This window comes from Melopsittacus undulatus, chromosome 1, assembly GCF_012275295.1.
Source record: "Melopsittacus undulatus isolate bMelUnd1 chromosome 1, bMelUnd1.mat.Z, whole genome shotgun sequence".
Classification (NCBI taxonomy): Eukaryota; Metazoa; Chordata; class Aves; order Psittaciformes; family Psittaculidae; genus Melopsittacus; species Melopsittacus undulatus.
In genome coordinates, this window is record NC_047527.1 from 102,844,880 (window position 1) to 102,904,470 (window position 59,591).

The following is a 59,591-nucleotide window of genomic DNA, read 5'->3' on the forward strand; positions in this document are numbered from 1 at the left end:
ATAAGTTTACAGAAGTCTGCCCACATCCCAGGCATCTCACTGAAATAGCTATTGACCATTTATTTCTTTTTTCTTTTTAGAAGCTGATGGCTCAGAAATTCATGTTGCTAGCCACACATGGGCAACCAGTTGTTTTCTTAACTTACCTATTTTGGAGTTATCTGAATTTCCTTCTACTTGCTTCTATTATTTGAACAGAATTAGTGACAGGAAAAGAAGAATGAAAAATGGCCGAGTTCTTATTACCTGGTACCAACAACTTCCGTAAGTTCACTTCTGAATCCTTGGCTGCCATCAAAAAGAGGATTGCTGCCAAGAGCTGTCGAAGAAATACTATAGACGAGAAACCTGAGGAGAAACCACGTCCTCAACTTGACCTAAAGGCTTTCCAGAAGTTACCAGCTCTCTATGGAAATCCTCCTCCAGAGCTCATTGGGGAGCCATTGGAGGATCTTGACCCATACTACAAAGATCATAAGGTTAGAGCCAATCACGATGCTTTGATTTTAGTTTGTCTTACCATGTTGCTAAGAATGGTTTATGTGAATGGTCTATTAAACTGTTTTGCCTACATCCCTTTGGAAAAATGATCATCCCTTTCTAGATTATAATAATGCATGCAGTTGGCACAGCTGAATGACATGCTGTAATCTTCTTTAGAAAAGCTTATTTTTGAATCACAGGAATTAAATAGTATGAACTTGATTAACATTTGAATCAGAATGGAAGCAGAAAAAATAAAGTGGATAAAGGAAGAAAAGGGTGGGCTGAGTCAAATCTACAAGAAATTATGATAATTATGTAAATTTTCTTAAATGCCATGACTTGAAACTATGCTTCTTTCCATCTCAATGGTTATGCTCCACTTACATGTACAATAAATGATCACCTATGTATAAAAAACATTTTAAAACATTTGCTGATGAATCCTTAAAACCTACTTATTCCAGCTATGAAATATTGAAGAATACAATTTTCAACAAAGAACAGAGAAAATGGGAGCTAATCCATTGGAAATTATGCTTATTACTTGAGAAAAGGTTAATACTTTGAACTAATTTCTACAGTCTAACAGCTAGAGGATCACTGTCAACAACAGCAATGTTAAAAGCTGCAGTTCTTCCTTCCACCTCTGTTTATCTTGACTCAGTGAGAGATTCTATTTGAAAGAACAGTCATAAGCAAGATTAGTTCTGTGCACAACTCTTTGCAAGTCCTAAGGTTTATAAAAACATTTCCTGCTGAGGTTTTATTTTTTTTACAGTTTCACAGTTAATGGATATTAAATCTTTCATCACTTTGATGGAAGGATAGCAAATATTACAACATACTGGAAACAGTCAGCAAATATTAAAGTTAAAATCAAGCTCTTGCTCATCACTGATGCAGCAGGATATGGCACAAAAGTATGCTCTATGTTCAACTTCCTGAAAACTTCATGTTTCTTTATATTTTTTTAAGGTCTTCATAGTGCTAAACAAGCAGAAAACAATCTTCAGATTCACTGCTACAAGTGCCTTGTGGATCCTCAGTCCTTTCCATCCAATTCGAAGAACAGCAATTAAAATTTTAGTACATTCATATCCTTTTGTTGGCTTCATTTCCTCTTCCTGATTACAAACCCCTAAGTCACCCTGTGCTTATGCATTTTGGAGCATTGAATTAATTTAGTCTTTTCCTCACTCCAGATGATTTCTAATTCTGAATTACCTTAGAAACTATTATTGACTTGTTGCCTTTGTGCTACTCAGAAATAAATAGCAAGTACTGGGAGTATGGAAGCCTGATTTTCCCACAAATGTGTTCTAAGTGTGATCTCTGATGTTTATTTTCTGATGTCCCATTAACAAGTACCTCAGGCTGAAGCCCTTCTCAGTGAGATAAACAAGATCTCTATCTTCTCTTTCATCCTCTATTTAATCAAACTGTAAGATTTTGACTCATGTACCAAAGCTGATCAACCACTGGACAGTTTAAGAAAAGAAAAATTATGCAAATCTAACTTATTTAGGAAATTGGATTGAAAAAATTTATCTTGGGTATATGAAAGTGAATATTTCCCTGTTGCAGGGAACGCTCTTGAAACATAAAGGTAATATAGACCTTACTTCATACATCAAATTTAGGGGTCAAGGAATCACTAGTGTATTGCTATAGCTTGGCACTGGGGAATGAGACCAGAGCTGTTGCTTGGGGCTGAATCAGGTACAGTGCAGTTTGCTGTATCCCTGTGCGGATTTTAGATTTCAAGACATCTCCTGACTCTGTGGTGCTGAGTTAGATGCAATGGGTCCAAAGCTGACAGACATCCCTGGAGGAGTAATGCCTCTCATTTGAGACCTTCCCTGGTCAGCAAGTTGGCTGATATTGTCATTTCAACACTCATGGTCCAGCTCCACGGTTTATGACAGTTTGACAATGCTTGAAGCTAAAGCCAGCAGATTTTCTGTGGGGATGGAGAGCCCTAAACTCAGAACCAGATACTATGCCTATGACTGATAGAATATTTAGTTATGCTTCTGAATCAATGTCATATTCTTTGCCTTCACTCCCATGACTCACATTATTCACTTTGTTTATCATGTGCACTATTTTAACTAATTGTGTGTTCATGGCTCTGACCGAATCCTCTAAATCTTCTCCATCTCCTACGTGGAACAAGTATGTTGAGTAAGTATCTATCTGTGGGTATGTATGCCTTTTAATTCTGTACTTATATTGAATTATTGAGATTTATCTTGCCACCTGCGCTCAAGATAGTTGGTGGGAGATTTAGAAGGAAAGTTGCTTAAGACATCTGTTTTAATTTGAGGGAGTACTTTTCTCTTTAAACTCAATATCTATGATAATTGTGGTGTTGTATGAACGAGTAAATGTAGACAAAGTTCCAATGTTGAACTAGCTTCATGTTTGCCTTACTGCTCCAGTTTGTTAACACATTTCCAGAAATTACTCACTAATTATTTGCTCTTTATCCAGACACATTTCCCATTGATGTAGATAAAGCATATCAAGAGCTGCTTTCTCTTAAAATTCTTGTTATATTATTGTAATGCTGAGTTTTGCTCTAATAAAACATTCTGTCAAAAGCTCCTGGCCTGCAGGATACTGTTAGAAAGTAAAGTTCTTGTCTTCAGCACTGCCAGCACTTGCAATGTAAGTCACAATAAATCCCGTGCCTTTGTAGTAACACTTAAGCTGGATAATTACATGGTTTTGCTTTTTTAAAATTATATTTCAGCTCTCATTTTTTTGTGTTTGGCATAAAAATGTTAGAATATAATAATTCTAACACCTAATGCAAAGGAAAAGGTTCCAAAATATTTAATTTTAAAAACAGGTCTAAAATTATTCCTATCTCATGTTATCTCATGCTGAAACAGTTGGGAATGCCAAATCCTCTGCAAACATGGTATTGATATACATATCTCCAGAAGATGCAGTGGTAACTCACTACCTATGAGAGCATTAAAGATTAGATAAGAGTTGCAGCCGCTGTTGGCATCAAAACTACTGTTCAAATACATTTCAATAATAATTTCAGAATACTTCTTTCTAAATGAAAAGGGAAGCACTACATCCAAATAATTCCTCTAGTGCATTTGCTGACTACCAAATGAATGCCTTTTGAATTCTGTAGGGAGATTGCTGCCTTGCTGAAATGAGAAGTGCACTCAGTAAGTACAGAAGAGCTTTTACTCATAATTTTCCATTAATAAGAATAATTGCATCTTAAATTGAAAATCCTGTACTCTTACATTTATCTAAGTGTTTCAAGCATTCTGCACAGAAATGGACGCTGTGTGCCCAAAGTAAATAATACACAATATATCGTACATCCACTTGGCCACTAGAAACCAGCAGACAGCAAGTTTTGATCTTTATTTTAGCAAGTAGCTAAGAGTTTTGCTAGCAAGAATTTTTATTTTAGCAAGTAGCTAAGAGTAAATTATGAAGATTCACATGAAAGAGTTTGAAAAAAAAAGGTGTGGAGTGCCAAAAAACACGTTAGAGGTGTGCATAGTAGTAGCCATGTACAGATTGCTGTCAACTACTGTCTCAAAGTCCATGGGAATCAGATGCTGATAGAATACACTCAAACTGACAGCTACCTTCCCATCACTTCTCTGCAGCATTGGCTTGGGTTTTGGTTTAGGCAATAAATAGTCTGACTGTCTCTTCTGTTAATTGCTAATATTGCTGTTTTCCTTTGGCACTTTTCTCCTTTCCTTAGATTTACTTTCACTGGCATTTACACTTTTGAATCATTGATAAAAATATTGGCAAGAGGATTCTGTCTAAATGAATTCACTTTCCTTCGAGATCCCTGGAACTGGTTGGATTTCAGTGTTATTGTCATGGCGTAAGTGGTAATATAGAAAATATGGATTACCTGTTTGAAGTGTTCTGTTTGAAGTGTCTTATTGTTACAGTGCAAAAGACTGTCTAAAGTATAGCAACCAACCTGTGGGTCCTAATTACATCTGAAAATATCTAGGACATTGACGCTTCTCCTTGTTTTATTAGTCACTGTATAATAGTGCATTAGTCTTTCAAGATGGAAGTAAAACTCTTTAGAATGAGATATACTCTGTGGCAAGTGTACAGGAATGGATACATTTCAATCAGAAAAATATAATAGCTGGGCTGTCAAACATATTAATCCTGTGAACAGAAGTGTGAGTTAGATAATAAAGTAGTATGCATAGACATCACAATGGTGGATTAACTTTGTGCTTTTTGCCTCCAAAAATCATAGTTTGAGCTTCAGTTTGAGGTAATTAGAAAGCTTTTATACTGGTTATGTGCACCTACAGATGGGAGATCAAACTAGTTCAGCCAGTGTTTCCACTTGAAATGAATTATTTTAAGTGTTATCTTTGTTTGTATTTCAAATGAATGATACTTAAGATGCTGACACAAAAGCAGTTGTGCACAAGCTAAGTGCTACCTCATAAGGAAAAACTAGTAATAAAGAAATGGATTTCTATTTTATAAATTTTCAGACAAATCCTAGATACATAGTTTATTAATACTTAAAATATGCTCAGAAGGATTGACAGTTCAGAATGACCACTGTAAAATAATTGCCTGGTTTACTCAACTTCAACCACTTGATATAAAATGTCCTGACTTTACAGGTATGTGGGAGCATTCAGTAACTTGGGGAGTGTGTCAGTTCTTCGGACTTTCAGGGTTCTGAGAGCTTTGAAAACCATTTCAGTAGTTCCAGGTAAGAAACCCTATTTACTGAATATTTGCTGCTACTCACAACTGATTCTTTGCTCTGATCAAAATGTTGGGTTTGCCTTTCCTTTGTTTTTTTAATTATTTTTTCCCTTGAACAGACTTTACTGTTAACCATGATGCATCATCCCTGGGAAAACAGTTTCCTTTGCACTTTTCCCTTAGTTATAAAGCCAGTAGATTCTTCCTCATGATGAAATACAAATTAAGGACCAGTGGGTTGTCTCTGTCTTTCTTTCAGATCTTTTTGATCATATTTATTATTTTTTCCAGTGTCTCCAGTTTCGTCACAGATTGCCAGTGTTAGAAATTTCTTTTTTTTAAATTTGTTTTGAATTACGCGTATTACTCATTCTAGATAAGAAAAACTGGACTGTTTTGGGTTCCTCACCCATACCTAAATATTTTATAGGGATTAAAGGAACATGTGGAAATTTTATGGTCGATCAAATGAGGGGAAAAATTGTTTTTTATATTAATCTCTGTCATCTAAACTACATTTGCATTGCAAATATATTTGCCATATATTCTCTGGTAATTTTGTGACTTTGGTTGCTACATACTGTTTTATCTCTAATCAAGCATGATGCAAGAATCTCAGATTTTCATGCCAATTTTTCTTCATTTATTGTCTTCCTAGGACTCAAGATCATTGTGGGGGCACTTATTCAGTCTGTTAAGAAACTTGCCAATGTGATGATCCTGACTGTTTTCTGCCTGAGTGTCTTTGCTCTCATTGGCCTCCAGCTTTTTAAGGGCAATCTAAGACAAAAGTGTGTCCGGAACTCTACAGATTTCAGTAAAATACCTTATTTCCTTAACAAAACATGGGAATCATATGAAATGTTTGCTAATGATACAGGTAACTTATCCTCCTTAATTCTTTTTTAGATTATGATATAGACACATGTGAATGCAAGTATAACCATTGCTGTAAATTATATTGATGTTTTGGTAGCTGGTATTTTGAATATTCAAGAAGGACAGGGAATTGCTTGAAAGAGTCCAGTGCAGAGCCACAAAGATGATGAAGGGAGTGGAACACCTCCCTTATAAGGAGAGGCTGAGGGAGCTGGGTCTCTTTAGCTTGGAGGAGACTGAGGGGTGACCTCATCAGTGTTTACAGATATGTAAAGGGTGGGTGTCAGGATGATGGAGCTAGGCTTTTTTCAGTGATATCCAGTGATAGGACAAGGAGCAATGGGTGTAAACTGGAGCATAGGAGGTTCCACGTTAACATCAGGAAGAACTTCTTTACTGTAAGAGTGACAGAGCACTGGAACAGGTTGCCCAGGGAGGTTGTGGAGTCCCCTACATTGGAGATATTCAAGGCCCACCTGGACAAGTTCCTGTGTGATGTACTCTAGGTTACCCTGCTCTTGCAGGGGGGTTGGACTAGATGATCTTTTGAGGTCCCTTCCAACCCTTGGGATTCTGTGATTCTGTGATGAGTAACCACCTGATAATGGCCTTCAAATTGCCAGAGCAGCTTGCAGGCATCCAGGAGTGCATCCCTTCCCTTCACTGTAAGAAATAATGCTCCCAAATTTTCCAGTAACGTCCAGCCCTGTTTCCCAGAATGATATGGCAATAACTGAAAAATGCATTAGCTCATTCTCTGCTGTAATTCCCCAAAGTTCACCTTCTACTACGTGCTGAAGAGCCTGTACATCTTCATTTTGCTGCCCAGTGAATTAGTCCTCAGTTTGAAACAGAGGATTTTTTTTTTAAAGTCAGAGTTACATTGTTCTTTACATCCCATGTATCTTATTTTTTTGTCTTATATATCTACAATATACATCTTTCATGTATACAGCTAAGGCTGGTGATAGAAGCATGGAGCAGAGAATTGAAAATACACCAAACCATACTCAGAGGAACAGCAACTATAAGATACAATTCAGTAAGAAAAATCCTTGTGCTAAAGGAAAAACTTCAAAATACATGAAAAAAAAATAAACAATGACTATGCCAAAATATGAAGAAAGCTTCATCACTGAAGAAAATCTCCACCAGCAAGTTCAGACATAGCAGTAGTTGTGCAAGGAGAGAAGCATTATCACAGGGGAAATGCTGAAATACATAAAAAAGCCACACAGAATTGCTGTTTGTACACACTCTGTGTGAAAGTTTTGTTCAGACACGATTTCTTTAATAACTTCATAGTCCAGAGGGAGAAAGACTTTGTATGAAAGATTTTTGAGGAAAAACCTTTCGCAAGAAACTCTTGCACCTAGCAAAAACTGTACCTAAGAACAAAGTCATTTCCGTATACAAAATGTTGTAAAAATCATAATTGAAAGCAAACTTCAAAAGAAACCAGTTTGTGGCTGGAATGCCACAGTGCAGACCACGTGTGTGACAAAATTTGGCTAAAAATGCTAAATTTCTTTGGCATTTAGTTGAAGAAACAGGAAACAAAATACGTCTTGTATTCAGGGTGTTTTGCAATGATAGTAAGAAGAATAGGAGAGCCCAGACAGATTTAATGAAAGCTAGGTGACTTTCCCACAGGATTTAGGACTTATAGCCATATAAATCCAGTTTTGAATTAATTTTTTTTTTTTGCGCATTTTTTTAATGGGCTGCTTTGATCCTGATTTTGTGGGAAGTTCCCATCTCCTGCCTGGAGAACTACATGTTCTTATGATTCTCTGAAGCTCAGTCACTGAATCTTCTTAAAAAACCCTTTTTGTCAGTTGGCAGGAACAAAACTGAACATAATTCGGAAGGGAAGTAGCTGAGATAATGACTCATTCCTTTGTAGTGTATTTACATGGTATGGTACAGCTGATGCTGAAGATTCCTGTTGGCTCTGAGTCATGCCAACCTTACCTGATGAGCACAGCTGAGGTTTGTAAAACACCAGGAAGACAGGAGACCTCCCATGCACCTGAGATAATAACCCCACATCTTATTGGGGTTAAATAGCTAATAGCACTAAAGCTATTACTTTCAGTCTGGTACTAGATCAGGCAGCAGTGTAACTAATGCAAAGAGAAGTAGAAGAAGACGTCAAAATGGCTACTCGAGCATCCTAATGAAGAAATCTCTATTTCTCAGCTAAGCAGTGTTAGGACCTGCTCTTTGTCTCAGCTGAGCAGTGCCATGACATGGTGTGTATTCACGTTCTTCCGTCTCAGAACAGAGCTTTGATTTTTTTATTGCTCATTAGAAGTGGTCTATGCTATCCCGTATAGTGTTTGTACACTGCCCTGGAGGAGGGCTAATTGCTGCTAACCCAAAAGGGTTTGTGCTATTACCAAAGCAGGGACTGTGCTTGTGCCTGTGCCCTCCAATTCTTCATTTCCTTTATGCAGATGTGGCCGAAGTGATATTTTTTCAAATTCTGTTTTAAGGACTTCGTGCATACACACGTTTATAAATGAGGAGATCTTGCTCTCTGGTGCAGTTACTGTGAGTGTGGGAAATCTGTTCATGTGTGTGCAGAATACACTTAGAGGTCACTGATTACTTGTCACTACTCACATCAAAGGATAGAAGATTAAGGCTAAAAAGTGATTTCTTTTTAACTTTTTCCCCCTTTTTTATAGCACACTTTGCTAAGAAAGAGGGCACCTCAGATATTTTACTATGTGGCCCTGGTGCTGGGTAAGTACACAACATTTCTTCTTTGGAAGTCCTGTCTGCTTCAGTGCTTCTATATTTGCTCAGTCATAAGAGACAAGCAGAAATTCCAAGGTATCCTTAAATGCAGCAACATGAACACTGACAAGACAATACAATAAGCAGTCAGATAACTTGTAAGGATTAAGTATGAGCCTGCAGTTGGCTTATTCTAAATTATTATTTATTCTACATTATTGCTTTTTCTAAATTTCTTTGAGACTTTCCAGGATCATTGTCTTTCTCTTCCCCATGTATGTACAAGAGAACTGAAAACATGAAAGATCTCAGATATAGCACAGGACAGACATGCTCCTCTCTGTGAAGGCTCATGAGTCTTAAACTGGAAAAACAAAACACGGACTTTGGAGGGCAGGTTTGGGCAAGGAGGGAATGTGTCTACTTTGCAGTGAAGGGCCGGGTATGAGGAAGTTGTCCTGGGCTGGTGGTCTACTCCAGCCTCTCTTCCTTTGCTGCTGGGTTATAGATGTTGCTTTTTTCATCCTGCTTTCCAGGCAATACTACCTGGAGTAGACAGTGGGTTTGCAATCTAATGAAATGCAGAGCTGAGTAATCATCAGAACTCTCACATAAGCTGAAGTTCTCCTTGGAATCTGCATGCTTAAAAGAGCTCTACTTTTTATTTTTACTCTCAGGGTCTGTCCTCCAGACTATATATGCATGAAAATTGGGCCAAATCCTGATTACGGTTTCACTAGTTTTGATTCCTTTGGCTGGGCTTTTCTTTCCTTGTTCCGCCTGATGACCCAGGACTACTGGGAGCGTCTGTACCAGCAGGTACCAGCTTTGTGCATAATTCAGAACTGATCTTCCAGGAAGAACAAGAGCCAAAGCAGAAAATGTGTAGAGAGGGGGAGAAACCTCAGAGAAAAGCAACAGCTGCAAGTCATCAAACCCACATCCTCCCTTCTCCTTTCCCACAAGCTGTGCCTCCTAGAAAAGGGATGCTGAAGTGCTTCGCAGCAATAGGCCTATCACCCTGCTTGTTTAGGGACTTAAAAAGTACTAAAAGTGTCCTGTCTTGTTCTTCAAAAATATAGCAATGCCTCCTCAGTAGTCCTCATGGGGTATGTGATGAGTTATTCATAGACAATGGTGCAGGAAGAGGGAGAAAGAGGGAGAAGGACCAAGGAAGGCATATTTCTATTCAAGCTTCCTAAACCATTCTGTCTAGGAAGCTGAGTGATTCAAAAGTATTTCAGGGACACATTGAAAGACTATTTTTTATTTTCTATGGTAATTTTTATCTCTGAATGTGCTGCTTACAGACCCTCAGAACTGCTGGGAAGGTGTATATACTTTTCTTCATGCTGGTCATCTTTCTGGGCTCATTTTATCTAGTCAACTTGATTCTGGCTGTAGTAACAATGGCATATGAAGAGCAGAATAAGGCCACCATTGCTGAAACGGAGGCAAAGGAAAGGAAATTTCGTGAAGCCATGGAATTATTACAGAAGGAGCAGGAGGTATACATTATTCCCTTGCAAGCATTTGTCTCTGTGTCCTGGCATCAGTCACCTAAGGGAAAGCATAACTCCTTGTGTACAGCTGTATAAAGTAGTCACTCATGGGGTCAGGAGCAAGTTACTGAAAGAAGTGATTCCTAGAGTTACAGGAGTAATTCCGTGTTCAGCTGTGCATTTTTCCTGTGAACCAATAACTTTCATTGTGGAAAATGAGTATTAAAGTTTGTTGTAACTGTAAGAAAAATAGTATTTTAAAATTTGTATAAAGTATAAAATTCCATCAGCTAGCAGCTTCCAAAAGAAAATGCACTTGTTTTTACTTTTTATTCAATTTTATCATTGTAGGCTGCTGAGCAGAGAAATATACAGTAATTCTGCTAATTGTATTAGCATCTGAGCCAAAACCTATCATAGTTGAATGAAAGTGTCTTGGTAACTTAAATGGCTTAGAAGCTTCTAGAACAAAAAACTCATGTGTTTTGACAACATTGTTCTAAATTCAGTATAGGAATGAAAGTCAACCACAGTGTGAATACAGTCCCAAGGTTCCCCAATGAAAAGACAGAATTTTAATACTCATTGAGCATTAATTTTGGGACAATGATATATTCTGTAGCATCATTTTCAAATGGAGTAATTCTGTTGTAAGGAAATCTGCCATGTGGAAGAATAAGAGCTATAATGTGATTATTTTGTCCCTGGCAGGTTCAATAAACATGATCATGGAACATACTGCAAATAGCATATTGTTCAATGCTCCATATGTTGGGGAAATTCTCTCCTCTTTCTTTTTATGGAGATCTTAGAAATGGAAGATTTTTAACAAGTTTTGTGAAACACTAATTGTTAAAAGGAAATAACAGCACAGAAGTGTTTTCTTTCTGCTAATATTAAAAGTACCCAGCAAAAACATCATCCATGTTTTTGTTTTAATTTCAGTCATTGGCTATTAGAGGAATTGATGTCCTGTCAGTTAGCTCCTTTGAAGCCTCTTCTCTGTCTCCCAAAGAAATCAAAGAAAGAAGCAACAGGAAAAAGAGAAATAAATCCTTGGGGATAGAAGAAAATGAAGAACAATTCCCCAAGTCACAGTCCACGGATAGTCAACGCAAGTTGGTAATCTATTGTCTGAACCTGAGATCCTCACAGCTTTTCCAATTTCATTACTAAAATAAATTGCTTGAAAGCACAAACCAAATTCCATTACAAAACTTTACAAAAATCGCTCTTAAATCTTTAAAATAAACAACTTTTTGAAATAAGGGAGAAGTCAATGTAAAAATTAATTTTGAAAAAGAAGGAAATACTATAAATGAGGGACAGAAAGGAAGTTATAATAACAGTTAAAATACATTTTCTGTAACACTGAGAAACAGAAAATGGTGAACGACTATCAGAATTTATTATGCTGTTCTTTCTATATTGCTTTTCCTTGTCTTTCAGTCTTTCCTTGGCCTGGTGTACGGTCCCAATGCAAATCAGGCAAAACGCAGGCTTAGCCATGGGAGCGTGTTCAATTTCCAAATACCTGCTTTAGAAGTTGATTCCAGAACGGATTTCAGTGATGAGGAAAACTGCAGTGCTGGGGAACACAAAATCCAGTGTCAGTCGCTGTCAGTCACACAGATGGGAAGACGATCCAGTGTGCAAAGTCAAATAAGCCAAAGCTCTCATCCTGCTACACCAAACTGCATGCACAGCAGCAAGTGGGCTAACATGGATGACTGCAATGGTGTGATTTCAGTGATGGGGGGAGGAGGAGGCAGCAAGGTGCACAGCCTAGATCCAGTGTCTTCCGAAGGAGTAATGCTTCCACCAGTAATGGAAGACCCAGGAAAGGGGAATCTGGTAAGGAAAATATATTATTTTCAATAAATACTTTATAATATGGTTTCTCTGTAAGTGGCAGTTTTTTCTTAAGAGTTTCAGTGTGATAGCAAACTGTGATGTGAAATGAAATATACTGATGTGGGAAGTTCTTGAAAAGCAGACTTCAGCACTTCTGTTATAAACCTTATTTTTCTGCTATTCACAATTTATGTTAACATAGTCTTGAAGGTTCCTAGTACTGGACTTACAAATCACCAGAGAGTTTCTTTTATCCCATACCCTGCTCATAGGGAGCATTTTGAGCAGTACCCCTAATTTCTCTCCGCTTCATAGAAGGTTCTATGCAGAAACTTTGTAAGTTTCCCAAATGGGTAGAGATGCTTTTCTACCGGTTTATCTCTCATCTGTCTCCTTGTCCATTAAACTCTGGAATATTTCCAAGGCCTATTTCCCCTCATGGACTTATTTCCAATGTTTGTGTTTCCCCTTTGCTATTACATGCTTGCAGGATTTATTTACTCTAGCGTTACTACTGAAAAGTAGGACCTTAATTCTTAACAACTATTATATCTTGCAAAAAGGTGCATTTATTTGGCTGTGTGTCATTGTTCCTATTAACTTCCATAATTACCCATCATCACATTCTACTTAATTTTATTCCAGTAGTATCTCCCTAATCATGTTTACTTCTTTAAGCAGCCAGCTGTAAATGATGAGAGCAGCATGATGCATTTGCCTCCTCATCTGTCAGTGGAGTACTTTAACGAGGCACTTCAGAGACAAAGGGCAGCAAGTGCAGTTAGCATAATTACCAGTGTCTTGGAGGGTAAGTGGTTCCTCATTATGCTTATTTCAATCCTAAGGTAATACTAGCATGAAAGACCAAAATGTCAATACATTTCTTAAAGGTTAATAGAGATTTGTAGGTGTGTAGTTAGGAGTTTCATGGTTAATATGGCTCTTTTGTAAAAAAGGGAAAAAAAGCATTATCACACAGTCGTGTACTGGAGCACATCCTTTGCCTATGGTAAGATCTTGTTTTGTAGGACCGACAGTGAAGGGGATTGGAGGGAGAGTGGGTGGAAAGAGTTTCTCTAGCATCTGAGGTGAAGGACTGAGATACTGTTTACTCCCCCTGACCTTGTGACTTATGACATGCCACTGCCAGAGCCATAGACATGCAGTATCTAATAATAAGATTGTGCTAGAAAAATTGGTTGTGGCAGTTCCTGTGTTTTGAAGACTTAACCCCACTATTTTATTCCTTTAACTTTACATATGATTTATTTTACGGTGTTTTATCACTTTGATAGTTTTGTTGCAGATCTTACTGAAAAAATTCAACCCAAGTTGTTCAGGATGAGAAAGTCAGTCTTGTTTTGTTTTGTCTCTGCAGAGGAGCTGTGTCACCAGCTCTTAGGCCACAAGTGTGGGATTTAGCAGGGGTGGAATGAATGTTGGATCTGTTGTGGCAGGGACGTCCCTTTTATAAAATTTTTAGTGTTTTTTTTTCTTGGGACAATCACAGTTGCAATACACCCAGTGGAGCCTTGCTTTGGGTGTAATTCACTAAAGATCAGGGTTTTGTTGCACACTTTCAGTTGTGAAATGGGATGGAACAGAACTTGTATCTCTGTGTGGCTATGGATTAACCTAACAACAGGTATCTGAAAGGGGAGAGGAAAGGGTCTTTGATAGGACCTGAACACTAGTTCTGCTGGATACACACTGTGTACATGAAGAGGAAACCATTTGATCTAGAAAAACAGAGGACAAGTGCTAGTCCAGGAGAGAGACTGAGTCAAGATGGTCACACTGGGATAAGCACTGTAGGGTGGGATGTGAGACTTGAGCCTGGAGGAGAAAAAGTGAAAACTAAACAGTGGGAAGAAGCAAGGACAGGTCCAACTAAGAAAATGATATGACTCAGATCCAGCTTATCGGATGTCTAGATAAATGTTCAGATCCCTGAACACCAGGTTACTACTAATACCTACTGTGTTTGTATTTAGCTTGAAGCTAAGGTTTGTCAATTAATTTGCATGGGACTTCAGCAGGGTCAAAAGTATTTTGAAGGACTCCTTAATATTGGTGTTGTAAGAAAAAAGGCTATGAGGTTTATATTTGACCAAAATTGACAAAGCCAGAACAGCTTCTGTCCCGTATTTTAATTACGGAAAATTGATAAGTGTGGCAACTTGTATCAAATGAGAAATTGTAGATATGACCTTTCCAGTAGAAGTAGCCTAAGGTCAAATTTTAGGCACTGTAGTTTGTATTTGCCTCAGCTATAATCAGAATTCTTGTGGCTGCTATTGACTTTTTAGACTCCGTTGAGAGTCAGAGGAGACAAAAAGATGTTGGCTGTGATACAGCCACTGTCCTAGACATCTATGGAAGAATAAGATGGAAAGTGCCTTTGCATAATATATTGACCTACAGACTGTGGTTTGGTCCCTGCATCATATACGTGAATTTAGTCAGACGATTGTAATACATGTTTAAGCCAAATGAAACCTGGTCAAAAGTCTTGAGAAGTATATTTACATTAATGCATCTTGAATCAAATTCTCTCTGAATTTTATCTTCATGTTTATTAGTTGATGTAGGGACTACATGAATGGTAGGAAGTGGAGGGAAGCTTGGGGGCTCTGTGCAAGATGTGAGGTTTTCTTTTTCTTCTCCGGTCTTTTGAATCCTTGAAATAGTAATTTCATCATCTTGTTCAGTGATAACTAATTATAGTGGGGTTTTCTTTTGCATTTAGAACTTGAAGAATCTCGGCGAAGATGCCCACCCTGCCTGAATAATTTTGCTTTAAAGTATCTAATTTGGGACTGTTGCCCACTTTGGGTGAGAATCAAGACAAAAGTGGCTGCTTTCATAAAGGATCCCTTTATCGATCTCACCATCACTGTTTGCATTGTGATGAACACTTTGTTTATGGCACTGGAGCACAATAATATGTCAAATAATTTTAAATCAATGCTAAATGTAGGCAACTTGGTAAGCATACTCTCAGCTATGTGACATTTTACATGGAGGGTTGATTGATGGGTGTTTTCACTTGAGACATGGAGAGTAACTGTAAAAATTGAAGATTAGCAAACTCTGCATTTATAAACTCTGAATATCTAATATATACAATACCAAGATTTTATCAATATACTTCTAACACACTCCTGAGGAGGAAGAAATCAATCCTCCCATTTTAATTAAAAGTGTATTAGAAGTTCAAAAAAATGCATCTTGGTCACCTGTCCATGAATGTTACTTGTGGAAAGATGATCTAAAAGTAGGATAAATTCATGGCTGCTTTTTAGACGGATGATACTGTTTCTTTGTCACAGGTTTTTACAGGAATCTTCACTGCAGAAATGATTTTAAAAATCATTGCTTTAGATCCTTATTACTACTTTCAGCAGCCCTGGAATATTTTTGACAGTATAATTGTCACGTTGAGTTTAATTGAACTGAGTTTACCCAAACAAAGAAGCAAGAAAGAAAGGCGAAAAGGAGGAACCCTGTCAGTTTTAAGATCCTTCAGACTGGTAAGCTTCACACTTAATCAGTTGTATAAAACTTTATGGTGTGAATGTAGCAGAGAATACTTCTGTTTTCTGCTGTTAGGGTGCAGGAAATGTATTATTACTTCTTAAACCACTTGTGATATTAAAACCAGAGTTTAAATGACGTATTTCTGTCGAACATTCTAAAATATATTCAGAGGAAAAAACATTCCAGAGTAGTCATGTTATAAAACTGGTATCAAAAATATAAAAACCAGCACAGGAAACTTAGGAAAAAAGTGTCAGAGTACAAATACAGAAAACCCCCTATACTTAAAAATAGGTGTGAAATGATAAGGAATTCATATAATATACCATGGACTGATTTATGTTGCTGTACCAAAATATAGGGTCCTTTTATAATAATACCGTAGTTGGTCTCCCAGCTTTGGTCCTTTATAATACACTTAAGTTAGGCACTATAATCTACATCAGGTGCATTTTATGGATACCTACCTGTGTGGGCCAAAGACTAATCAAGGACTCTAGTTAAACTGGTCCTTTATGAGGTGGTTAATTTATGTTTGCAATGTTACTCAATTAAAGAAAACCAACAAAACAATCCTATGAGTATTTTTTAAAAAGTTTTAGTATCACAGTGCTGCAAATATTGCATGTTGGAATGGTTCAGAATTAGTGTTTTTTGCAGGATTTGAATGGTGCAAAGATGGGTTATCTCTTCCGATGTCTAACACTATGTTTTATGTTGCTACGCAGCTGAGGGTCTTCAAACTGGCAAAGTCCTGGCCAACCTTAAACACTCTAATTAAAATAATTGGTAACTCCCTGGGAGCACTGAGTAATCTGACCCTCGTCCTGGCAATCATCGTTTTCATTTTTGCTATAGTAGGGGTGCAACTTTTTGGGAGAAGCTATCTGGAGAACAGCCATAAAATAAACAAATATGGCAAGCCACGCTGGCACATGATGGACTTTTTCCACTCATTCCTCGTCGTTTTCCGAATTCTGTGTGGAGAATGGATTGAGACCATGTGGGACTGCATGGTGGTTGCTGAACCACCACTGTGCCTTCTTGTCTTTCTGCTGGTCATGGTGATAGGAAATTTAGTGGTGAGTTTTTCTGTATTTTCTTCTCTTCATCCTGTCTATGGTTGAATCTACTAAAATGTTATTCCCCTCCCTGCCCAACCAGTTTCCTGAAACACAGGTGGAAAAATTACTTTGTATGTTATGGTCTGCAAAAACCCCTTGCCTGTTGTCTTTGAACCGCTAACCATATTTTCACATTTTGTGTGCTTTGCACACAGCATCACTTGACCTTTTCATGTGACAATGTGATGAGGAATATCTTTGCAGTAAATGTAATATAGGCAACTATTTTTCTTCAGATCTTGGGATTTTGATGTAAATAATCAGGCTTATGGCTTATCTGCTTGAATTAATGGAGCTAAATGCTAAAGTCCTTCTGTAAATCAAAAAATCAATTTTTAATTTTACGAGCTCATGCAAGTACTGAATTCTTTATCAGCAAATGGCAGAATCTATACTTCTAATACTGAAATCAAGATTTTATGTAATTATCTCTAAGTATATTTATATCCAAAAGCTAGATCCTGCTATGGCATACACTACACACTCTTACACACCTGTGCTGGGACATAAGAGGCAGACTGCCTCCTGGTCTGTCCTTTCTTAGTGCCCAAATCATAGAAATATTTTTGTTTCACATGTCATTCTTAGTATCACTCATTTATCAATTTTCCTTTAATTTACATGATTAATTTAAAAGAATTAATTTTGGGCAGCCCTTCATGGGAAATAGCTGTTCTATGGCTGAATCCCAAATTCCCTGCTTTGAAATTCCACCAGTTCTACACCTCAGTGATTGATTTCAGTGACGAAATGCTGTGAATTATGTTCATATCACATAATGTAAACTGTCACACAATTAAGTGTTTAGCCTACATTCCTCATCTAGGCTTTCTTATTATGAAAGGAAACAAGACACATGTCTAAAAGTGAGATTTATTCCAACTTACAGTCAATAACTAAGACAGATGAGGTGAACTGGTCTCTGGAGGGCTAATGTTCTCCACTGACTAGTCCCTGGATGACTCAGTTGTTCTATCTGCCTAGCTCTGACACAATAAAAATTAAGACACAGATCCCATCCCAAACTGAAACTACTAGAAAAAATATATAAATGCTCCCATTCCCTTAACAAAAACAAAAAAAAAAAAAACAGAAAAAAAAAGGTTTAGGTTTATAAATTCTTCTATTTAAAAAATAACTCAAAAGTAGGGTGGAAACCTCACTTTCAGGTTCTTTTGATTCTGACTTTTGTGACAATGTTACAGATTTAATTGAATTGCTGGGCCTAAATCTGATTTCACAGGATTTTGAAAGCAGCTCCACAGAGGCCTGATCTAGTTCTAGTTTGAAGAAGGAAGAGATGTTATTAAACTGACAAGCCGTGACAAGTCTTTGTTACTGCTATAACCTTTGAAAAGTTGTTTTGGCCAAGTAACGCATTTAACATACACAGATCTGTTTTAGCTACTAATTTAAATAACTTCTGGGGGGAAGAGGATCATGCGAACATTGAAATTCCTGAGGGAGAATTTTGTTTAATTAACCACAACATGATCAGTCATAGTAATTGTGTTATTACATTGTTTTGGATTGCTTAGTAAGGCTGAACTTTGATAACATCTGCTAGAATTTAGTTTTCCAAATTTTACCATTGTGACTTTAAACTTTGTTATTTCAATGACTTTCAGGTTCTCAACCTTTTCATTGCACTACTGCTGAATTCCTTCAGTGCTGACTGTCTTCAGACAGCAGAAGATGATGGAGAGTTGAACAACCTTCGTATTGCCTTCGCTCGGATTCATAAGGGATTTCACTTTGTGAAGAGCGTTACATGGGATACCTTTTGTGGAAAGCTCAAGCATATAAAGAAAGCTCACAGGAAGAAAATCAAACTGACTGCACAGAACAAACTTGGGTTCAAGTGTGAAGAAATAAAAAATTGTAAAGACAACTACAATAATGAATGGGCTGAGAAAAATGGGGACAAAATCTTAGGTCTGGAAGATTTTATTACCAATCCCAATGTATTTGTTTGTGTCCCTATTGCTGAGGCAGAGAATACAAGTGAGGATTTTGAAGATGATGATAAGCTGAGCACATTTACAGATGCAGAATACAGCAAACAGGTAATGAATTTCTTCATTTGCATTGGAACAGTAGCATCATACGTATGTTGATGGATGCATGTATGGTAGAAGACTGTCTCTAGCAGAGCAGGGTGGCGTATCTTGATCTATTTCCAGAGTTACCACATTCTGAACTAGAACCAAGAGTACAGTGTTTAAAGAGAGGGTAAATTATTACTTGGAGCCTTTTAAAAATCAGAATTATTTCAAGGTCTTAAAAGAAAGACCATAAATTGTTGGGTTTGCTGCAGGAATTCCTAGCTGACCTGCTGTGTAACATTCATGCGATTGCATAGCTCATAGATTGCACACAAATAATTGTGGCAGTCATGGAGAACTTCGAATTATTAAGTAAAAAAAATCCCCAGTATGTGAATAAAGCCAACTATTTTGGAATTATTTATATAACAGAGCAAAAATGCAAGTTCTGCATAAAGAACATTGTCACAGACTGATAATACGAATTTATAGCTCTGGTCCATTCTCTGTACTTGTCCGTGCTGAGTATAGTGTGTAGTAATTATTAGAAAAATGAGAAGGCATAAGTGTGGATTGGCTTTATTAAGGTAATGTTTTTTACATGCTAGCATATGTTATCCTATTTGTTTGTGTTCTCTTAATTTTTCAGGTCTATTTTAACCATAGAAAATTGCCAGTTTAGTCTCAAGATTTCCTACCTTATGTGCCAGTCTTAATTCTTACACAAAAATTCTCACTTAACTTTTGGCTAGCTCACTGGAATTCATTAGTTTGCCACACGTCTGCTGAGAAAAATTCCCCTCTCTCCATCTTTAGGTAAAGTCAGAGAATCAAAATGATTGTACCTTATGATTTTGTCAGGAGAGTCCTACTTTAAATGAAATGCATATCTTATCTTTCTTTCCCTTCCAACTTGTCCACCTCCTAAAAAGGGAAAAGAAAACCCTTCTAATCCACAGATTATTTTCAGGATGAAAATCACCTGAGGCAAAGGGGAGAAAGAGCTAAAAATTCAAGCAGCTGGAGTAAAGGATCAGGATTTTCCTCTGAAGAATTCAGTGTGCTTTACCTAGGAAAGGATAGAAAGTTTGAATCGTCATTGCCAGAAGAAAAAGAGGTAATATTTTTTTTTTCCCTATGGCATTTACTTTCCAACTCTGATCCAGAACAGGCACGTTTCTGTCCAAGAACTTGCTGGCGTGGGATTCAGTGGAAAAAGCAACTCTGAGCTTGTAGTAGCTGGTCTGGCTGATTAATGACAGTCGTAATTCTGTGAATAAAATCAAAACTGTGCTTGTTTCTAGGTATTGATATTTAAGAAAAAGTATGTATAGGAATCAGTGTTTAGAAAGGAAAAAAGTACAAAATAATTTGATTCATATAAATAATCTATAAAATACTCTCTGCTACTTTCCTTTTATTGAAACCTGAGTCCACAAAAACACGAGAGGAGAGAGAAAATTCAAATTGATATTGAAAGAGAGTTGCTTCCAAGTAGGAAATGCCATCATGTCTGCCTGTGTCCTAAGTATTTTGATTTCAAGAAAAGTAATACTTGAAATTACGTTCTCACTGCATTAAAGGTAGTAGTTTTTAATTAATTTTTTAAATAATTTTGAATAAAGAATACATTTAAAAAGTAACAAACACCAGTAGGCAAACATAAAAGAAAAGCATAGAGGAAGTAATTTGTAACAAACTGCTAACTCATCATATGTTATATGTGGTGTAATGGGGTAGCAAAAAGCTTTGTAACTGGAGAATATATGAGTCCAATTTCTACTTCATAAATTCTGCTATGGGTATTCAGAACCTGATATATTTATCTGCTTCTCCTGTTTGAATGTATCTTTGTATGATTTCATGGTTCTAACCCAAGTAGTTTGTCTTGCTTTGAGGACTATATATGATAAGCAATTTAAAACCTCTTCAATTTACCAGTTTATTAAGTGGTTGAATCTGGTCCATATAGACAGATATTGCAGTTATATTTGGCCTCTATTGGCAATTCTAAGTTCATAAACTTTTAAGATCACAAAGTTTGTTCCATTAACCACACTATTTGAAATATTAGTACATAACCAAGTTTTAATTTTGAAATGTATTTGTTCATGGGTAAATTTATTTATTTGGAGCTGAATGCAGAAAGAATTAAAACCTTTCTTATTTTGCTCTGTAGTTTAACAGTGTCAGTGCTTCTGAAGGAAGCACAGTGGATCTGACAAATCCTGAAGATCTTTTGAAACAGATTCCAGAGTTTGCTGAAGACTTCAAGACTCCAGAAGACTGTTTTCCAGAAGGTAAGTCTTTCATGATTTCACTACTGGGAAGTGGGAAGAGTCAAAACCCAACTTGTTCCTCTAGTGATACTAAATCAGTAGGGTCTCTCTATTTTCAGCTGATATTATCTGGAAATTGAATAAATAGTCCAAATCTTTCTGCCTCTCTAGTCAATGGAGAAATCATGATACCTGAATAATAACCTCCCTTCCCCTTAATGCCAATTGCTTCTAATTGGTATCTGGGGAATGGCATATACCTAATCCCCAAAGAGATTATTATAGTGAGGTAAGGCAAATTCCACTCTATTGGACAGAATCCAAGTCACTTCTGGAGTTTAACATAAAAGTGTACATGATAGGGTCTTACCTGGCAATGTCCACTTGGTACATCAGATCTGTTTGTACTTTTGTCCTGTTTCTGTCTGTGGGGAGGTGATCTACTGCTATACTCAGCACAGTTCACTGGAGAAACCATAGGAGTTCTGGAGGTTGAAAAACAAAACAGTTTTATTGTAAACTTCCCTAAAACTGTCAGGAGGTGGCAGGTTCTTATAAAATATCCAAAGTAGAAGGAAAAAAGGAGGAAGGAAAATAAACAGAGAAACAGGATCACCATCCTGTGGATCCAGCAATGTCCTTTTGGTCAGCAAGTGGAAATTCTTTCAGTTGTGGTCCCTGGCGTCCTTGTGGTCACTGAGTCTGCTGGGATCCAGGGTGAAGGGATGCAGCACATGGCTGAACGTCATCTGCTTTTGTATAGGGTCCGGCCCTCTCGGACTCCTCCCACAGGTGAGACTCCTCCGAAGGGGTATCAAGTAAACTACAGACCCAGTTCACGCTGTGCGCTGATAGGTGCCCCTCTATGTGCCGGGGCAATTAATATTCACAGCCTCGGGGCAGACAACACAGGAAAGCATCACGTACCTTGGTGGAACAGGATCAGTGCTCTGACCCCGGCCCTTTGTCAGGGCAATAGCATGGTGTCAGTTCCTTCTGTCTTTTGAGTTGCTTTGAGACGAACACAAAAAAGGATCTCTAACCTTAACAACTTTGAAACTGTATGAATGTTTGTTCTTTGAACAGGATTTCTTGAACTATCTTTGTAGCAAACAAAGGAGCGAAATAAGCAGAGAGAAGCTTCTAGGATAAAGCTGAATTTCTATAAGGTGATAACCTGGGAATCCCTTCTCCAATCATCATACAGCATCTAGCTTTAGAAATAGTTTCACAATTTGTTTTGTATTTTTCTGAGTTCTTCATACACTAACATGTGTAACGATACGTTGTTTTCATAAGATGCAAAGACATAGCTCTTGAGATTTTTCCCTAATAACCATCACTAAGGCCAGGGGTAATCACTGCACTCTCAGCATTAGCTGGAAGAGAATGAGCTATATCAAGCCAATTTATAGGCTCATTTCTTCCACATGTGTTATATTAAATGAATTAGAACTGTAGTAAAGTTTTTCCTGGTGCTACAACTTGCTCTTTGCTCCATCACCATTTCCACACATCCCCCCGAGTTTTCTTTGATACTGTTGTTTTCTGTCTATTCAAGCTTCCCTGTACCACAAATTGATCAGGAGAGACTTCTCAGATTTGTATGTTTTGAGCCCAACAGCAGGTCCCACAGCTCTCTGAGCTTGTTTTCCTCCTCCACTCCCAAAGGCAAAGCCTTTCCTTCATCACCACTTTCCCATTTAAGCACCACTTCCCGAATATTTTATCTGAAAAAAACATGGATAAATCCAATCTGGTTGTAAATACTCCCATCCCCTCACCTCCTTGCCCTGTTCTGCAGAACTGCCCTTTTTTGAACAGTGCACTGTCTGGGTCAATGAAATTTCTAATGCACAGTTTTAGGATTAAATCAATAATAGTGAAGCATGTAGAAATTATTTGAAGCTAGAGAGGTGTTGTACCTGAATGCAAAGTATTCTCTGTGTACTAATAATATACATATTTTTACTGTTGTGTTATACATCATAAATCCTGAGGGAGATACACTGTTCCTACACTGCAGTTAGATTTCTTCTGAAAAACACACAAGTATTGCATTAATAATGCAGATGTCAGGTTTCTGAGCTACAAGAGGTTTTTTTTTCCCAAAACTCCTTATCAATGGCTTTTTTTCTTTTTTTTTCTTTTTTCTTTTTTTTTTTTTTCTCCAGTACAGCCCTAAGAACAAAAGAAATTAACATTTTTGTTCCTCTTTTGGTTGGTTCATTGGTTTTGGTTTTTTTTTCCCTGCTCCAGAGAAGATTTGTGAAATGTTTTGAGCTCTGTAGTCCCAGGCTGGAATGTGCCTGCTGCAGCCAAACTATCAGAAAACTTAACTGATGGTGCAGCAGAGTTGTACCTACTAACACAGATGTCTGCACAAAAAAAAGTTCTCATCTTGTGCAATTCCTGCCTCATCTTGCACAATACTGGGAAAACTGGGATTATTAAACGAAAAACAATTAGATATTTTTTACATATATTATACCTGTTGTATATATGAGTTATATATATGATACTATACAATGTGTGTAAGATATTGTATACATATGACACATATATGCATTATTTTTTCCATGCTTGGAAACGACAGATGCCTTCTGACTGACATTTTTCACCATAATGAAAACATGAATTAGCATAGAGCACACAGCAAGGAAAATGTTAGCCAAGGTGAGTTAATTCTTGGCAAAATTAGGAAGTAATTTATAAGGAGTTTGTAATGAGATTGTCAGGAAATGTCAGGTGGCCCTGGTGTCTTTGTCTGCTATAAAAAGCAATGTGGTGGACTTGAAAGGAGATGTGTCCTCTTAGGGAGCTTAGAATATGACATAATGGGAAGCTGTCCAAAAGGGCTCCACCTACTTTATGTAAATAGGAGTTGCAAGGCAAACAAAATTAGATGTTTCCTTTTTTATTTCTCATGGTAGAACAGGGAAAACAACCAACAATGATGCAGGTAATGTGTCTGTTGACTTCTCCCTGCCCCCAAACGTTTCTGGGGCACCCCTTTATGTGCCTGTACATTACTTCCATACGTTCATTGTTGTCTCTCACTTTAGGTTGTGTTCGATACTTTCGTTGTTATGTGGGCAGTACCATAAAGTCTGGAGGAGAAACATGGTGGAATCTGAGAAAAACCTGCTACCAGATTGTTGAACATTCCTGGTTTGAATCTTTTATCATATTCATGATTCTTTTGAGCAGTGGAGCCCTGGTTAGTATAGCACAGTTTCATGTACTTATTTAGAGGCATTTTTAACATTAATTTACACACCGAGAAGTTGTTTTCAGCCGAAAACACAACAAATATCTTTGAACACATCAGGTGAAAAAAAAGAAGAGGCTTCACATAGCAGTCATTTATTCAGTATTGTAATTATTGCAAATGTATTATTCATATTATGAAAAATTATAGAAGAGCATGAGCAAGGTCAAAAATATATAAATCTCAGAAACTGTTTCTATTCTGGTTGTATACTGGATATTTCTCAGGAAGTTATTTCTCATGTGTGAAATATAAAGGAGTTTTTATATCATTAAAAGAAATAAATGATTCTTAACAGTTAAAAAATAGTACCTAGTTCTCGCCAGTGTTTAAAAGTCTTGAAAGAAATTTCCCAAAAGGCATATATTTTCCTCCTAGGATTCCAGTGTGTACGATGTGTGTGTGTCCACATCATGCTGTACTATAGGCTGTACTACAGAGAAGTACAATGCTGTGGTATATAGAGAATTTCAAGTTTATCAGCTGACATAGATTTGAGTAAGATTGCATTTAGATGTGTGTAAAACACCTATTGAATGATGAAAGGTTCTTAATAATGCTAGACTTCCATTTTATAAAGCTCATCTCTGACTTTCACTATTTATCTCAATGTTACAATTTCAGGCATTTGAAGACATACATATAAATGAGAGAAAAAGCATTAAAACTATGTTGTCATTTCTTGACAAAATATTCACTTTCATCTTTTTTCTGGAGATGCTTCTGAAATGGGTGGCTTACGGCTTCAAGAAGTATTTCACCAATGCCTGGTGCTGGCTGGACTTCCTTATTGTAGGAGTAAGTTCTGCCTTTGGTGTTTCTACAGGGGTTGTGATGCAGGATGTAGTAGAATTGCTGATTATTTTATGGATAAAAAGTTAAGACAGCACTCCTGCCTCCTTTAATGATTGTTTCAGGGTATTGCACTCTGGGTGCTGAAAATATGGGGAGATTTGGTTTTGTTTTTTTGTTTTTGTTTGTTGGTTTTTGTTTTTTAAACAGGAATAAAGGCAACAGGTGTCAGGACATTGCTAATGCTTTATTTTGTCTTCCCTTTCAGTTCTCTTTAATAGACCTCTTAAGCAGCTCATTAGGCCCCATGAAATCTCTTAGGACTCTCCGAGCTCTGAGACCCTTAAGAGCATTATCTCGATTTGAAGGCATGAGGGTAAGACTGAATACAAATTAAAACTTGTCAGTATATTAAACATGTAACAGGTTCATAACTCATGACTGTGTCTTTATGATGTTCACATGTCTATCCCAAGTTCAGTTTAGAACCTATAAAATGAATTTATGAAAGGTTCCTCTGTACTTGGCTACTACTTACAGACTTTCCTCTAGTGATCGATCCTAAGGGCCATTGAAACTGAAAATAGACTAAGCAGAACTTTGTTCCATTGCTGCTCATTCTTGTGTTTCTGTTTTACTGAGATAGCCAAAAATAAAAGAGAGAATAAGAACTGTGAGCAAAATTCTCATTTTCAAAGTCTGATGACAAGCTAATTTAGAGGAAAGAATCACCTCCCTTCCACAAGTTTTCACTGGATTGATTTACAAAAATTTAGATTATTAAGAAATACTTCACTCAAATTACTTTCTAAAGAGACTTTTTCTTTCAAAATGTCTGTAGATTATTTGCTGCCTTTTTCTATCAAAAGAGAACCTGCAACAATGTGAGGCAGCTGGACATTAATAACATTTAATTGCAAATCTACCGTTAAGCAACTGCAGAGAAAGTTTCCCTAAGCCGTATGCAAAACACAACCGTACACTGCAGTGTGAAACAGTATGATAATCACAGTGACATTTTGTCAGAAGTCTGGTCTACAGGATATACTCTGGCATGTGAAAACAGGTGATAGAAATATCTATGGCATGACTGTCACAGACTTGTGTGGTAATGCAGCAATACAGACTGCTCTTGAATATCTTCTGGAAGTGAGACTGAAAGCCCTCCAATTGCAATTTTATCACTGTGAAGGCAGAGAAAAATTGCATTAAAGTAATTAACAGTGTATCAAAATTTCCATGCTGGGAGTTGATTTTGAAACAGGTACCATCATACTTTCTGGTGTCCAAAACGATTCACAAAGCTTTTTTATTTTTCTTCTTGTCCATCAAGTTGATCAGTTGCTACCTGACAGCTGAGTCGACTGCCTCCACCATATTCTCATGGTTTCCTCACACTACCCCACTTGATGAAGCAGTCTGTTATGTCTTAGTGTGCATTTAAAACATATATAGACATTTTTTATGATTGTACCTAGGACAGAAAAAGTACCTATCTCATGGTTACACACTCCAAACATGATCATAATCCACCAAAAAGAATAGATTGAGCAAAATACTAGTGGATAGTTACTACTGGACCTTTTAAAAACTGCTTTCTACAGTCTTAATAACACAGTACTCTGCACAAGTGCTTGTGGATAAATAGTTCAGAAAAATTATGTTATAAAAGCTTAAAAAAACCAAAACATCCCCTACTCCAAACCCAAGGAAAAGTAATTAAAAGGGCATGGTACCACACTGTATTATACTTATGTAGTAGTGGCTTGCAGCAGACCAAATTATTTCAACTATTCCTTTGAAAGCCTAAGACATACTATAGAGCTTTGAATCTTTGTTGAAGGTACCCCTGACAGCTGTGGCTAGTATTTATATGGGAAACATTAAGTTTCTGTTTGCTGAGATGACTAAGTGACTCCTTATTGCATTGATCAGGTTTTTGAGCCTATCTTTAAGGGTATTTTTCCTCTCCTATTTCATCCAAGGTGGTTGTCAATGCCCTCCTGGGAGCCATCCCTTCCATCATGAATGTTCTGCTTGTCTGCCTCATCTTCTGGCTCATCTTTAGCATCATGGGAGTGACCCTCTTTGCTGGGAAGTTTGGGAAATGTGTCAATCTGACAGAAGAAGATTCAGAATTAAATAATTCAATCGATGACATAATAGACTGTAGAATGTATAATAACACAGGAAAAATATTCTGGGTCAATGTTAAAGTCAACTTTGATAATGTTGGCTCTGGCTACCTGGCTCTTCTTCAGGTGGTAAGTGCTGCTTGCCTTCACTAGCCAGCACCATGCCATGTGGGACTGACCTCCTGTCAACTCCTAACTTATATCTAGCAGTGATGGAAGAGAGTGGTATTGTACAGCTGGCACTTCCCTTGTATCTGGCTGTTCTAATGCTAGTATTGTGTGTACACACAAATAGAAAAAGTGGGACAAATTAAACCCCACCAAGAATTTTCAGGTGATAAAGTAAGCATCTGGTATACAGGTGCTGCTTGATTCCCCAACAGGTTCAGAAGCCTGAGAGCTAGAGTCTATCTCAGAAGGAAATATGGGGCAAATCCTGACCTAATCTGCCAAAGTACAGATTGTTTAGGCATGAGGGTTGTAAGCCTTTAATAGACCATGCTAATGAAGGTTTGTGACCATACCATGTTCTTACTCTAATCTGTGTCATTCAGATATTGCAAAAAACTTTTACCCTGAAAGTTCAACATGTTTTCTATAATCTCTCATTCTAGGCAACATTTAAAGGTTGGATGGATATCATGTATGCAGCAGTAGATTCACGAGAGGTCAGTTGTTATAGTTAAACTATATTTTTTGTCAATGCTAATGCTTTCTGTAAAAGCATTACAATTTCTGCAGTTTTACTTCTGCTGTTTGTGCCAATTTTTTCCAGTAATTAGTTTTGTCAGCTGATGTAAACATTTAATCTGTGAATGATTCATATTATCCTACAGCTAATCTATTGTAATGGGGAGAGGAATTAATCTCCAGACCCACTCACCAACCTAAATGCAGTTAACCATTGTGTAAGGTTTCCATTTGAGTTGACCTCCAAATGGCCTCTAACAGTGATGAAGATCTAGTCCATATGCTCAGAGGGATCTAGACAGTATTTCTGCTCACCTTGGTTTTCTATATTGCTCAGCCGAATACCTCTTCATACTATGTTGCCTCTACTGATAACTGGATGTCCATCAGCTAGCGGGGGAGTTGAAAGTTCCCACTCACATGGAAGCACCTGCCTTTACGTATCTTCTTTTATGAAACTCAAGCATGGAGTAAACCTGAATGTTTTGAAGTAACACAGTTGACTTCAAAATGTAAAACTAATCTTTACCAAGAATTGAGCTATTGTGGCTAAGCAACCATTTAAAATACATTGTCAAACATCAGGAGTACTATTTTGTCTATTGTTTATATTGTCAGTCACATTTGCTGTCTTATTAGATATATCATCCAATGTTATGCAGAACAAAGTGGTATGTCCTTCAAGGCAAAGAATTTGAAATTAAGAGGCTATCTTAATTTGATCGTGAGTTCAAAGGGGTCAAGTAGTTTTAAAAGTACCCATGCAGGAATTTTGTGTGTGAGTGTTTCAGTGGGTTTTTTTGTGTTTTGATTTGAAAAATTTCTTGCTCTGATTTTGGTTTTGTCCAAAGTAGCCATTGGAGAAGTTTTTTCCTGAGAAGAAAGGAGCATATGTAGGCCAAGATTTTTAATGGCGATGACTTGGAATTAGACTTCTAAATAGTTTGCTTGATTTTTCAAGTACTGAGCAATGTACAGCTCCTATTCTTACTGGAAGAAGCTGAACTGATGCTTCTGAAATGATTGTGAAAATGTCCAATTCAATAACTGTTTCTATTGACTTTATTAGGTCTCAATCAATTGCAAACTGTAGGATTTAAAGTCAGGTTTGAAAATTAAAAAAAAAAACAAAAACAACAAACCAGCCCACAATGTCATGTGAGCAATAATGCCTGTACAATATCCTAGAATTCTGATGCATCATGTAGTCACAATAAGAATGTTACTTTCTTCCACCATTTTATTCGCCTTCCAAAAGTGTCATATGCGTACAAAATCTTGTGTTATGCACTGCTGGGAGTTTTGAACTATACCAGTTTTGTCAAAACTAGCAGTAGGTCTGTAATTCTGGAATCTATTTGTGGGAAGATCTGCAATCTGAAGATTATTCTGAATTGGGCCAGTGTTGTTATTGGTGATTTTTCATGTTGCGTCTTATTTTTGCAGAAAAATGAACAGCCAAAAATGGAGCACAGTCTCTTTATGTATCTCTACTTTGTGATGTTTATCATCTTTGGATCGTTTTTTACCCTGAATCTCTTTGTGGGTGTTATTATTGACAACTTCAACCAACAAAAAAAAAAGATAAGTATACTGCTTGTGCTCCAAGGCAACTACTATATCTTGAGCAACACTATCTTAAGAGAACATGGTTCTTGCTATACACAGAATCTTACACTTCTATTGGCATTCACAAGAGCATTGGTAATTAAGTTGGCAGAAGTAACACTCGGGGTGAGTTTCTGCTTCCATTCTTTTCTGCTATAATCAGAACACCTATCTCTTTCCCAGGGTTTTGAAGGCAATGGTGTCTTCTCTGCAGCTCCTTGAAATTTTGCTCATTTTGGGAACTGAGCATGTCAGGAAACTTGTTTTGAAAGTGGTCTGGTACAGATACTCTGATGAGTAGTCTGAATATTCAACAAGACCAGGATGTGTGAAGCCAGGGGAAAATTTGTTCCAGTAGGTTTCCAGTAGGTACTTTGATTTCATGCTTCCTGAGCTAGGCCTGCATCACCCCAGGACTTCTGCTCTGTGATTTCATGGTTTGTGACACTGGTTTTTTGGACACAGTTATGCATTATGGAGAAGGCTAGTACGAGCAACACATGACAAAGGAAGGAATGTTAGTTCCCAGCATTTCAGACTTTGCAACTACAATTGTGCAGCTTTCACACTAAGTAACAGTGCCATTTCTTCAAATACTTAGGTGGGGAAGATATCTTTATGACTGAAGAACAGAAAAAATATTACAATGCAATGAGAAAGCTGGGATCCAAGAAACCTCAAAAACCCATTCCAAGACCACTGGTAAGACTGTCTGAATTCTTCAAAAGGAAAATGCATTGCAAAAGTGCTATTTAATTCACTTAAAAGTGTGTGTGTTTATATATTATTTATAAAGGCTGTATATTGATACTCAGACAGTGCTCAAAAGTAAATTTCATGCCAAAAAGTTGCACTTAAAGATTTTACAAGTTAAATATTTATTAAGTTCTCTGCATAAATAATGTTGGGTTTTACATTTGCATTGGAACTGGTTAAACTTCAGGATGGGAAGGGATTTTTAACATAATTTTTATGTTCTGCCTTAAATTTCTCTGACTTCATTATAGTTGAGTGACTTTGCAACATAAAACCTGTACAGGTGAATACTCCCTACTTTCATATCTGATGCCCAATGTATTTCTTTTTTCTTTAGAACAGGTACCAAGGTTTCCTGTTTGACATTGTAACACGTCAAGCCTTTGATGTTGTCATCATGATTCTTATCTGCCTTAACATGATCACCATGATGGTGGAAACCTATGAGCAAAGTGAAACAAAGACTAATGTCCTTAACAAAATCAATATACTCTTTGTTACCATTTTTACTGCAGAATGTGCACTGAAATTGGTGGCTCTGAGGCAGTACTATTTCTCAAATGCCTGGAACATATTTGATTTAGTTGTTGTCATCATGTCACTTGTTGGTAAGTAAAATCTGTCTGGCAAATTATTTGCTAAATCAATTATCATTCTTTTCAGAGAAAAAATACTTAAAACTTATCAACTGCAAATGGATGTTGCAATGGAAATCATAAGTCTTGAGGAAAAAAGGACTGAAAATCCCACCATTATTATATTCAAATAACATGAAACAATTTTTTTTTACATTTCTTCTCTTTTCTTTTAATAAAAATATTTAAAATTAAAAGCACTCGTGTTAGGCAAAATCTTTCATAATGGTTCTTTAGGTTGCTTTTTCCTAGTCTGAAAGGGAGAATGAATAACTGATCATACCAGTACCACATTATGTGATAATTTTCATTGTTATAGGTTTAGTGCCAGCTAAGAAAATCTTCGATCAGATAAAAATTACTGGGTTTTGTCATCTGTGTTTGTAATAAAGAATTGAAGTATATAGAGAATATTAAGACTGGAATTAAGTTACAGACTATAGAATTTCCATTTCTGGAAACTCAGGCACAGCTGATTGAAAATAAAGGTTTACACTGTGTAAAGAACAGAAAAGAAAACTCAAATGTACCACAGGTTCAATTTGAAATGAATGCAGTGGAAGAATGGGGTAAAGAGCTGTGGCGAATTTGAGATTTTTGCCAATGTAACAACTCCTAAGTCCTGTATTGCCAAAACAGCAGAAGGCATTTAAAAGGAGAAAAATAATTTGGTTTTTTTAGTATGACTTACATTTTGAATAAGTAAGATTCCAATATGAGTATGGGTCTTCCTTGAGAAATTAAGTTTCTGGAATGGAAATCCAGAAAAATGTATCCAACACATCAAAACCTAGAAAAACCAAATCTCTTCTAGTGCTACTAGGTCTGTCATTTTTTATGCAAACTAAAGATAAAATAACATCCTTGTATAGCTACATCCCTAATGAACCTGAAGTCATTGTGGAGTGGCATGCACAACTTCCATGTCCATCACTGGGTTTGCTTATGCATATCTTGACTATATTGTCTAAATGATGACCATGACGTTATTATTATGTCTTGTTTTCTTAGTTGAGCTTCATAATGTCAGTATTTGAAATCAAATTTATAAGGTAAGTGCATAACTTGCACCTGCTGAAGTATTCATGCAATGACTGTCAAAGAAAACCATCAGTCATTGAGTGTTAAATTATTTGGATATTTGATGTTGTATATAAGAATGTGCTTACCATCCTTAATGCAACAGGTGCTATCTTCTGGTGGCTGAGAAAGGTAGTTCATAATTGCTGATTTCTACAGCTATTTTTTAAATCTAACTTATATTAAAGGTTGTTCTGTCAGGGTCTTAGCACACATGCATCAGATATTTCTTCAACTGTACAGATACTATAATTTCATCCTACGCGCTAGTTAGGCTGAAACATGATTTCTAACCAGCTGTTATCCTTTCTATTTTAGCCTTACTGCTTTCTGGCATTGGTAAAGCATTTGAACATTTCTTACCACCTACACTCTTCAGGGTTATTCGCCTGGCTCGTATTGGACGAATACTGAGACTTATTCGGGCTGCCAAAGGAATTCGAACACTGCTCTTTGCATTAATGATGTCTCTACCTGCTCTGTTCAACATTGGCCTCTTGCTTTTTCTGGTCATGTTTATTTATGCCATTTTTGGCATGGCTAACTTTGCCTATGTGAAGATGGAAGATGGCATTGACGATATATTCAACTTCCAAACTTTCGCTAACAGCATGCTCTGTCTCTTCCAAATCACCACGTCAGCTGGCTGGGATGGTCTTCTCAGTCCTATCTTAAACACTGGGCCACCATTCTGTGATCCAAATATAAATGGTACTATAGGCGAATGTGGTAAACCTGCCATAGGTATTATTTATTTTGTAAGTTACATCATTGTATCATTTCTTATTGTTGTAAACATGTATATAGCTGTTATTCTTGAGAACTTCAATGCTGCTACAGAGGAAAGTACAGAGCCTTTAGGGGAAGATGACTTTGACATTTTTTATGAAATCTGGGAGAAGTTTGATCCTGAGGCAACTCAGTTCATAACTTTCTCTGCTCTTTCAGACTTTGCAGATGCTCTGGCTGAACCTTTACGGGTACCAAAACCAAATAAGGTTGAACTCATAGCAATGGATCTGCCTATGGTCAGTGGAGACAGGATCCACTGCTTGGACATTTTGTTTGCTTTTACCAAACGAGTGTTAGGAGATTCTGGGGAGCTGGATACTTTAAAAGTACAAATGGAAGAGAAGTTCATGTCTGCCAATCCATCAAAACAATCCTATGAGCCAATCTCTACTACGCTCAGACATAGACAAGAGGAAGCATCTGCCACTGTCATCCAGCGTGCCTACAGGAGTCATTTGCTGCTGCGCTCTGTAAAGCAGGCTTCTTATCTGTACCATCGCAGAACTTGCAGTACTGATACTCTTGGAGATGCTGCTCCAGAAAAAGAAGGACTTATTGCATGTATGATGGGTGAAAACTATGGTAAGAGTTCTGAAAAGTCTGAAACTTTGTCCTCAGCATCCTTTCCTCCATCATATGACAGTGTCACAAGAACCAATAGTAGCAATCTCGTGGTTGAGAATGGAGAAATTACAGGTAATCAACAATCTCCAGACATTAAATAGCTCATCAGTGACTATGTTACTAAGAATATTTTAAAATGTTCACAGAGGCTGATATTGTAAACACATGTCAGCTGAAGCAGTCTCCCTATTAAAGAAAGTTTTTTGATTGTGATTGGTTAACTATGGTAGCAGCTAAATTGTAGCCTTTGGCTCCACTGTGTTCAGCTTTGCTCTGTGTTTACATATGTAGAGAAAGGTTTTGGATCTGTTTGGTGGAGGGCACCCCACTGCAAAGCAGGTCCCACAGCGTCTGAGTGCTGTGGTGGATTCACATCTGCTGACATTACCCCTGGAGTAAGAAGCAGAGAAAAGACCAAGCACCAATGCATCTGATGGAGAATAGAAAAAGAATGTTAGTGTTAAGATAAATTGCTGAAGGGAAAGAAGCTAGATTTTACCCTTAGTCCATTTTTAACTCATACTGTTATTATGAGCCTGTTAAGCAAATGGCTGCTGATTTTCCTTTTTTTAATGTTTGGGGACGGATGTACGACAAACAAAACCACTGCATGAGCAACAGATATGCCACAATGTAGTGGACTTCTTCCAATATGATCAATTTACAGAATAAGTCATGGCATGTATGCTATTGTAATTGTGTTGCTGCAGCTTAATGAAATAATAAATACAACTCTTAGTATTACAGAAGTTTTACTGAGCTGAGTAAAATCTTGCCTCATATTTTGTCTGTGAGGATTACTTTTTTAACCTGGTTTCCTTTGTCAGCAAGGTGAAGGCACTTTATAACAAATTGTGTTTATAACATCCTTTCTTCAGACTTCACAGAATGCTTAAGTTTCATGCTCAAGTTCATTCCTGCCAATGTGGTGGTTTAAGAGAGAGACAAGTAAGCATTTAATTTGTGTGGAAATTGGCAGTATTGCTTCAACTGCTCCCTTAGGTTTCAGTAACCCAGGCTGGGGAGTGCCATATGGGCCCTGTATGAGCTGCTTCACGGTGGTGAGCATCATCCATGGTCATGGAATGAAACCTTAACCTAAGGTGGATGTGCTCCATTGCTGGTAGGAGACTTTCCTCCTTCAGCCTGTGTTTCTCTGATGGGAAGACCAGTTTTCTCTCCCCTTCAAAGATGAGAAGAAACCAAAGAGTGAGGAATATGGACAAACAGGAATTCTGGGTTGAAGCATTTGGGTCTGGGAGTTAAGAGAAAACTAAGAATGTAATCACAAATTCTACTTCTGAAACTCTGTGTGCACATGGTCTATCATGATCCTTACCACATTTTCCTTATGAAATTCTTTATCTTTCTTTATGTCCTTAACTAGCTTGGGATTCTCAGAAAAACACACGCCCAAACAGTGTTGTTTTTTGTCCTTTGTACATGTACTTTGGAGATGCTTCCACTTTGCTGTGTCATGACTATTATCCTTTGCCATGCACTAGACATAGTCATTAATTACTCATGACATTCTAATTTCTTAAACTTCAAGCATGTTACACACAAGCTAGTTGTAATGTTGTAGCTGTGTGGTCACTTTGGGTTTGGCAGGTTCTGGAAAGGCTCAAGTGAGCTTTTCCTTCTACACTGATTTCAGTCAGAAAGGAAACCAGGTTTTGTAACTGAGTGGGTCCTGAGGTACAGTTTGCAACCTGCAGCAAGTTGCCTACTCCTTTCAATGCCCCTTCTCTGCCATGGCAGTTACGTGTCCTGTCTTGTATCATTTCCTTCTTCTTGTGTCTTTTTCACCTCTTCAGAGTGTGCGCTTTCTGAATACAAATTCTCTTTTACTACGAAAGGTAAATTGCACCTGTTACTGAGACTGTTTTCAGTTAATATTGCCTGAACGCTGAATACAAATAAATATTTCTAACATTTTTAATTTCCTCTGTGGTATTCCCTTAGCTTCTCCTAGCTATTTATGGCATCATAACATCTTTAACTACTTTTGACTCCCTCATATTTTAAGACAGGTGCATTGTGGATTTGTATTTTACCAGAGAAGTCAACAGCTCTATGCTACCGGACCACTGGGGACTCCATTCATGATAAAAATAAAAGCTACAAACAAATCAATTAAATGGCTTTGTTTGACTAAAATTATTTTAAAACCACTTGTCCAGTTTGTGACCCACCACACTTCAGGAGCTGACAACATGGTGCTTGTGAGATGTTGTTTCCCAGGTCCTGCCTGTTCAAAGCCTGATTCCCACAAGGTAGAGTTCATCAAGAAGTGGTAATGATGTTCCCATCAATTTGGGTGTGCACTGGATAGTCCTGGCACCCACTCAGGAGATTATATGTTTAAACACATCCATACTCAAAGGTGGTGCAACTCATCCTTGTCAGTCTGTGTGCCAGGAAAGGGTATTTTTAATTGTAAGAGTGTTTTATTGATAGCTACATACACAAGCTTCACTGCAGTCTGTCTGCCAGGGAGGGCCACCCAGAAGCTGAGTCAATGCTCCACCAAGGTAGGAGATTGGGTGCAAACAATCATTTTCTAACCAAAGTGAGCTGTTTATTGGTGCAAGAAATAGCAGCTGCCCCTTAGGGTGAATTTTACCTTCTTCAGAAGTCCTTCTCAATAAAGGTGATATGTTTAGGGGAAGGCAAGTCTCCTGCCATGTACTTTAATCCTCCTGGATCTTACCTGAACCTTCTTAATTTTTGATATTACAGATGTCCATATTAAAACCCTAGTTTCTTGTGATGTGGCGTACAGTCTTGTTTCCAGATACACTGCTGTCTTTCCAGTCACACATGATGCCTTCTGTGCTTGCCCCCTTTTAGCCACTGTTCTGAGAGTATTGCATTAACAGCTTGGCCTCTTCAACATTTACCTCTTCCATAATCTCTGTATTACAAATTTTACCCCAAATTGCTGATTTTTTTAAAGACATTATGAATAGAGACAATAAAAACATGAGGGGTGAGAGCTTTTCCCTTTGACAGGCCATGAGAAACACCAGGTCAGCAATATATTTCTGTTCATTCCCTTGATAGTGGTGTAGCACAATAAATATATCAATGAAGTTCATGAGAATACCAGGACAACTGTAATGTGTTTTATTTAACTACCTAAAGTGCATACATTAGCTTGGAATTAGAAGCGGCTTCTGTTCTTTAGAGGATGGAATTGTGAAGCTGCTTTGCAGAAGGAGCAAAGGAACCAGTCTGACTGAAGGTGAATAGTTAAACATTCTTCAAGGGATTATGTGCCATGGCTCTTTCAAAGGGATCTGTGATGCAGCAGCCCCTTGGTTCCTGCTCAAACCTCTTTGAATTTAACAAAACTAAGACTGGGATCTGCAGCGGGACAGTGAAACTTGTTGAATGCCTCCTCCTAGTGGTCTTAGATCCAAATTACATAATCAAAGCATAACAAAAACTAAAAGAAAAAAGAAAAACTCAACTATAGAGATTGAAACTTAAACAGATAAATAATTTAAGAAGAAGCATTAGCAGAAAGAAGAGAGCTTAGAGGTAGTGGGTGAAAGGGCTGCGATAAAAGAAATCTGCAGTTTAAAGGTCAGAAAACAAATGAGTGAAAATTTACAGGGTAAAAGAGAATTAGGCCATGAACAGGAAGTTGGAGCAATAATAAATAACTCATTGACTATATAAGAAAGTAGAAGTTAAAACAGAGAAGATGTGAGATTGGCATAAAACGGGACAGGGATGAGATTTTGTAACACTGTCAAGTTAAGGAAGGTAGCAGGAGGGAAAAAACACTCCATAAAAGCTAACTCAAACAAAATATTTCCATTTGAAAAGGCGGTACCAAGCAACTCAAGGAATCAGAGGCTTGCTAATCTGAACTAAGGATGTTGCAGGGCTGCAGAACACATTTTGAAGGGGAAATAATGAGAAACTTGAAAGAAAGTGTGAAAGTGAATAAAATAGGTTTGAAACCTATTTACTAAGAAAGAATAATTTAGTTGATCTTATCTACTGGTACTCTGATAAGCAAAATGTAATAGGGCTGAGAAGAAATTCCTCTACTGGGCACCAAATGGGGACATTTGTTAGCAGGTGATGGAAACAGCAGAGCACTGTGAAGACCAGGAAAAGTTACTGAAACAGAATGGTTGTGATGTGCAATGTGATGCAATCATGAAATAGAGAAATGTGAGTGAAGATCTGCCAGCTGAGACATAGTCCATGGAGGGCAGGATGTGCTAATGCAATAGGAAGGCATAGGTGAGGTTGCCTCTGCACCTGTATGTGCATTTGTTACTAATGCTCAAGAAAGATTCATGCAAATCAAACAAGAATTAAAGAGTTTCTACTATAGGGGATTAGAAAGGCTTTAGGAAGAGGCCTGGAATCCTAGCTTGTTTAATCTGCCAAATAAAAGTCAAGAGGAGAGATGTGGCTGTTCCTGAAAGGGAATAAATGTCAGTGAGTGTTAAACCAGAGTACTAAACAATGCTTATTTTGAGTATAGCCTACATCAACCATGACCCTTCCTCCCAAGTGTATAGGAGGGGTGCAATTTTCCCTGTGGAAGCTTTCCATGACCCAATGGCTATGGGCCAGGGCTCTGGCACAGAGAGAACCTAGAAAATGCATACAGAAAAATTGTCATCAAACTATTGGTCCCAAAGTACAGGTTGCTCCAAAACAGCAAGATCCAATCATCCAAACTGTGTTTGCTTATCTCATCCAGTCAGTTGAGTTAGTTGTCCCTAACTGAGACATCATGTGTTGGGGCAGCAGTGCCAGAAGGTGGAAAGATATTTTCCAGCAACAAATGCAAAGTAACTTTTTCAGGAGGTATAGCATAATAGCAGAGCAGGCTGGCATGTTCACAAGCCATGTGCAGGACAGGTGTTAGTATAATTGCAAGAAAATAAATGCAGAAGGTTGTTGGACAAGTACTGAGCTAAGCTTTGTGCAAGTTGATGTGAAAAGCTGATCCAGAGGGCCTGCTTTTGGATACTGTGAGCACAGATCAACTGTGTGACCTTAGTGCAGGTTGTTATGTTATATATAAGTATATATATCATGAAGAATATCTGCCCTCTGGTGCTTTGTTTCACAGTTAGATAGGCTTGCACTTACAATCACAAGCCTACCTTTTAATTTAAATTAGTTTGACTTCAGCTCCAAGCCACTAGTCCTTGATATACCTTTAATGCTACATTAAAAATTACTTAGTACCTGTTATTTTCATTCAGTGAAGGCACTTATTCACTATCATCTCTCTATTTATTATTTTAATGAACTGGAATGACCTCTTAAAGCCTCTCACACAGGCATTTTTCTCATCAATCAAATAATCTTTTGGCTGTTTTCCACATCTTCCTATAGCTGACCCAGCAGTGCCACAGCTGTAACCTGTCATAGCTCTGATGGTATGCAGCCAATTTTCCCTCTCCTGGGGGCTGAAATGCCAACTGTCAGGAACTTTCCCGGATGTGGCAGGGAAAGGGTTAACCCATTTAGCCACCAGGACCCAGCTGTGAGATATAAAAGGTAAATAATAAAAAGTGAGATATAAGGGAGGACATGGTATCTTAGGATAGGGGTGAATAGGTGGGAGGAGGATGTTTGGGCCCTGTCAAGGTGAGGGGTGGGAGAGCTTGGTATTGTTTTGGGGGTGGAGCAGGGGTAAAAGAAGTAGTTTGAGGACTAACAGCTGTAGGAAGACTTGGATGAATTTAATATAATTGGGTGATTTCTGATAAGGTATGAGCTTCTGTGGGTGGGAGGATCTGCAGGAGGTAAGCCATGGGGTCACCTTGAGGTTTTATTCTGGTGTTAAACTCCTTAGAGAAAGGAGATGATCTTGTGCTATGAGAGAGGTCAGGTTGAGTCTGGCCCAGTCTAGAAAATGCATGTCTGGCAGTATGTTGAGGAGAGGCAGCTGGGCTTGCTGGTCAAAATAATGCATATATTTCACTTTCTAATGGGAGAAAGGTCAGTCAGCATATTTTTTTAATAAGATTTAGTAGCCTGGAAAAGTTTGTCTTGCTTTATAATTTTTCTTCTAAAATAAACATTTAATCTGAGAAGGAATCATCTTTCTGATGTAGGGAGCACCTGCTTCTGCACAACTTCTACACCCTGCCCAACCCTCCCCCAAGTGGGAAGATCTTGAATAGATCTGTTCCCTTGGTCTGGCTTGGCACTTCTCAAATGGGTAAGCCCAGTGCTGGTTGTGAGTCTCTGGGGCATTGAGGTCTGGAGTTAATTTCTCAGTACCATGCATGATGCACCTTATGCCTCAGGTTCAGTGTTTTGTCAGATCTTTTACCTCAGTGAGGATCAAGTTATACTTTAAGTTTTCTTAGTGTGAGTTGCAAGCTTTACTCTGGATTACATCAGCAGACTGACTGAGAAGTGACATTGTGAGGCAGTGGGGTTATGAAAGGATGCCAGGTCATTTGTGATGCAATGACAGCATTTCCACTAATACCCAGCTGTAGGGCTACCTCATCAGTGCATGCTTGTGCAACTCCACCTGTACAGCACAGTAACTTGGGGGTCTGTTATCCCCTACTTATAAGTCATTAACAGTTTTAATGTTTCAGTGGGTCAGGTATCATATTGTGCACTGTTGTCATTAACTGAAGGATCAAAATGTTTAATTAAGGTGGAGGATGTCAAAACTTTCCCATTCACACAACAGTTTGCCAATCACAGGCAAGAGTGAATGCTATTGCACTCTTGAAAAACCTGTGGCTCACTTCTGACCTAAAGATGCCTACACAGGTAAAACTAAATCCTATGAAAAATCCCTGTGCAGGACAGGATGTAGCCGTGCTACAAATAAGGTACATGACTGAAACCACAATGGCCACCAAAAAGAGTTATTTTAAACCCTACTATAAAAAGCATTGCCAAGCACTCGTGGTGAGCAGCAGAGAGGCTGCCCTCAGAGAGGATGGCCCTATTTCCTTCAAATTGCTCTTCCCACCATCTTTGATCATACTGCATCATGCACTTGGTTTTATATATAGATAAATCTTCTGCAAGTGCATTTGTCAGCTTCTCTGGGCAGGAAGCAGGATGCTTAATGTAAATCATGTAGACCTAAACATGTAGGGTGTTCCACTGATGCTAGTGGAATGGGAGGGACACTGCAAATGGATCCTCCTAGCAGCCCAGCACCCATTCTCATCTAATTATGGGTAGCAGGTGCAAAATGCAACAGTGATTAAGATCTTTGTCCCTAGTTAAATGAGGTAGGATAAATTAGTCTGAATACTTTCTTTCCATAACTATTCTCCCTCTCGCTTCAGTTCCTCCCTGAAGTTTTTGGAGGCTTATTTGTGAGAGAGTTGTTTTTTTAGGGAAAATACAGCTGGTGAATGTTCAGGTTCATGGGGTAATTAGTTCCCTCCTCAACTGGGGCTGCAGCACAGTGGCAAGAAAAATCGTAGTGATGCCTACCATCACCCAGATGTGAGTTAATATCAGCTGTTAATTAATTTTTAATTTGTCTGGGAAACTTTTACCCACTTTTCATTTTTTAGTTATTTCTGACTCAGGCCCTCAGCTGGTATAATTTGATTGATGGTGTTGAACCCATTTATGCCAGCTGAGGACCTTGTCTCCTGAAATCATCATGAACTAAAACAAAGTTATGGGTCTGGGGTCTTGGTCTTTGTTGTTTTATTTTTTGTTGGTTGTTGTTTGTGCTTTTGTTTTGTTGTTTTTGTCAGTTATGAGCAAGCTAATGTGGAATTTATACATTAAGAACAATCCAGAACTTTTTTTCCCCATTTTGATTAAACTGTGTTCTGAGCTGGTCTTATGCATGTTACCAAACCTTTTACAAATACTGTTGTATCCCCTATTATTTGAATTCTGTGAACTTCCTTAAAAGTTGATTTTTCATTTATTTGCCCAGTCCATTAGCAGACATCAGTCCCAACATCTCCTCCAAGCAGCATCTCTTCAGACGAATAAACTGATTATGGAGCAGTTTATTGGGCACCTGCTCCTGTGGTCTCTTTTTAGAGTGCACCTTCAGGCACTGCTCTTTGCTCAGGAGGACACTGTCTCCACCTTTCTTGAGCTCAGAAACATCTGAAGTATGGTGGCTCTTACAAAAAGCAAAATGACAGAAAAGACGTTAGGAAGTAGGCACTGTTCAGGCAGCTGGTATTTTGTAAGTGGGGTCTTCTGGTTACACTTAGAGCAAAAACTTTCAAGTTACAGGAGAACGGGTCTCCTTAAAGGTTTGTTGAAGTGAAGAAAAGATAACAACCACCACCAAAACCCACACACACCAAAAAAACAGCAAATGAACAGCCTCCACCATGTATGTATGTATATATCCACACATACTTATCTAAAATAAAACCTAGTTGAATAAAAGAAATTCAAATCAAAATAGGTAAGTGGGAGGACTAGGACTAGGTGCCTTTACATCTTACTGCTCACCAGTCAGTTCAGGAAGAAGCCCACAAAAGAGCTGCATATTTATGGGTTGTGTTTGTGTAGCAAGGTAAACCCAATGCAATATATCATTAATACAGTACAACCTCAGCTCTAGGCTCAGGCCACAAGTTAATGCAGGGGAGAAAGGAAGCTCCAGAGATTGATTGATTTTACCCATCCAGACATGGATAGTCACATATTTCTCCACTGACCCTTTGGATGGCAGACATGATATGACTTATTTGAACTTAGACTTAGGTCTAACTTTTAGAGACCTTAATGGGAGCACATTAATCCTACTATAACTCACACAAGGTGGGAAAAAACACACAAAGCTCACAGCTGTAAAACAGTAACCTCTGATGGGTTTACTGCACAGTCACAATTTTGTGAGGAAGTCTTGGTCTCTGCGCTGAGCCTGTCTGGTTAAGTCCAGTGACCCCCTCTGTTGCAGCTTCAGAGTTTCTTGTGTTACATTATAGCCCTAAAACAGGCATAGCCTCTGTATCTAATGAGTTTGTAAGGCTGAAATATATATTTGTACTGGGGATATTGTTGTAGCCCTATTCTCAAAGCATGTAGAATTTTAAAGTTCATCCTGTTTGGTTTTGGGGTTTGTTTTTTTGTTTGTTTGTTTTTAAGAAATGACTGCTTTTGTTTGCCCATCCATTGTGCTGGATGGGTTCATAGCTGCACTTGTCTTTGTGTTGGGTGCTAAACCTGGGACATGAAGTGAGACTGTAGAATGATGGGATGTTCTTGGGGAGGGATTGACATGAGTGAGTTACTGCTGTCAGTTGTACAAAAATAGTAAAATGGTGACCCTGCTTGTAAGAAAAATGGGGTAAACTCACTCAGTTCACAGTACCCGCCCTTTACATATATTCACAATTCAACTTTTCTTTTACTTAAGCCATCTATTTAGACCAGCTTTTGTGCTGTTTTTTACTTCTCTTTCAAATGTGAGTACATAAAAAACAGGAAGTGAAAATCTGTTCTAAAAAGTGAAATACAAAAAGTGGCAGGCAGCAGGAAGTACATCTTCAACATCCATCATTTCTGTCAGACTCCCAAATGCCCACAAAGAGAGGCCACTCTTGAACCCATCCACCTCTCTGGGAAACAAAAGTCAGTTGTCAGGATTTTGTGTTATTTGTCCATGGGTGGCTGTGTTGAGGGACAGCAATTCCCTTCAAAATACCTGGCAGAAGCCCTAGCTGTATCACATTTAAAGTCACCTCCAAATCAATGACTGAAAATAGATGAAAGGACAGATAAAATTAAAAACCTCTCTGAAAGAGCACTCAAAAGCTCTGCAGAGAAAAAAAAAAGGCTTTGCTTGATGATGAGGAAGAGCATTCAATATCCAGCAAGGGTCTGACACTGCACTCAGAGGGGGTCAGCTTGGAAAGCAATATGTGGTTGTTCAGTGTTCGCACTGATGTGCTTTAATGCTAGATTTCCAGTCAAGAGCAGTGCAGTTCTTAAAGGCTCCATTTGTCAGAGGTAGGATATTGCATTAAGGACAAAGTATGAAAAGCTGAGAGCATTGAGTAATTATAGCTTTGTTTAAAATCTTTTGCAAAGAGGCAAACCAGGAGGATTCAAAGGATTTCTTGACTTTTAGTAGGGCATTTTTTTGAATGCTTGGAGGATGCAGTGACTTCACTGTAGTTTATCCCAGCAGGTAATGGAGCTTGTTGCATTAGCAGCATCCTTGTTGAATGTTGTCCTCCTGCCTTTGTGAGTGACAGACAGGTTTATTACATTAGGGCTACAGGTGATTTATGCTGGATGGTTGTCTTGTTGAGGCTCTAACTTTGTCTCAGATCTAGTTTGGTGTAAAAACAAAACTGGTTTTCTTTTTGCTGGGGAAAGGAAAATGAGGGGGAAACCATTGGTAAGACCTGATGAAAGTTTCAAGCTGGAAGTGAAAGTAAACAGGAGAGGAGTGAGATGTTTGCAGACTGTGTTTGCAAACAGGCAAATGAAGGAGAGAAGGAGAAAGCCCAGAGGTGTGTGAGAGCTAGTGGCTGACTCTTCTTCAATTGGCACAAGAGGCAGCTGGTAGATATATTTGGTGATTATTTCTGGTTTGTAGTGGAGGGATGGTGGAGACCTGTATCTCCTCGTCTTGGGTCTTGTTGGTGCCTTTTGTATAACCCCAAGTAGGGCATGGGTCAGCCCAACAGACCACCAGTTTGTGAGTGCCTGTTTATCACTGAATCCTTTTCTACTTTCTATAGGCTTTTGCTGATACCCCATCCGCCTTTTGCCTTCATTCAACCGGGAGGATGAGTAGTGGCACTCATGCAAGCAATCCCCAAAGGCAAAAGGGCTCAGACAAGTTGCCCGTGTACATGCAGTATCAGGATAAGATTTTAAGATTGAAAGAGCTTTGTGGCAGGCCCCCTGTGTTCACCTGGGGCTTCTCAAGCTGCTCAAGCTTGCAGATGCTGAAAAATATTAATGGCAGGTCCTGAATTCAGTCATGTCTTCCTCTTTTCAGAAAGACAGACTCCGTTGTCTCATACCTGTGTTGCAGTAGATTTAGGTTGGAAATGGATGGAAAAGCTAGGTATGCTAGGGAAATGTGACCAGAAATAGGGAACCTGGTAGACTAAAGATTTTGCAAACAAAATAACATGACCAGTCACAGTCCGGCAGCCTACAGCCCCTGGGTTGTAACTTACTAAGTAGAAGGATGAAACCATCAGTGAGGAGCACAAGAGAAAGGGCACTGGGGGATAAAGATGATGCAGAAATCTTACAGGAAGCCTTACAAGAAGAGGAACTGGAGGGCTCAGCTTAATTTTCTTCAGATTTGTCAAGCTTTTATCAGAAATTCTGAGTCACCTAACCACTTGTAACCACAATTTGCCTGAGATTTGGCCTATGCAAGCATTGATAGGCCTAGAGCAGTCCTAAAGCAGTCCACAGCATTATTTCTCTACTGAAAGATGTGGTCTTTATTGCTTAGCTACACTGCATCTTGCTACCCCAAGCACTTCCCAGAAACTGAAATGTTAGTGTCTGAATGCAAACTAATAGGCATTACAATTAATTAGAAGATTCAAATTAAAAAAAAATAAAAAGGAAATGGTTCATGATTCACTTAAAATATTAAGTAAATGTACTGGAAGGAAGCTTGACTTTAATTAGTGTTAAGATGGAGGAGGGAAGGCATGATGGACTGCAGTGAAAGAAGAGGGTACTAAATGCAGAAAATGATTGCTTTCAATTTCCCTCCAGCCCCTGTGGGGGTCTTCTCATTAGCTCTGCCTCCATGATGCACCTGAAGGCAGGTTTCTAACTGCAGGCGCACAGGTAGTGTTTGACCAAAACCAACCAATCAACCAATTTTCTCTGGCTCTTAGAGACTTTTTTTTTGTGTCTTTAGCACTGTGAAATGTAAAGATGATCTTTGGAGATCCCCTGTATATTGTACAAGGGGTGGCTCTGGAGGCAAAAGCAAGGCAAGGATTTTCTCAAAATGCCCGTGCAAGGAGAGGAAAATGCACAGCAAATGTAATTTGCCACAAATCAAATATGATTTTACATCAGGTGTGGTTGATCTTGCAGTGCGTTTAAAGCAACAACATTTCTAGATGCTTTATATTCTATGTGGATTTCTTTTCCTAGAAATGCTTGAACTTTCATTGGGTCTGCTCTGAAGCCCTTCCCTATGGAAATCACAGCCAAAAGTCCCTTGGAGCATGACAAAGTTTAAACTTCACCTTCCCTAAAACATCTCCCTTGGGCATTTGATGTCCAGCTGCACCTAGTTCTCTGGGCTCCCTCCACAGGTTAAGCTTTACTGTTCCTCAAAGCCACTGAAGACACTGCAGTGTCGTCTGCTGAGAGGTTGCAGGGTTAAAGCAACTTCAGTGTCATGAGTTGGTACTTTTGACCCCAAAAGGAGGGAACAGATCTGTATTTCTCAGTCACCCTGAGAAGGCTCAATGTGTGATTGCCCCCTTATAGGAGGCTTTATCTAACCTGGGAAAGGGGGGGATCAGATAACTTTTTTGAGGAAGCTAGCAAAGGGAAGCTCATGTGAGGTGAAGTTTTTCTCAACCTTTTGAGTGTCAGAAATTCATGGGGTCTGTGATTTATGCAGGGAACATGGGAGGAATGGAAAGCTTTGATGGAAACCTGAGGTCTGCCTTTCTGACACTGCTAATCATGGAACCCCACGTGAGTGCTTCCCCCATTTAGTGAAGCAACATTTTTTTGTTCTCTGAACTGCCTAATTACTAAATATTTGCACTGTCCACAGGTGGCAGGAGTGTGCTAAAGGAACATAATTCAGCCCAGCCCGGCCCAACCTTCATCCCTTTCTAAGTTAAAATAGAGCTGTATTCTGCTGTGACATTAAGTGGCCTAATTTGGCATGGTGTGGGGTGTAAGCCTCTTCAAGGAAGCAAAAAGCATTTTATTTTAATGATGTGAACTGTTACATGTCAGAGCACTGAACGATTTCTTCACACTTGGACACGTTCATTGACAGAGGCATTGCCTGTCTGTAATTCCCTCCTCCTTCCCCCCCCTCCCCCCTGTTAAATTAGATCAGCTCATGTTAGGATTATATCTTTGAGTGTGATTGTACAAATGTAGCAATTTAGCCAGGCGTTACAGTATTTCCCCATGGATGCTTGATGAAAGATGCTCCATGAGGATGATATACTTAATTAAAAGACAGAAGCTGAACACTGATACAGATGTATCCTGACACAGCAGCTGGGTTTATGTCAGGGTCTCTTTGCTTATTGAAATTGAAGTGGGGGTGAGAAGGAATCAGGGCTTTTATAACAAAGGAGCAAGCCCAGATCCCAGACAATGTTGTAAAATGAAGCTTCAACAGCATCCCTGATGCGACCCAGCAGCAGGCTCAGTCCTGGTGCAAAGAGGGGCTGATCTGCTTTCTGTAGCACAGATGTGGGGGTGCAGAGGGGACCCAGCCTGCAGGTTTTCTCCATTCAATCACAGTCACTGTGGGGCTGGGAAGCTAGTGGAGAAGGGAGCTTGGGGGGAATCTTCATTAAGGGGGAGTCAATATGGGACAGTCAGAACCGCTTTTGCCTGGTTAATAAATGAGCAATATTAATCTGATGCTCTTTCTACATCCTACACACCCTGAATCTCTCGTCACTTTTAGATAGGAAATCCTCCTTGTCCTGGTAGCTGCCTTTATTTCAAAGGGAATTGTAACAAATCGCAGTATTTCTCTTTCCCGGTAGAGGGAAGTATTGGCTCAATTGAGTTTTGCATGCGACAACCTCATGGCAGTTCGTCCTAAAGGAGATCCTCGCAGCGCTTACTCCAGGCTGTAAAAGGCTTTATAGAAAGCTAGGGTCTGTGAAAACCACAGCATTGCCCTGAGCTCCGGCAGGGTGGGAGGGCAGGGGAAAGCCTTCCGAATTTTGAAGGAAAATATTTTTATTTCCTTTCTGCCAAATGGAATTTTGCAAGGAAGGTATTTCTAAAGAAGCATGGGGGTTTTAAGGAAAAAGAAAATTCCATACCTTTTAAAACTTCATCTGTTCTCCTGTTTCAAGAACTGCACATTTTCCATTTTCTTTGTTTCCGTTTAAAAAAAAAAAAAAGGCAGCAACAAAAGTGTAGGGATACGAGATGAACAAAAAGCTTTATAAACATATTGGGAGAATAAATGGCTCTTGGCAACCAGCGTTGCTGCCTGTAATCCCTTTAAGAAAAAAGTGATTGTTTTGTGGGGGAAAAAGGTACCTTTCTGGAGAGAAATGAATAGAAAGATGGCATCAACTGGTCTCCCGCACAGTATTTATTTTGCTGCTGGTACTTACTTTCATCTGACATGCACATTTATTGGGTTTCAGCTGACTTACCTGAACTTTGTCAGATATTCAGTAAGTCGGCATTACTTAAACCCTTGCAGAAAGGAAGATTTTGGCAAGGCAGCACAGGCTTAATCAATTTACCTCTCTGATCAGTTTGCCTATAGAGTTGCTTTATGATTAGTATTTGCATTATGAGTTGTTCCTGTGCCAAGGATGCTCCCCGCTTGCTGTGGGAGTTTGATGCTGCACAGATCCAGTACTCACCCCTGAAGTGCTGCCTTTGGTGTATGCTCCTTCGTTATGTTTCTGTATCTTCTGAAGTGATGCCTGAAGGGACACAATTTAGAAACAAGAATTCAACGTGTACATATTTGAACTGAAAACTGGGTAAGAGGACAGTTTTCTGGGCTGTGAGTTGAACTAAAGGGTGAGATATGGGGGAACCATCTGAGTCCTGCTTCTGGCATAAAATAAATTTGACATTTAGCTTTCCTCTCCTGTTCTTCCTCCCTTTTATTCACCTTATTTATTTTCTTTGTAAATACTGCTCTGTTTTTTCTATAACCTGGGTTCTGTTTTTCTATAGCCTATAGACTGGGCTGATTTCGTTATCACAGGATCAAGGATTTGCTAGTATTAGGAATAATTTCTCACTGTCTAAAGACAAATGAAACAGACTGCTTTACCTGGTGCTTTATTAGGGTTTAGCTTTACTAGGGTTTTCCTCCCTGTAAAAAAGCAATAGAGTTGAAAATTTACAGTAGCATTATCTATTACAGACTGCAAAAACGAGACATGAAATCTTAAGCTCAGGACCAGTGTATGAAACATTAGTTGAAAGCCTGTAGCTGTCACCTGGCTGTGTTACTGAATCTGTGACACTGAGACCTTCCTGCTCCCCTGGTCCACTCACATTTCATTTCTCTGGTGAACCCTGAGACAATTTGCAGAAAGAAGGACAGAGCTGAGGACCTTCATTCATAGACTGTGAATGGAGCAAGAACTGCATGGAAGAGACTGAAGTATTTACTTTTGTCTGCCATGGCCCCTTCCGCATGAACTTCCCGAATTTAAGTTAAAGCTCCAGCAATGTCTGTGGAACATCAACCTGCGGAGGCAAACTCTGGTCTGTGGAAGCACAGGCAAAGATATACCAATCCCAGAATTCCCTCACATGCATACACATGGATATCAGCCCCAAGATACACACCCTCACCTGTTATGAGCACAGAGAGCACTATGCCTCAAACAAGGCAGTCTATTAATTAGCTGCTCTTCTGCAGGAAGAAGCAATAGGTTCACCTGTCCTCCCTCTGCACAAGCCCAGCTCTCCTGTGATAGTATGTTTTAGCTGTTCAGTTGATCTAGGGGAAGAAGCAACATTTTCAGAAGTGATGTAGGGCAAGGCTCAATGGTAGGAGTCTGTGTAGGTCTGAGCACCCCACAGTGATGCTGCACCTCCTGCCCCAGACCTGGGGTGTTTCTGGGTGCTGAAGGCATCTGCATAGTGGGACCATGCCATGGACACCCCAGAGTGGAGGTTTTCCAGGGCAGCTATGCTGTTGTGATGAGCAGCATGACCACAACCTTCTGGGCTCCGGTCAGTGATAACCCTTATGCAGCATTTTTGTTCTGGTGTGAATTCCTTTTTCTGATTGAACTTAAAATGGTGTTGCAAATCCATTAAACTGCTGAAAAAAATGCTGTTCCTCTTGTAAAGTAGAGTTGTCCTGCAGGTATGAGCCTGCCACAGCTGTAGGGTTCAACAGCAGGGGTTGAGATGGACTCACACTCTACCTTTCCAGTGCTGAAGATGTGCCCATCCTCTGTCCACCCTGGGTCCTCATAAGAACTTCCTTCCTATTGTACCATCACCATTCACATTCACATTGAGTGATTAAATCCCTGAGGATTTGTTTCTCTTTATTTCCTACCTGACACATCCATCCTCCTCTGCCCTTCCTAGTCTTCATTCCCTTCCTTCTCCCTTCCTCTGTAGTCTTTGTTTTCCAGTCTCTGACCTCTATCCCCTCATCGCAGCTCTGCACATCCTCCTCACCCAGACTCTTCCCTGTGATGCATTTTTTCATTTGGTGCTTTCCAGTTCTCAGTGTTTGTATATTTTGAATCCTTCACTTGATAATTTCCTTGAGCACGAACCTGTTCTTGAACCCAGACCTGCTCTCCAGCCACTTTCCTGGGGCCACTGCTGCATTTTGCAGTCTGTTGTGTAGGCCCTCAGTATTCCTCTTCATGACCCACTCCTTTTCGAGGACTTGCTGCTTTTGGTCACTAAACCCTGAGCTGCTTTCACAGGAATGTTTGTTACAGCTCCAGACTCCCATTCTGGAGCAGTAAGAGCCACTTCACAGCCCATCTCTGAGCCAGTAAAGTGTTGCCAGTCTTGCCTGTATTTTACCTTGATTAGTATTTTGGGGTCCTTTTGCAGTTCTTCAGAGGTTTCTTCCACTTTTACCACCCTGAATACTTCAATATCATCAGCTTTGCCACTGGTCACACCTGCCCCCTTTCCCTGCATGCTGAGTGTCCCTTGCCATGTCCTGCTCCCCTGTGCCTGTCCCCTGGTCAATTCCTCTCTCCAAGCCCTCCACGGTGCCCCCCCTTCCATTACTGAAGCTCCATCCCCCCTTTTTCCACCTCCCACCTTTCTTCCCAGTCTTCTTCATCCCACCTTGCTCCCTAGCTTTCCTCATCCTCTCTCCTCCTGCCTTTTCCATCCTTCTCTTCCTTATCACTTCCTTCTTCCCAGCCTAGCCTTCCTCATCCTCTCTTCTCCTGCCTTTTCCATCCTTTTCTCTTCCTTATCACTTCCTTCTTCCCAGCCCTCCTCACCCTTCCTTCCTCTCTACCACTCTTCCTTTGCTATAATCTCTCCTTCCTTCCCTTCCTTCCCCATCCTTACCCCCACTGGCTTTTCCGTCTTCTCAGTCCCTCCCTTTTTTCCAGCCCTCCTCACTCCTTTCTCCCTACTCCCTCTTCCTTTCCCACTATTTCTCCTTCCTTACCCCTGCCTATCCTCCTTCCCTAACCTTCCCCACCTTCCCCACTCCCATTTCTCCCTCCCCATCCTCAACCTTCCCCAGCTCTCCGGCCCGTCCCTTCTCCTCTCCCCTCTCCCCACCGGCGGCAGGGGGCGCTGCGGGCTCGGCGGGGCTCCGCTCCGCTAGCGGGGCGGGGCGGGCGGTGCCTCCTCCCGCCCTCCCCTCCCGTCCCCTCCCCTCCCCTGCCCGCCCCTCCCCGCCGCCCGGCCGGGGCCGCGCTCGGGCGGCAGGCGCGCAGTCGGCGCGGCGGATCGAGCTATGCGCCCTTCGCGCCCAGCAGCCGGGCCCTGCCCGCGGGACCGTGCCGCTCGGGGACTAAAACTGTGTGGATACAGTGAAGTGGCTCTGGGACTCTGGGTTTAGCAGGAAAAATTAAATAAACACATGTAAGTTTATCTTTTTTGTTTGCTTGTTAATAAAATTATAGTAATAATAAAAGGGGGAGGGGGTGGAAAAAGAAATACAACACAAGACAAAGACGTCCGGTTCCGAGCGTGTCGTGGAGGTAGTGCTGGGATTATCCTTTCCCTAAACTTTCCGCTCGAGACGGGAGGTCCCATCCGGGCAGAGGGGCTACAGGGGAGGAGCTGGAGGGGAGAGAAGATGGTTCAGCAAAGCTGCTTCGGGGTATATAAGCAGGGGATATAGATGTGTGTATATATGTATTGCTGTCGAAGGGTAACTCTGTCAGGAAATCGGTCTAGTTTCCATCTCGCTTCTGCACCCAGAAGTGCTGGGAAGAACTCACAGCATAGAAAATACTCTGCAAATTGTTCGCTTGATGTCAGGTGGCAGCAGATGTGTCGGGGTAGAAATTCAGTGGCACATTTTGAAGGGAAGAAATGAACTAGAATAGATGTTTCTGTGGTGGCAGAGAAAATGTATCATTCTCCTGTAATGAGAATATTATTGATATCACTTGTTGTGAGAATTGATGTATTTTAAGTGTATACCTTAATAGCACCACTCACCACAGAGCTGTTTGTAGAATATCTCTGCTTAAAACGCTTGGAGTTTTTACCGGCACACGTTAAAAGCTCCACTCGACTTGTGCAAGTAAAAGAATAACAGGGAGAGCTGTGCTGCACTCCAGCAAGGTGATCATGGTTTTATCAAGGCAGCCCCGAGGGGAACAGAAACATACTGGGACCGCTGTAAGAAAGAATGAAAGCTAAATTAAAGGAAAAAATTACACAACCAAAGTGTGGCTGCAATGGGAATAAATTAGACCTTTTAATTCTATTTTCCCTGGAGATTTGGCTGAGGAGGTGGAGATGAGCTTCTAGAAAGCGGAGAAACACATGAGCCATGTACACCTACAGCAACAGGTCTTGTTTTGTCTGGAAAGGATGAGCTGAGCTTTATGAGTGCTTGAGCTAGGTCTTTTCCAGGTTCAACTGGGGCAAGCGGTGATCCCACAGACAGGCATTGAATCCAGAGCTGGTGGCCCCGATTTCTCCCACCACTAGGTTGGCGAGCAGCTCTTCCAGAAATACAGGACGGATGGTGGAATAAACGTGGCAATTCAAAGAGGATTTGTCAATACTAAAAATAACCAGGCCCGCAGATGTGTCCTAGAGGGTCATGTCCAGGCGCTGCATTTTCGGGGCCAATGAGCTCATTTCAGTGATTTTCTGTCCGTGTGTCCTGTCCAAGGTGCTGAAGTTCATTTTGCTGCAATTTCCCAGGATTTCGGGGCTTTCCAGAAGTGCTCATGGAGGCTTCCTCTGGTCTGAAGCTGTTGCGGAGTGCTTTCCCTCTGTGTGGTGCGAAGAAAAAGCAGGGATGTGTTTTCAGACACGTATATTTGATCCGTCCTTTTGGCGTGGGAAAGCAGGCCAGGTGGAGCCGCAGATGGATCTGGCAGATCCTATAAGCTTTTGGTGGCAGAGAATTGGAAAGGTCAGAGCTGTGTGAGACAGTGAGGAGTGAAACCCATTCTAATGGACCCAGAAAGTGGTGTTTCTGAGAGTGTTGCTGCTGTTGGTTTGAGTGCAGTGCCTCTGATGAGATGTTTAGTTCTGAAAAAGTTGATGGGAGTCCTGTGTTAGAATGGGAATGATGCAAATGGTATTGATGTCCTCTGGTTTTGGTAATTTTTTTATTGCTTTTTTATTTGGCTGGTGTAGCTTTTTCAAATGGCAGACATGGTTGAAAGAGAGCTTCAGAAATAGGGGGTCCTTAAGAAGAAAAGCATATCCTTTGGAAGCAGGTGTCTCAACATTTAAACAATGTAAGACTGTACGGCAAGTTGAGATGCTTTTAGATTAATGTGCCAAAAGGTCTCAGCCTTAAGTAGTGGAGTTTATGTAACCTTTGGTATGCAGCCGGTCACTGTATTGCCAGAAGTAATCATAGATGGATATGTTACTTAACTTGTACATGACTGGAGTTTGTTTTAATGTGTTTTTTTCTCAGTTCTCAATGCTTAGTCTGAATCCATTCATGATAGGCTTTGTACTCCTGACTCTTAAAGGGCTTTAGAAACAGAAAGGAGCAGATTCTAATGCCCATGTTTGCACAGAGTAGTTTATGCCATGATGAGTCCTACAGATTTAAAGCATGCAAAAACTCTGTACAGTGTGGTAGAGACCTGATATTGTTTCATACCCTCAGTCATTCGTCAGAGCACACAAAGGTATTCAGTTGCATCATTGGGTATGTACTCTAAATACCTTGACCATGAAGGGTGTATGTAGACCATGAGGCTTCCTGACTCTGAATGACAGCTTATGGGTGCAGACTTTAAAAGTGCAACACAGTTGAAAGCATGATATTCCTGGTATGAATCAGAAACTCTCCTCTGTTCTCGCTGTGGTGGACTAACCTGTGGCACCAGCTCACACCTCCCAGGGCTTTTACAGGCTACAGAAAAACGTTGAGTAGTTGCTGTGTTATTGATTTGCATGTTTTGAAAATTATAGTTAAAAACATTCTGAAGGGCACGGGAGATCTATGAAATGTAGCTAGTTTCATTTTTTTTAAGATCCTATTTTTGATATTAGACAGGGATTGGCCCTTGCCCTTGCCCTTCCCTTCCCTTCCCTTCCCTTCCCTTCCCTTCCCTTCCCTTCCCTTCCCTTCCCTTCCCTTCTGTGTGTATGTATGTGAACAAAGAATTTGAGTTGAGTTAAAGCATGGCAGTCATTTGGTAATCCTGGTTATGCTTTTCAGAAGGAACAGGTTATTAGCTGTTTTTACCTTAAATGCCTTAGTTTTTGGAAGATCGATTTGAAAACCGTTTAACAGAACTGTTGTTTTCAGAGGTGGGTGCTCAGTTCTTCCTGAAAATTGCTGCCTTGTAAGTTGTCTCCAAGCATCCTCAAGAATTACTTTGGAAAATTACAGCTCTGATAGTTTAAATGTGACAACAAGTAATTTCTCAGTTCTGTTAAATAAAACTCCGGTATTGCAGAAGCAGCATCACTCTTAGGTATATGCTTGACTTTTCTGCCTTGTGTTTACATGCTGTCTTGAGGTAGGGCCTTAATCATTGTATGAAGTAATTTATATTTGAAATTCTGTCACGGTTTCTCACTTTTACCATCTAACCTGGAGGAAAATACATGAACTCACTTGGGTATATCCCTGCTTGCTTACAGTGAATATCTCTTCCATGGTGGCAGGTTTGACTGCAAACAGTTCAGATAAACATGTGCTTATTTATCTTTTAAATAGCACTGTACTTACGAACATCTACCAAAACAAAACCCTGGTTGTATTTCTATTGATCTTGGTTTATTATTTACTCTGCAAACCAAATTGATGGGCCCACTTTCACCTGGCTCTGTCTCTTTGGGTTTCTCTTGCAAAGTGACAGTTTCTAAATCAGGAAGGAAATCAGGTCACATTTCTGGCTCTGCAGGATTTATCTCATTGCTCTTCTTTCAAAGTAATTAGAGTCACTAATAATGAGGAAAAGAAAACTTTTCCAGAACTGTAATGTCCCTAACCCCTCTCTCCTTGCAGTTTTTGTGTCACTAAGGAGATCCGGGTAGTTCAGAAAGTTTGCTGTGGAGGTTCCTTTTGCTCTATGCATGCAGTAACTTCCTTTACATTTAGCTGCCAGTGATATGCTTACCCTTAGTAATGTACCTTCTTTTCCTTAGATTAATAAGGTTTCCTTATTTATTTCTCACTCATTGGGGGATAGTGTTACTGAACCAGCTGCAGGCTGTGCAGTTGCAGAGATTGAGATCCCAGATTTCAGCCTGGGAGAAGAACGAGGAAACTTTTACCAAAGCTAACCTTCATCCCTGTGTCAAAGCAGGATGGGGGCAGAGTAGGCACACTGGTTTTGTTTAATGTTTGTTGTACCAGCCGTCATGGTCACCGTTTGTACCCCTCCTTTTTATGTTTCTTATTAGTCCTGGTTCACAGAGGCATATTCCCAGGAAAGGTGGCAAATAAACCACAAAAATTCCCTCTCCTCTAACATACCCACCTTTGAGGAGGTGCAGCTCGGCCTCCTGCGAGGAGGTCACCTTGTGAATCTTTTGTGTGCAAAATTTTCATTGGTGTCAAAAGTTCCCTTATCTTTCATGACAAAAACATGCCTCCCTGTGCTTTGTAATGAACAAAGCCTGTTTTAATCACAATTCTGCATGGCAAGAATGGCTTGGATTTTACTTTTATCTTAATTTTGCAAAAGCTCTTTAAATGTAGAGATATCACATCAAATAATAATGTTGAACCAAAACAGGCAAAAAAAATTTCTGTTAAGCTCTGAGTTTTCCCTTTGTCTTTTTGAATTTAATTTTAAAATGAGGAGATCTTGTTTTCTTTCTTGGAAAAAAAGCAAGTCCATTCTTTTCAATTTTATTCATTTCAGCTTTTAGCTTGAAGTGAACTTTCCTGGTTCTCTAAACTTCTGTCAAAGAGGCTTTCTAATGCAATGCTGAGAGCTCTACCAGCAGGTTAGAGATTCTTTCTAAAGCTTGCTGTATTCTTAAGGCACTAAAACTGCTCTGCATCCAGGTTATCATTTGGAACATATTTGCAACTTGTGCTTTATTAATTTTAATCCAACTCCAGTATTAATATGGGATATTGTAACAGTCTTACTAAAATCAGGTTTATATTTATGTTTATAGAAGTTAGGTAACTGAATGCAGACCATGGACATAGTTAGGCATTTGTGCTAAAAGCAAGGAGTCTCTCAATATTAATGGTATTTGAAGGCTGATACTGAACAATAAGCCAGGTTTGAGGTTTCTTGAAGGGTTTTGAGGGGTGAGAGAATTTGCAGTTGTTTTTTTCCCTGCTGTTCCTACAGGCTTTAGAGAATATAAAAATTTATATAATAAGTACTTGTGGAAAAACGTGCCCATGGACAAATTTTTTCCAGACCCATTAGTTGAAGATAGAGTAGTTACTAACTTTTTAGGCCAAAATCCATTCTCTGAGACTGTAGTATTTCTAAAGTGATTTTCCAAGATTATTCTTCTTACCATAATAAAACTGTCACTTTATACAAAGAAATGTGCAGTTTTGTGAGTGTTTTGGTGGCTGAATATGCTGCTGCTCCTCCTAGCTGACTAACATCATGCTGAGTTGAGCAAGTTTTGTGTTCATCATGGCTCCAGGTTTACAAAATCTCCATCCTAGGTACCCTAAACAGGACAACAGAGAGGAATCATTTCTAGTTGTTTTCAATGAGTGAAAATTCATCACTGTAGGAGCCAGCTCAGATATTAAGCCCCAGTGCCAGCCCGGTTCAGTCTTCTGAGAAGCATCTCTGCTGCCAGGCTGTGCAAGGGCAGACACTGCCCCTGGGAAATGCTGAAAAACATGAACTTTAAAGAAAGTGATGATTAAATAAAGAAAAAAAACTAACCATCATGTAACAGGAACAGCTCTGTGGTGAGGTTTTTGTTTTTCCCCATGATGTAGCAAAAAAAAATGGGCACAGGGTTAGGGAGAAGAATGTTAGAGGGTGTTTTTCAGTGATAGAAGAAGCTCTGCGAGTGGCTGTCCCACTGGAGATACAGCCGAAGCCCATGGACACGCATGGGAGTGGAAGGGATGGGCAAAATAACAAGAGGGCTTCAGTCCAGACTTAGCAGCTCTGAAATGCATCATGAAAGTGTTACAGCCTGACCTGTAGACAGGCATTTAGTGTTGTCAGAGGCCTGACACGTTAGTTGCTGTTACATAATGTACAATTATAAAATCACACTAAAGCCTCTTTAAAATACCTGCATGATTATAACAAGGTAATTATGCTGTATCTAATAGAGCTGGGTGCTGCAGGGAAGGAACCCCCGTGCACCAAAACCTGTTCCTCTCACTGCCGTGTCTGATGCAGCTGGCATTGCCATCCTTTTGGCCCAGGAAAGTCCTAAACCCTCCAAAACCCCCATGGTTGTGCGTCTGCTCCCCGCTTTGCAAGCCTGTGCTGGCTCTCGTGTTACAGGGGTTGTCCTTTCTTTCTGGACGAGGATTTCTGGCCACCGCTACTCCCCATATTAGTACAGCCAGTGCGATGGTGTGACGCAGCCACCCTCTCTCCCTCCCCGGGGCTGAGCACATTGTGTCCGCTGCCTCCCCAGCCTGATTTTCAGCCTCCAACACTGAGCTATGTGTGGCTCCTGTGCTTCTGGAGGGGCCAGAGGCGTTGCCAGTGGTGTCTGCAGCAAGAGGGTCTGGAAAGCACTGCAAGTATCCTAAGAATTTTCTCCCCCCACCCTTTTATCTCTTTTCAACAGTGTTTCACCTTGAGAGGTCTAATCTTTCTCCATGCATGTGTGTAATTCTCATTCATGTGAGCACAGGGGCTGCTCCTGACGCGTGCTGTGTGTCTCTTGGGAAATAAATCCTTCTGAGTTGCAGTGCGTGGCAAAGTTCCCCCAGTTTGCTGAAGTCCTCGTAGCTCTTTTCTTCCCTGCGTCCATCAAAGAGAGGGACAAATCCTCCTCTCGGCTCCTCCGGCATAAATCCAGATCGATTCGTTTGACTTCAGCAGAGCTAATCCAGATTTACTCAGCCCTTTCCCTGAGGACTTCCCCATTTTTTTGCTCTAGGTGACTGTTAGTGGGCCAATGTCAAAATACATCTGATGTAGTCCGATTTGCTGTCTCCAGCCATTAATTGTTTCCTGGCAAAAGTTTCTGAGGAAGAGCAGTTGTATTTGAAAACAATATACAAATTCTGTTGCTAAATTTAGAAAGTAAGGGGTTTTTTTTCCTCCTCCTGTTGAAACTAAATATAATTTGAAAGATAATATATGAAGATTTAAATATAGCGTGCAATTATACATCGCATATGAATAGTTTCTCTCGTTTTTAACACGTTTGGTTTATTTTTCCATCTTTCTCAGCAGACAGCTGTTAGATAAAGAGAGAAAAGTAAACAGTTGTTATGAAACCATACGTCATGGCTAATTGAAAAGAAAAAAAGGAATCATCATGTAAGCATGGGAAGAAAAAGGCAGAACAAATTCTCTCTGTGCTTTTCCCCCTTGTCCTAGCATTTCTTGATGCTTCTGTAGTACTGCTTTAGCTAAAGTAGTACTTCAGTCCTGAAAAAAATTCCAGTAGGTCCATTTGTGCTGATGTTCCTTCTGGGTTCAGGCAGTTTTGAACTGAGGCTCAGAATTCTTCACAGGAGGATGAAATTGTGGTAGAAACTTTCCTAGGAAAGTCTATGAGTTCTTGGATTCCTTTGCCCTTAGTGGAAGCTTTGTTTGTGTTACACTGAGTCCGCTTTTCTGTGAAGTTGCCTTAGCTTGATGACCCCCCAAGGTTTTGTCGTGGCCACGTGGCACCTGAACAAGCATCTGCAAGGTGTGCAGATGTCCTTTTGGCTGGCCAGGATGGCTTGGAGAACTTCTGTTCTCTTGTAGCTGTGAAAGGCAGCATTAACTGTTAGATCTATGAAAAATTGCTCTTTATGTTAAAGGATTCCTCCATTTTTTTCCCCATTTTGTGAAACCTGAGTGGTTCAAGGCTGGCAGGTCTCGCTCTGTGTATTGTGAGCTCAATAGTCAGGACTCATCAAAAATCTGTTTTTTAGCTGCTCCTCAGAACAAGCCAGAAAGAACCTAGAAACACGGCAATGAGTCACATGTTGCCTTTTAAAAAGAAATATGGAGAATGGCAAGAAATAATAACAATAATTGAAATTAATTAACAATAATAACAATAATTAAAACCACAAAAAATCCCCAAAACTAACAACCTGGTGATTCTAGACTCTAGGGAACAGAGCAAGTGGCTGAATATGAAGTTATGGTCTGAAAACATTGAAAGATTCTGGGCTGTGGTTTTCTTTTATTAATTAGCTAAAGTGATGTTCAGAACCTGAAACCAAGGCTTTTAGACACATCTCTGGTGCCTAATTCCGCTCCCTGTCTCATAACAGGGTGAATCTGGAGACTGTTTATTGAAGTCAGTGATGCAGCATCAACGTAATAGCAACATAAGGGAGATGGAGGATTTGTTTACGAGCATAAAAGTCCCCTGGACAGTTTACCACTAACAGTGAAAATTACTGAATAGCTGCAAAGCACAGAGCTTAAATGTAGCTGAAATAAGTTTTCTGGAACATTTCCAGAACTATTTTAAGGGCCTGATCCAGAGCTCTGTGAAGCCAAAGGTAAAGCTCCTTTTGACATCTTTGAAACTGGCATTATGCTTTGTAACATAATTTCCTCCCTAGAATTTTCTACAGCTGTCT

The 59,591-nt window shown here is 39.5% G+C and overlaps 1 protein-coding gene across 1 annotated transcript; it reads left to right on the forward strand.

Annotated features, from left to right (window-relative positions):
- The first annotated feature begins 227 nt into the window (after positions 1-227).
- LOC101879253 (sodium channel protein type 5 subunit alpha-like) lies at positions 228-33,817 on the forward strand. The gene is made up of 26 exons (XM_034072702.1): positions 228-479; positions 1,462-1,580; positions 2,563-2,670; positions 4,235-4,363; positions 5,142-5,233; positions 5,888-6,109; positions 8,802-8,859; positions 9,531-9,672; positions 10,164-10,361; positions 11,301-11,477; positions 11,805-12,209; positions 12,891-13,017; positions 14,959-15,197; positions 15,542-15,742; positions 16,478-16,831; positions 18,502-18,939; positions 21,098-21,218; positions 24,263-24,417; positions 25,093-25,266; positions 25,529-25,636; positions 27,246-27,524; positions 28,010-28,063; positions 29,532-29,673; positions 30,295-30,395; positions 30,787-31,057; positions 32,483-33,817. The coding sequence occupies exons 1-26, from the start codon at positions 228-230 to the stop codon at positions 33,679-33,681; spliced, it is 5,865 nt and encodes a 1,954-aa protein (XP_033928593.1). The 3' UTR covers positions 33,682-33,817.
- The last annotated feature ends 25,774 nt before the right edge of the window (positions 33,818-59,591 follow it).

What these genes read in the sequence shown, in the direction of transcription:
- LOC101879253 (XM_034072702.1), top strand. Translation starts at nt 228, where the DNA reads ATGGCCGAGTTCTTATTACCTGGTACCAACAACTTCCGTAAGTTCACT. An exon ending in ATGCAGAATACAGCAAACAG is followed by an intron (nt 18,940 to 21,097) that starts GTAATGAATTTC and finishes TTTGCTCTGTAG; the next exon opens with TTTAACAGTGTCAGTGCTTC. An exon ending in ACCTGGCTCTTCTTCAGGTG is followed by an intron (nt 27,525 to 28,009) that starts GTAAGTGCTGCT and finishes CTCTCATTCTAG; the next exon opens with GCAACATTTAAAGGTTGGAT.